General features: G+C 41.0%; 1 protein-coding gene, 1 long non-coding RNA gene and 1 other non-coding gene across 3 annotated transcripts; 2 read left to right on the plus strand and 1 right to left on the minus strand.

The window, feature by feature from the left end:
• The first annotated feature begins 29,885 nt into the window (after positions 1-29,885).
• Positions 29,886-47,954, plus strand: LOC124883593 (TRPM8 channel-associated factor homolog). The gene is made up of 12 exons (XM_047390756.1): positions 29,886-30,018; positions 30,135-30,876; positions 31,067-31,283; positions 31,473-31,758; positions 34,117-34,412; positions 36,515-36,689; positions 36,830-36,924; positions 37,151-37,361; positions 38,721-38,957; positions 39,923-40,146; positions 46,542-46,655; positions 47,027-47,954. The coding sequence occupies exons 2-12, from the start codon at positions 30,224-30,226 to the stop codon at positions 47,267-47,269; spliced, it is 2,751 nt and encodes a 916-aa protein (XP_047246712.1). The 5' UTR covers positions 29,886-30,018; positions 30,135-30,223; the 3' UTR covers positions 47,270-47,954.
• A 1,861-nt stretch (positions 47,955-49,815) lies between these two features.
• On the minus strand, positions 49,816-52,001 carry LOC124884440. Its single transcript, XR_007042437.1, has 3 exons — positions 51,841-52,001; positions 51,498-51,587; positions 49,816-50,704 (listed from the first exon to the last, which is right to left on the minus strand). It is a non-coding gene; the product is annotated as an uncharacterized LOC124884440 (long non-coding RNA).
• A 16,096-nt stretch (positions 52,002-68,097) lies between these two features.
• On the plus strand, positions 68,098-68,170 carry trnaa-agc. Its single transcript has one exon. It is a non-coding gene; the product is annotated as a tRNA-Ala (tRNA).
• The last annotated feature ends 3,919 nt before the right edge of the window (positions 68,171-72,089 follow it).

Raw genomic sequence — 72,089 nt, forward strand, 5'->3', positions numbered from 1 at the left:
TACTCTTGGGTGGGCCAGGGTTTCCTGTCATGATCAGATTTAGGGCATACCTGAAAAACTGAAACTGACAAGCCCACCAAGAACAATACTTTAAGAAATGCATTTCTGTATTCCACCACGCCTCTGTGTTTAATGTAACATCATTCATCGAGTTAACATTGGGCATACAGGAATATTAGGGTTGGTAAAAATGTATAGACAAGTAAGAAACAAGCTCTGTAGACATATGGTTTAAGACTGACTGTAATACGACTGATAGACCAAAAGGAATGTCTTATGCTTTTGCCTCTGCTTGCTCAGACACATACTCCACTTGCTGTTAGATGATGCACAGCTCTACATTTCAATGTCACCAGGTGATTATGAACATATTCAAGCAATAAGTAGATGCATAGAACAAATCAATGTGTGGATGTGCCATAATTTTCTTCAGCTGAATAAAAACAAAATTGAAGTAATTATTTTTGCCCCTGAGTTTACAGTTTTCCAATTTACGTTGATCAGTTTCACATCTATTAAGCTGATATTTTTTCCTATAAAAACAAACACATTTTGAAATTATTACTTTAGGAACACATTAAATCAACATCATTTTTATCACTAAAGTTTGTTCAATATCAAGTTTTTTTTAGCTAATTAATGACCATGTAAATCACTGATTTTAAAATATTCCACTCACAAAAGTCCATGCAACCTGTCATCCTTTTTTTATTCACAGCTAATATTAAACTGTTTTGTATACAATCTACTGTAATACATACACTGCTCAAAAAAATAAAGGGAACACTTAAACAACACAATATAACTCCATAAATCAAACTTCTGTGAAATCAAACTGTCCACTTAGGAAGAAACACTGATTGACAATCGATTTCTCATGCTGTTGTGCAAATGGAAAAGACAACAGGGGGAAATCTTTGGCGATTAGCAAGACACACTCAATAAAGGAGTGGTTCTGCAGGTGGGGACCACAGACCACTTCTCAGTACCTATGCTTTCTGGCTGATGTTTTGGTCACTTTTGAATGTTGGTGGTGCTTTCACACTCGTGGTAGCATGAGACGGACTCTACAACCCACACAAGTGGCTCAGGTAGTGCAGCTCATCCAAGACGGCACATCAATGCGAGCTGTGGCAAGAAGGTTTGCTGTATCTGTCAGCGTAGTGTCCAGAGCCTGGAGGCGCTACCAGGAGACAGGCCAGTACACCAGGAGACGTGGAGGAGGCTGTAGGAGGGCAACAACCCAGCAGCAGGACCGCTACCTCCGCCTTTGTACAATGGGGAACAGGAGGAGCACTGCCAGAGCCCTGCAAAATGACAGAACAAAGTATTCAATGAGAATATTTTATTCATTCAGATCTAGGATGTGTTCCCTTTATTTATTTATATATATATATATATATATATATATATATATATACATACATACATACATACATACATACATACATACATACATATATATATATATATACCGTAAGTATATATATATATATTTATAATGTTATCTTTAAAATGTAGCGTTCATTCAATTTTTGATACAAATGGAAGTAGCCTTTCTTGTACATGAAAGAAAGATGTGGAAGACTGTTGCCTCGTCGGCCACAGCAACAGCTGGTGGTTGTGGGTACCTTGGTACCAGAAACCAGCTCGTAAATAGTTAGTATTGAATCTGATTTTGTTAGATTTAGCAGGTGTATATCGCTGCTGTCTTTCAATTTTATTTAAATGAATTTTCTGCTATCCAGACCCATCAACTTAATGATGTCTCTGCAACATTTTTATCTTTTAGTTCTCAACCATTTCACTGGAAAAAAGAATGACATTGATGAGTCATATAGCACTTTCCTGCAGTCTTGTGGATCTAGCAGGAATTCATTTGAGTTTCCTCTAACACAAAGATCAGTCAAGTAAAGTGTAAATCATTCTGTTTCTTGCACAGTGCAACAACTCGCAGAGAGCTTCTGCAGTTCTTTATTGTGCTTATCTCTAACTTTTTCCATCACAAGGTAGAGTTTTAAGATCTCCAACACACAGTGTTTATGTTTTTATATTGTGTATAGAGAAGGAAATAATAAACTTAAAACATGTCATTTTTCTCTGTGAATATGTTTCCAATGGGCTGACTGACATTTAATTCACTCCAGATTTTGGTAACAACCCAAGTAACCCAAAATAAAAAATAAAAACAAATGAGTAAATAAATAAGGGTATGTACACTAGTGTGGAATGGCACAGGAAAAATATACACTGCTCAAAAAAATAAAAGGAACACTCAAATAACATCCTAGATCTGAATGAATGAAATATTCTCATTGAATACTTTGTTCTGTACAAAGTTGAATGTGCTGACAACAAAATCACACAAAAATCATCAATGGAAATCAAATTTATTAACCAATGAAGGCCTGGATTTGGAGTCAGACACAAAATTAAAGTGGAAAAACTCACTACAGGCTGATCCAACTTTGATGTAATGTCCTTAAAACAAGTCAAAATGAGGCTCAGTATTGTGTGTGGCCTCCACGTGTCTGTATGACCTCCCTACAACGCCTGGGCATGATCCTGATGAGACAGCGGATGGTCTCCTGAGGGATCTCCTCCCAGACGTGGACTAAAGCATCCGCCAACTCCTGGACAGTCTGTGGTGCAATGTGACGTTGGTGGATGGAGCGAGACATGATGTCCCAGATGTGCTCAATCGGATTCAGGTCTGGGGAACGGGCGGGCCGGTCCATAGCTTCAATGTCTTCATCTTGCAGGAACTGCTGACACACTCCAGCCACGTGAGGTCTAGCATTGTCCTACATTAGGAGGAACCCAGGACCAACCGCATCAGCATATTGGTCTCACAAGGGGTCTGAGGATCTCATCTCGGTACCTAATGGCAGTCAGGCTACCTCTGGTGAGCACATGGAGGGCCGTGCAGCCCTCCAAAGAAATGTCACCCACACCATTACTGACCCACTACCAAACCGGTCCAGCTTAAGGCAGGCAGCAGATCGCTCTCTACGGTGTCTCCAGACTCTGTCACGTCTGTCACATGTGCTCAGTGTGAACCTGCTTTCATCTGTGAAGAGCACAGGGCGCCAGTGTCGAATTTGCCGATCCTGGTGTTCTCTGGCAACGCCAAGCATCCTGCACGGTGTTGGGCTGTGAGCACAACCCCCATTTGTGGACGTCGGGGCCTCATACCATCCTCATGGAGTCGGTTTCCAACCGTTAGTGCAGACACATGTACATTTATGGCCTGTTGAAGGTCATTTTGCGGGGCTCTGGCAGTGCTCCTCCTGTTCCTCCTTGCACAAAGGCGGAGGTAGCGGTCCTGCTGCTGGGTTGTTGCCCTCCTACAGCCTCCTCCACGTCTCCTGGTGTACTGGCCTGTCTCCTGGTAGCGCCTCCAGGTTCTGGACACTACGCTGACAGACACAGCAAACGTTCTTGTCACAGCTCGCATTGATGTGCCACACTGGATGAGCTGCACTACCTGAGGCACTTGTGTGGCTTGTAGAGTCCGTCTCATGCTACCACGAGTGTGAAAGCACCACCAACATTCAAAAGTGACCAAAACATCAGCCAGAAAGCATAGGTACTGAGAAGTGGTCTGTGGTCCCCACCTGTAGAACCACTCCTTTATTGAGTGTGTCTTGTTAATCGCCAAAGATTTCCCCCTGTTGTCTATTCCATTTGCATAACATGTGAAATTGATTGTTAATCAGTGTTGCTTCCTAAGTGGACAGTTAGATTTCACAGAAATTTGATTTACTTGGAGTTATATTGTGTTGTTTAAGGGTTCCCCTTATTTTTTGAGCAGTGTATATATAAACTTTCATCTCGAACAAGGAGAAGACTGATCAGAGATGCAGCCAAGAGGCCCATGATCACTCTGGATGAACTGCAGAGATCTACAGCTGAGGTGGGAGAGTCTGTCCATAGGACAACAATCACTGCACAAATCTGGCCTTTATGGAAGAGTGGCAAGAAGAAAGCCATTTCTCAAAGGCATCCATAAAAAGACTCGTTTAAAGTTTGCCACAAGCCACCTGGGAGACACACCAAACATGTGGAAGAAGGTGCTCTGGTCAGATGAAACCAAAATCGAACTGTTTGGCCACAATGCAAAACGATATGTTTGACGTAAAAGCAACACAGCTCATCACTCTGAACACATCATCCCCACTGTCAAACATGGTGGTGGCAGCATCATGGTTTGGGCCTGCTTTTCGTCAGCAGGGACAGGGAAGATGGTCAAAATTGATGGAAGATGGATGGGGCCAAATACAGGACCATTCTGGAAGACAACCTGTTGGAGTCTGTAAGAGACCTGAGACTGGGATGGAGATTTATCTTCCAACAAGACAATGATCCAAAACATAAAGCCAAATCTACAATGGAATGGTTCACAAATAAACGTATCCAGGTGTTGGAATGGCCAAGTCAAAGTACAGACCTGAATCCAATCGAGAATCTGTGGAAAGAGCTGAAGACTGCTGTTCACGAACGCTCTCATCCAACCTCACTGAGCTCCAGCTGTTTTGCAAGGAAGAATGGGCAAGAATATCAGTCTCTCAATGTGCAAAACTGATAGAGACATACCCCAAGCGACTTGCAGCTGTAATTGCAGCAAAGGGTGGCGCTACAAAGTATTAACGCAAGGGAGCCGAATAATATTGCACGCCCCACTTTTCAGTTTTTTATTTGTTAAAAAAGTTTGACACATCCAATAAATTTCATTCAACTTCACAATTGTGTCCCACTTGTTGCTGATTCTTCACAAAAAAATAAAATGTTATATCTTTATGTTTGAAGCCTGAAATGTGGCAAGAGGTTGAAAAGTTCAAGGGGGCCGAGTACTTTCGCAAGGCACTGTATAATGTGTGTGTGTGTTAATTGTTGTTCTCATCTGTGGCCCCCTCGAGATCTCTCTCTCTCTTGGCAAAGTCCAAACACAAACTAATTAAAATTCCTCCTTCTAAGGCTGAGCATGGACCGAATAAATTGCTGCACAAAAACTTTACATATTATGACTCCTACAGCAGCAAGCAAGTAAGGCCAATGCATCATAAACAAATTAGCAATCCAACCTTCAACTATTGAAACCCCTTCCTCTATAATGTGTCCGGCTTCCTGGGCAACGGTAGTAACTACATTGCTGACTGCTTGTCCTAATGTCTCATACCAACTACAAGCATGCTGATATGCTCCTTTCCCACAATTCTTCTAGGTTTCTTTAGGTGGCTTACATGTGAGGTTGGAGTAAAAAAGATTATATCCTGCCCAGTCTAAACCCTTATCTATGTTGCCAGAGCACAAGTACTGTCTAAAAGCAAACAATTCAGCTAGAGCAATTAGTGAATCGGGAATGAAAGGCACAATAACATCCATGATGCTTTTCCTATGCCTTAGATTGTGTCCAAGTACGGCTTCAGCACAGGTCGAGCCTCCACCAAGAGATCTTCTCCACACTCCTCCAATTTTCTTCCACATTACTTAATGTGCATAAGTGTTGTACTCGTTATCATAATGGGATTGGCATAATTCAGTCCAACCTGTGAGCTCTAGACAGGGTCTGCGGGCAAGGCCTATGGTGCACTGAGTATGGGCATTGTTACACTTCATACGCCAGGGTCTTGGATGAACAAATCTTTCTGGCCAATATAAGGGTTGCGGCCAAATGTCTCGCTCTTTGGATTAAATCGTTGCTAAACATTGGTATTTGACCCAGTGGTTATCGGCCTGAGACAAACAGGGAATGACTCATTCTTTAACTTCATACTCCTGCAATCCCAACTAGGTTCGGGACCAATCTCTGCTGTTTCATTCTGCCCAGGCCTGCAGGAGCATTTTTGCTGTTTTGATTTTATTTAAGAAGGAGCAGTCATATCAACATGTTGACATGACTGAAATGTCAGCTTGCCACAGGTCACATCGAGGGGAAGCTCCATTGCTTGACCACACAGAGTTAAGACTGTCAAAAACTTGTTGTGCCACACACTGGTCAATTTTGTGAAAATGTCCTGCTGTTACATTCAACAGTTCATCTGGTTTAAGGCGTTTTTGGACATACATATCTGCATAATAAGGTCCCTGCGTCAGGTTTAGTGGACACATTCTCATCACAATTTAACTGATATTTTCCCTAAAATTCCCAATGGGGAAACCAGGCTGGGCAACTCACAACTCTTGAAGGAGCCCTGTGGATGACTTCAGGCTCTCAATAACCTTGGCCTTTAAACTGTAACAAGGGTCAACAGGCCCAGTCACTGTCCCACTCCGGGACCCCTTGGTCAGGGTGTATCCAATTGCAGCAAATAGTACGGTGGATGAGTCAGTGCAGGATTCTCACCCATATTATTGCTCCCTCGTCAGTGAGTTTATGGTTGGAGATAGACCAGTTGTAGTTGACAAGTTGTTGGGTTGTGGAGTCGTTAGTCCATGCTGGGTTTCTCTTTAGAACCTTCTTCAGTGTGGTGAAATTGGTGTTTTGGCTTTAATGAAAGAACGCAGACTGGTTCTTTACGGGAGGGTATTCTGTCCAAGGCAAAAAGACGTTCAGAGAGGTGTGTTCCAGCAACTTTGGTTGGCATATTTTGAAGAACCATGAGCGGCCATAACATGGGTTAAGTTCCAAGTTCCACTCTAGCTTGGTAAAGTATAATTAACAAAAGAATAATGCCGATAAGCAAAACAAAAAGCCTAAGAAAAGTCTTTAAACAAGATGCTTTATCCGTAATTGTTATCCGCTTCCATAGCTTGGATCGAGTAGAGGGACTTGTGTAGTCAGGGTTGTCGGGAGGCTCTTCATCTTGGGCATTAAAATTGGCTAAATAGCTGAGAGGAATCATATCTGAATGAGTCCTTGGCATGGTTATCCTTGGGAATAGCCTGCTAATTCCAGTTAATCTGCTTCTTCAACTCTGTTCACTGAGCAGAGTCTGATAAATGGGCGATGGGTAGGGCAAGCCTGGCTCCAACCCTTTTCACACCCACTTCCACTGGTAGAGTATCCAGCAGTTGGGTATTATCTGTGGTGCCGCTAGGTCATGTCCATATATGGCTCGTCTCTCCCTATAGCGTTGGTAAGCTGTCCCTACTTCTGACAGGGTGCTAACTGCTGTGTACAAAGGGTGGACATCAAGCCTGAGTTTTACGTGTCGACCTGGGCGGGCAGGAATGGTACGGTATTGGTGTGGATGGTTAGGATAAACTATGCTTACTTCCAAAGAAATAGGTTATTGGGTGTTGTTCAAAACATAACAGCCAGGTAGACATTCACTTTTCTTCACTTCTTTTGACATTGCAGGTGAAGTGGCCCAAATTATAGCTCCGGTTACTGAAACTTCATGATACATGCCTTGCAATAGTTCTTGATAATGCGGTCCCCATCTGATTTTCAAATCCATTCCTCCCACCTCAAGATGGACTGAGTTAAATATCCATGGCAGGCTTATGGGCCCTTCTGGCGAGATAGTGACCCGAGTAGTCAGTAGATCACGCCCTTTGTTGCCCTGCCAGGACATTGAGTGGTAGGAGATGAAAACGTTACTTGTGTTCCAAGGCAAGGCTTGGCATCTTCCAACATGGTCCGGTTGCTGCAGATCTGTCATTCTGTGGTTTTCAATATTGGAAACAAAATAACTTTCTGAAGCTGGATAGAAAGGGGTGAAATCAGCTCTGGGCTTGTCTAATAAAACTAATCCTGATGGCAATTTTAGGTATGGAACTACTCACTTTAGGCCATTCCATGTGTTAGGCCCGACTTTTATTCTGAAATTCGTGTATGAATTTGATGGAGAAGATTTGTTTGTGCAAGAACTCGATGGTGAACATTCTTTTTCTTTTCTTCGTCTTCTTCTTCTCTTTTGACACCTGACAACTTTTATCCCTTTTTCCTGTTGGTCCGTCTTATGGTTTGCGAGGTATTGGACCCCAGAATGCAGACGAGCAGGCGTTGTGATGGTAAGTGAAAAAAGGTTTAATTCCGAAAACTCACACTCAGCAGGAGGCAGGAACAAAACAAACGGGCAGGCAAGACAGGCATGGCATGGTCAAAGAGACAAGACTTGGTTTGCGAACAAGACATGAGCATCAGAAAAGTTTCCACGATGACCAACTGAACAGGTGTGTATATATGGAGTGAAAACCAGGTGGAGCAAGGAGAGAGATTAACTTGAAGCAGGTGAACAGAATAAACTTAATTGACAGACAGAACAAAACGTGGCTGCGGCAAAAACAGAGACTCTAATATACAAACAAAACCAAACTTGACAAAACATGAACAAGATGACAAAACTAAAGCATGACCAGGAAAATAACAGAAGCATGATTCAAAATCTAAGAAGAATAATAACAAAAGAACGAGTCAAAACCTTAACTGTGAAAAACGTAAGAAAAAACCAGAAACCAAAAACCAAACAACCCCAAATCATAACAGAACCCCTCCCTTAAGGGCGGATACCAGATGCCCACAAGAGTCCAAAAAACAACCCACACAGGGTGGGCGGAGGGGGCCTTGGCAGGAGGGCCAAAAACAAGAACAGAGTTCAGGCGGACGACCAGGAGGTCATCCCCAACAGGCACAGAGTTCCGGCAGACGACCAGGGGGTCGTCCCCAGCAGGCACAGAGTTCAGGCGGGCGACCAAGCAGAGTAGAGGACCCCCCAGAAACTCTGTGGAACTCCAGAGGCGTGGAGCCTGGCGAACCCTCAGAGGCTGAAGCAGAGCCTGGCGAACCCTCAGAGGCTGAAGCAGAGCCTGGCGAACTCTCATCTCTGGGTTCAAAGGCCAGAACGAGGACAAACTGTTCCTTGAACCCCTCATGAGCTGGGTTCGACAGCGCTTCCTCCTCAAACCCCTTAGGAACAGGGTTCAGTGGCGCTTCCTCCTCAAACCCCTCGTTGCAGGGTTCAGAAGCCATAACGAGGATAAGTTGCTCCTTGAACCCTTCAGCAACAGAAGCTGAGGCGTCGCAGACACCCTCAGTGATGTGAGCAGGAGCTGAGGCGTCGCCGAGACCCTCAGAGGCGTGAGCAGTGGCGTTGCCGGGGCCCCCGATGACTTGAGCGGGGGCGTCCCTCTTACGATGTCCTCTGCGCCGTGTGGAGGGGGGTGAGGCTGACATAGCGACAGGCGTCATCCCAGGCTGTGGTGTGTTAGGCTGAGGCTGTGGTGTGTCAGGCTGAAGACCTGGCTGTGGACCTGACGTGGGCTGCTCTGCAGCAGCAGCAGCTCCCTGGAGTCCTGGCGTGGGCTGCTCTGCAGCAGCAACAGCTCCCTGGAGTCCTGGCGTGGGCTGCTCTGCAGCAGCATCAGCAACAGCTCCCTGGAGTCCTTGCGTGGACAAAGGTGGGCGGCAGTAAACCAGCCTTACTGCAGTCTCATAGTCCCTCTCCACCTGCCTGATTCTCTCCATCAGCTCCAGAGAGCAATACATGAGCTCTTTATATGGCGAGCAAAAAACCTTTACCACTGCTCCAGCTCGTCAGGTATTGCCTCAGAACACCGAGCAGGAGCGAGCGAAGACGGCATGGGCGGAGCTGCAGCGAGCCTGGGAGACAGTGCTGTGGCAGACGAAGATGCGAGCCTACTTGCTGTAGGGAGCCTGGGAGACAGTGCTGTGGCAAGCGAAGATGCGGGCTTACCAGCTGCAGTCCTCACGTCGGCTGGCAGGGAAACCACCTCCTCGACAGCCGAACCACAAGAAGGCGCTCTGCGCCAACGTCTCTTGCAGCGGGAGGAGGCCAAAGACTTCACTGCCGGACCAGAGTGCGCAGCCATGGGAGCAGGCGGAGAACAGCGCTGAACCACCTCACGCTCCATCTGCTCCAGCGGCAGTGGAGAGGGTAGAACCTCCAGGTCGGTCGGCAGATTCCTCATCGCCTCCTCCTTCTGCCGTTCAACCCAGCGATCCAAGGCGTCTGCCTTCAACGTGTCTGCGGGGTCCGTGGTTGGCGGAGACATTTTGTTATGGTTTGCAAGATATTGGACCCCAGAATGCAGACGAGCAGGCATTGTGATGGTAAGTGAAAAAAGGTTTAATTACGAAAACTCACACTTAGCAGGAGGCAAGAACAAAACAAACAGGCAGGCAAGACAGGCACGGCATGATCAAAAAGACAAGACTTGGTTTGCGAACAAAACATGAGCATGAGAAAAGTTTCCGCGATGACCAACTGAACAGGTGGAGCAAGGAGACAGATTAACTTGAAGCAGGTGAACAGAATAAACTTAATTAACAGACAGAACAAAACGTGGCTGCGGCAACTTGACAAAACATGAACACGACAACAAAACTAAAGCATGACCAGGAAAATAACAGAAGCACGATTCAAAATCTAAGAAGAATAATAACAAAAGAACGAGTCAAAACCTTAACTGTGAAAAACATCGAACATGCATTAAACAAGGGGGAAAAGAAAATTGGTCCATATTCTGTGGATGGGTATGCAGAGATTAACGGTGTCAAAGTTGCATTTGAATTTTACGGCAATTTTTTCCACGGCTGTAAAAAGTGTTACATGCCTCATGACAAGTGTCCGTTGAGAGGGGTCGCATTTGAACAGTTTTATGCAGCCACTGTTGAGAGAAGCAAGGTACTCCAAACTGTGTACGGCCTTCGTCTCGAGGTCATCTGGGAGCATGAGTGGATCGAAATGAAAAAATCAGACCCGGGGGTGATCAGCTTTCTTGAGAAAGTTAATGCACCCGAACCGCTATCACCCCGAGATGCTCTGTATGGTGGACGCACCTGCCCTATGAGGTTGAGGTACACACCGGGGTCAGGTGAAACTGTAGATAAATGCTAACTGCGTCTTTCCCCTCGGGCACCCCACCATCATTTACAAAAATTTTGATGACCCCAGCAGCTACTTTGGCCTCATCAGAGCTGTGGTCTACCCCCTACGAGGTCTCTTTTTCCCTGTTTTGCCTTACAGAACATCCCAAGGTAAACTGGTGTTTACTCTCTGCCGCACATGTGCTGAAATAAATAACCAGTCAGGTCCCTGCAGGCATAATGATGAGGACAGAGCTCTGACAGGTGTGTGGGTGAGTGTAGAGTTTTGTAAAGCGTTGCAGTGTGGTTATCGCCTCACCACAATCACTGAAGTTTGGCATTTTGAGAAGACCACTGACACAATATTTAAAGGTTACATTCATTGCTTTTTAAAGGGTAAGCAGGAGGCTTCAGGCTACCCTTCTGAAGCGGTGGATGAGGAGAGCAGGTCAAAGTATGTAGCAGACTACAAACTCCACCAGGGTATCCAATTAGACGCAGGCAAAATCGAAGTGAACCCTGCCAAAAGACAGGTAGCGAAACTGTGCTTAAACAGCTTTTGGGGAAAGTTTGCGCAGCGAAGTGATCTGTCTCAGACCACAGTCATCACTAACCCTGATGGGTTTTTCAGCTTCATGTTCTCGAGTAAATACAGGGTTAACTACTTCCATTTCTTCAACCCTGAAATGTGTGTAGTGCAGTGGAACTACAGCAAACCTTTTCATCTCTCCCCCAAGCAAGGTAAGCAATGTGTTTAGTGCTGCATTCACCACCACTTATGCGCGTTTAAAACTTCTCAGCAGCATGGAGCAATTGCAGGACAGATTGATTTATATTGACAAAAAGTGGTGAAACTCCTTTGGAGCTTGGAAATTATCTGGGTGATCTTACTGACAAGCTCGTGGGAGACAGCATTTCGGAGTTTGCATCAACAGGACCCAAGAGTTATGCATATCAAACCAAAAACCAGAAAACGTTAGTGATACGTGCTAAAGGTATCACTCAGACGCACGCATGAATGCAGCGAGAGGGTCAATTTGGACAGCATCAAAGGGCTGGCCGAGGGCTACTTACAGGGGTCAGGTGAGGGTGTCATTGAAATTCCTCAGCACACGATTAGGAGGGATAAAAAGAGATTCCTCTTCAGAAATGCTGCATTTGTTAAAAGGTTTCGGTTGGTGTATGACAAGAGATGCCTTTTTTCTGACGGGACAACTCTGGCCAAATTTATTAGTTCTCCAAAACGCTGAAAACCCAGGGTTCAGACCAGGAAGCAGGGTCGTAGTTTAAGACTCCTCTCTGCAGCTTCTGTACTGCTACCCAGCCATTACCCTATTAAGACAGTGTCTCGTCCACGGCCAAAATTGAATAGGTTAAAAAATAATCTAAAAGGAGGAAATCAGGAAAATCTCATAAAAATAAACACAACTCAGACCGAAAAGAAAAATAAAACAATTAAATGTGGCTTACTGAACATAAGATCTCTTTCTTCAAAGACATTGCTAGTTAGTGACCTGATTTGTGACGATCAGATTGATTTATTTTGCCTCACAGAAACCTGGCTGCAGCAAGAGGATTATGTTACTATAAATGAGTCAACTCGTACTAATTATTTAAATTTTCACATTCCTCGAATTACTGGGCGAGGAGGAGGAGTAGCAACCATCTTTCAGTCGGATTTATTGATTAGTCCCAGACCAATCAATAGCTACAACTCTTTTGAATATTTAATCCTTAGTTTTCATCATCCAAATTGCAAAGCACTAAAACCTCTTCTGTTTGTTGTTTTGTACCGTCCACCAGGCCCTTACTCTCAATTTTTAGATCAGTTTTCAGACCTTTTATCTGATTTCAATTCAATTCAATTCAAAGATACTTTATTGATCCCCGAGGGGAAATTAGAATTCCAGTACAACCCATTCAAACATACATCATGAGACAAGACAAGGGGGGGGGGGACGGGTCACCGAGGCTTTGCTGCCCACTCACAGGCGCTGCCCTTGCTAGATGAGAAAAGAGGCAACATTAGGTAAGTAGAGGGAAAAAATCATATTTCGCACTTTATCCTTAGCAGGATACAGTTTGAGATTGCAAAAAACCTCAGAACAAAGAAGCAACAAGTTTACATAACAACATCATGCCGGGAACGGTGAAGGTGGTGTGAGGGGGTGCATATGTTTATCTTGAGCATGTGTGTGTGTGCAACTGAGTGTGTGCAAGTAAGTCTATGAAGCACTGTCACAGAGGCCATTGTCCTTGATGGTACGATGGAATGTTCATCAACCGGCCACAAAGTTCTGAGCAGGTCCACAGATGTCCTCAGGGAAGGGAGGGGGCAGAGCGTCATGTTTACATAACTTCCAGGAGAAGTTGAAGATCATCAAGGCCGTGCAGGGGAGCCAGAAAAACAATAATTATTTGGGTTAGGCTAACTCTTAATTTTCCGTCAGCCTTGAAAGTTTTGCTGGTGCTTCTCAAATGCGAATCCAAACAGCCAAATTTCTGGTCTTTCGCCAGATCCGAGCAAATAACTTTCTCCAAGATTTATCCCATTTCACCCCTGAGTCCAGGAACCGCAACCTGCCTGCAATCCTAAGGATCACATCCAGTCTGCGATTCAGCTCACGTAACATCTCAGTCTGAGTGCTGATCACCCTGAAGATCCCATCACACATGCCAGGCAGCCTCACAATTGCCAGAACCGCTGCTGACATTCTCCAAATTTCTCGATATGACAGGTAACCGCTGACTCCAAAAAGCAGAAATCCTGATATCAAGCATCCAATTATATACATATTTTCCACATCCTCGACTGACATTATCGACAAACACACAATCCTCCACTTCTGCTAGGAGTCCATTGTGTATCCAGAGAAAAACCTCCAGTCCGGACAAGTTGGGCTCTCCTTTACCCTGTCTTTTCCTCGAGAAAAATTGATCAATTGCATTGAGAGACCAGCTGACCAAATCCATAACTAAGAATTTGGAAGATATGCAAGAAGAGGCTCCAAAAAGAAGACAAGACACAGAGCTGAAGCAGGGCAGATATGGGAGGGGTGCGGGAGACAGAGAAAAAGCGTCCTCCTCCACCGAGAGCAGAAAAAAAAAAAAAGTGTTAAATACAGATAAAGTTATTATAGTGGGGGATTTTAACATTCATGTTGACGCTGAAAGTGATAGCCTAAATATAGTGTTTAATGCTATCTTAGACTCAATTGGCTTTGCTCAAAACATTAACAAACCTACTCACCTTTGTCTTCATTCTCTGGACCTTGTGCTGACATATGGCATTGAGTGTAAAGACATAACAATATTCTCTTATAACCCTGTCCTGTCTGACCATTTCTTAATAACCTTTGAGTTTAATTTAACCGAGCACTCCACACCTGAAAGAAAATTTCATTATAGTAGATCATTATTAGGCGATGCTGTTACAACCTTTAAAGAATCTGTTCCACTTTTGATTTCCTCATTATCACTGAAAAGCACAATGGAGGGCAATAATTCTGTTTCTGCCCCTTCACAAATTGATTCTTTTGTTCATAGTGTTTCTTCATCATTGCATGATACATTAGACAATGCAGCCCTCTTGAAAAAGAAGGTAATTATTCATAGGAGGCTAGCTCCTTGGTGTAATTCAGAGCTGCGTACTTTAAAGCACAATGTTAGAAAATTGGAGAGAAAATGGCACTCTACTCACCTAGAGGATTCCTACTTAATCTGGAAAAATAGCCTACTGTTGTATAAAAAGACACTTCGCCAAGCTAGAACAGCTTATTTCCCATCATTAATAGAAAAGAACAAGAATAATCCTAGGTTTCTCTTTAGTACAGTTGCTAAACTTACACAAAGACATAGCTCTGTTGAGCCATCCATTCCCTTAGCTCTTAGCAGCCATGACTTTATGGGATTCTTCTTAAATAAAATTGATTCTATTAAAAAGAAAATCTTTGACATACTCCTGAAGATGATTACTTCATCCTCAGCAAGTGAGACAACATTGGAAATAACTGCAGAACCTGATTTGTGTTTGGACTGTTTTGATCCTGTGAAGCTTCCTGAGTTATCAGAAATATTAGCTTCATCTAAACCTTCAACTTGTATGTTAGACCCAATCCCAACCAAATTATTTAAGGAAGTGTTCCCTCTGATTACCAGCCCCTTTTTAGATATGATTAATCTATCTTTAGTAAATGGATATGTACCACAGGCTTTTAAGTTAGCTGTAATTAAACCTTTACTTAAGAAACCTTCGCTTGATCGAGATGACTTGAAAAATTACAGACATATATTCAATCTTCCATTCTTATCTAAAATTCTTGAGAAAATTGTTGCTAATCAAATGTGTGAGCATTTACACAGCAATGACCTGTTCAAAGAGTTTCAGTCAGGTTTCAGAGCTCATCATAGCACTGAAACAGCTCTGCTTAAAGTCACTAATGATATTCTTATGGCCTTAGATAATGGACTTGTGTCTGTTCTGGTTCTGTTAGATCTCAGTGCTGCATTTGATACAGTGGACCATAATATTCTCTTAAAAAGGCTGGAATATGCTGTAGGGATCAGGGGAACAGCGCTAGGCTGGTTTAAATCGTATCTGTCTGACAGATTCCAGTTTGTTCATGTAAATGATAAATCATCTTTAAACTCCAGGGTTAATTGTGGAGTACCACGGGGTTCAGTACTTGGGCCGATTCTCTTTACTATATATATGCTTCCAATAGGTCAAATTATCAGGAAGCATGGGATACATTTTCACTGTTACGCTGATGATACTCAGCTTTACTTATCCATAAATCCTGATGAGCCCAACCAGTTAGTTAGATAGACTACAAGCATGTCTTGAAGATTTAAAAACTTGGATGACTTTAAATTTTTTGCTTCTAAATTCAGACAAGACAGAAGTTGTCGTCTTTGGACCGGAGTCTTTAAAAAAGAAACTGCTTAGTCAATCACTTAACCTGGATGGCATTAAATTGACCTCTGATAATAAAGTAAAAAACCTTGGTGTTATTTTTGACCAGGACATGTCATTTAAATCCTACATTAAACAGGTTTCTAGGATTTCCTTCTTTCACCTCCGGAACATTGCCAAAATTAGAAATATCCTGTCCAGGAGTGACGCTGAAAAACTAGTCCATGCATTTGTTACTTCAAGACTGTCAGTCAGTTATTTTCTACCGCTTATTCCATAGTGGGTCACGGGGGAGCTTGTGCCTATCTCCAGCAGTCTATGGGCGAGAGGCAGGGTACAACCTGGACAGGTCGCCAGTCCATCGCAGGGCAACACATGAACAACCATGCACACACTCATTCTTACACCTAAGGGCAATTTAGAGTGACCAACTAACCTAACAGGCATGTCTTTGGACTGTGGGAGGAAGCTGGAGTACCCGGTGAGAACCCACACATGCACGGGGAGAACATGCAAACTCCATACTTCAAGACTGGACTATTGTAATTCGTTACTATCAGGATGTCCACAAAATGCAGTTAAAAGCCTTCAGCTGATTCAAAATGCTGCAGCAAGAGTTCTGATGAAAATTAAAAAGAGAGATCATATTTCTCCTATTTTAGCTTCCCTTCATTGGCTCCCTGTTAATTCCAGAATAGAATTTAAAATTCTCCTCCTCACATATAAAGCCCTTAATGATCTAGCTCCATCATACATCAGAGATCTGATGGTTCCATATGTTTCTAACAGGGCAATTCGTTCTCAGACTGCAGGTTTACTGGTGGTTCTTAGAGTCTCTAGAAGTAGAATGGGAGGCAGATCCTTTAGTTATCAGGCTCCTCTCTTATGGAACCAGCTCCCAGTTTTAGTCCGTGAGGCAGACACCCTGTCTACTTTTAAGGCCAGGCTTAAAACTTTCCTTTTTGATAAAGCTTATAGTTAGAGTGGCTTAGTTTATCAGGGAGGGAGCCTTCCTCCCTCCCTGTTGGTTGGAGTAAGGGGGAGTCAGGTTTAGCCTAAACCGGCTCAGTTATGGTTGAGGTGCAAACACACCCTCCATTTCTGCTACCTGTGTGACCCCTTCTCTTTTCCGATGGTTGTGATCAGTCTGACAGAGAGAGGTAACCCAATCCTTCTGGTTTTTAGTATAACAATGACCATCAGTGGGACCCTTTGTGGGGTTCCTTGAGACGACATTGTTGTAAATAAGCGCCATTTAACTAAATAATATGAACTGAAACTATCAGTGTAGTTATGCTGCTATAGGCTTAGGCTGCTGGAGGACATAACGACCACTTTCACCCTCTTCGCTACATTCTCACACTACTCTCCAATTTTGCATTATTTGCTGTTATTTCGGCTTTTAACCTTGTTCTCTCTATTCTCTTCCTAGAAGCTACACCTGGCCTGGCTCTGTGTCTACCTGTGACACCTTTCTGGAGAGGGGAATTGTCCGAGCTTCTGCTGGCAACAACTTAATGGTCACCCTCTACCAATGAGCCACATTGCCCTGTCTTTTAGCGTTTAACCCTTTCTCTCTCCTAGACATGACTGAGCTTAACTGTAACTAACTCTATGTACTCTCTTTCAGACTCTAACCTTGAAAACTGGCTCAGAGTTTATCTGTTCTTTCTTTCTAGGTGAAACGACTAAAGGAGATACATCCATTAACATTTACTTTTCCTTCCCATAGAAAGTACTCCTGGATCAGTGCTTCTTTGTTCTCTTTGTGTCTCTGCTCTGTTCTCTCAAACCCCCAGTCGGTTGTGGCAGATGGCTGCTCACACTGAGCCTGGTTCTGCTGGAGGTTTCTTCCTGTTAAAAGGGAGTTTTTCCTCTCCGCTGTCGCTACATGCATTCTCAGTATGAGGGATTGTTGCAAAGTCAAGTGACTGTCCACTGTCTCTACATGCTCATCCGGGAGGAGGGAATGCTGCAAGTCACTGACTGGATGCAATCTGCTGGGTTTCCTTAGATAGAAAAACTTTTTATCCAATTTGAATAAAAAGCTAACTCCGACTGCACTGTTCAATGGTTAGGATTAATTGGAATGTATGTACCTGACTGTTGTGAAGTGCCTTGAGACAACATGTGGTGTGAATTGGCGCTATATAAATAAACGGAATTGAATTGAATTAGAAGAAAGATAAAATAAAAAAATAAAAATGTTGCATTCTGCCGATTTACAGGAGGTTGATTTTGATCCTAGATTTAGAGCGCCTTTCTCATGTATGATAATAGGACCCAGCGGTTGCGGAAAAACCTTTTTTGTAAAAAGTGTTTTGCAGAATTGTAACCATGTCATGGATGCTGTTCCAGAAAATATTGTGTGGATTTACGCATCTTTTCAGCCGATGTATGCTGAATTGCAGAAGATGAATAGAAATATTAAATTTGTGGAAGGATTGCCTCATTCTTTTGAAGATGAAAACTTGTTTCCTCCTGATCAGAATCATCTGATCATTCTAGACAATGTTATTGCTCAAGCCTCAGATGATGAAAACATGATGAAGGTCTTTACCCAGTTTCGTCACCATCGTAATATGAGCGTCATGATGTTGACTCAGAATGTTTTTCATCAGGGAAAGTTCAGTCGCACTATTAGTTTGAACTGTAATTATATGGTGTTGTTTAAAAACCCGAGAGATAAACTGCAGTTGAATATACTAGCGCGCCAAATGTTTCCATCGCAAAAGGGTGTCTTCCTGGAGAATTTTGAAGACGCAACGAGAGAAGCTCATGGTTATTTAATCATCGATTTCACGCCTACCTGCCCAGAACATTTCAGACTGAGAACAGGCATACTTCCTCACCAGTGGCCTGCTGTGTACGTACCCAGAACAAAGTAAGTCATCATGCCTGCACGTATAAAAAGGAATGTCCCATTATTCAGAGCTTTGTACCAAGCCAGTCCACAGAAACGTAAAGATATTCTCGCACACTGCTCTCCCGACTTTCTTCAGGCTCTGTGTGAGATTGCTCTGAATATTTTAAAAGGTAACATTAAACTATCACCCTCTCAACACTGGAAATTGAAGAAGCAAAGAAAAATAATCAGATTGTTGGTTGATAAAAGAACTGGTATCAAACGGAAACAGCTGGCTCTCAAAAGTCAAGGAGGTGGTTTTATTCTCCCCATCTTAACGGCTCTTGCTCCCTTGATCGGTGATCTAGTGGGTGGAATCATCAGGAGATAATGTCTCTCAGAACATCGCAGAAGATGTTTCTCATTTCCCCTCATCAATTCAAGCGTCTGACCCAGTCAGACACGTCCATCAGACAGACGGCGGAGGAGAATTTTGATGCTCAAATGAGAACGATATTAAACGAGCCCGGTTTGACTTCTTATAAAAAAATCAAGAAATACGATGCACTTTTGCAGAGGTATCTCACTCTACTCAAGCAGGGTGTGAAAGAAGAACAGCGGGTGAGTTTGACACTTCAGCGTGGCACATCGAGCGAGACTCCAGACCATGAGCAGCATGAAGAAAAACAGGTCCCGGGGCATGACCAGGTTGCTTCGGATCAGATTGTTATGGATGTACTGAAAAGCCTACCGAAGCATAACCGTAAAAATGCTGAGTACATTTTGAAGAAATTATCCGAAAGAAGTGAGAGTTGGACTTCGCGAGGGGAATTTGTATATAAAGGAAATGTTGTAAAGGGGTCCCACATGATTGACTTGTTGAAAAATCTCATCCTTCTGTTTAAAAAATCTGGAGGACCCCTTCCCCGAGGATGGTCAGACTTTCTACATACCTTGTCAGAGGTAAAGATCCCCATATCTTCAGTCATTAACCCTTATGCTCGTGATGAATATAGACAGTTCAAAACAGAGGGTACATCTACTGAAAATGGGGGTACACCCCCCAGCGTTAAGCAGAGAAGAACAAGAAGAAGAAGGCAGATAACTCATTCTCCCCATTGGTCGAGATCCGAGCTGGAAGATCCAAATAATGCTGATGGGAAGTCAAAAAAGTCTCTTCGTAAAACGAGTTTATGGTGATGGATTACATTTTCACCATAAACCGTTATAAGAAAATGAAACATGTAGCCTATTTATTTTATTCAATAAAATATTTATTGATTATATTTTCAAGTCTAGCTTCATTTTCTACTTCACACACTAACATATGATGTCATTACACAAATATTAAATCATAAGAAAAAACAAACAATGAAAAAAAAAATAATGACAATTTAAATTCCATAACAATCCAGAAACATCTCCAAAGAGCATGTTCCATAAGTATAAAATGTACAACTTTGATTAATGACACATTTCTGATATTTTTTCACAAAGTTAGATACCATTAAATCATTCTTAATCACATCTCCGGTGTATTTTGACAACACTTGCTGCAGTGATAATCTGCACGCTCTATGACATAGATAAAAAATGCAATGGTGACCGCACACAGTGGACAGAGTGTTTTAAAGGCAAGGACAAGAGTAGCGAGCCTGAATGAGGAACCAACAAAGCACAATGGAACAAAAACAACTAATATACAGAGGGAGACAAAGACAGGTAATCAAGGGAACTAAGAACAGGTGTGACAAGGAGGCAGGTGAAACAAATACAAAGACAGAGCATGGGCAAAGTAACTAATAAACAGCAACACAGACCTAAGCCAAACTATAGACCAAGATGAAATAATCAAAGAAGCATATAATAACCAAGAACTAAAAGGTAACAGAGAAACTGGAGGAAACCTTGATTACAAAGTAAATGTACCTAAACCAACCCTAAAGGAACAAACTGAGAATGGAGCAGAGGGAACGAGGACTGGAATAAAAGTAAACAATAATTAAAGCTAACCTATAAAAGGAGTGACTAGAAAATAAAGATAAATAAAGCTAAGAGGGACAAAGAATGTAAGGAGCTAAAGTTGAGTAAGAAATAACTAGAAGAGGAAAACTGATGACGAGGAGTAACAGAACAGAAACTAATAAAATAAGAGTGCAAAAGAACCAAAACCAAAACATGAATATAAGACGAGAGCAAAGCTAAGGAACCAGAGAACTATAATAATAATAATAATAAATAAACCATTCTAAGTAAATAGGGAACCCACACTAAGGGAACAAGGGCGAGAGGAGAACACACTGGGAGGAAGAAGGAAACCAGAACAGTCAGGAAAACAAAAACAATAACCAAACTTGAATACAAACCAAAAACGAGAAACCTCTAGCTAAAGTAAACAAAACACAAAAACCCAAAACAAAGTCCAAAATGTCACATCCTGAAACTTGCTTTGCTTCTCTCCCCTCAGAGCTTGAGGCTTTTGTGAATGGCCACCCTTTAAAACGAGCACCGCTACGTTTAATGTCTGTCTGCTCGCTGCTTAATACCCCAGTTAAAAGCACATGGAGAGTAACTAGTTGTGTTTCATGTTATTTTGCTGAATTACAAAAACACAGCACAGCTCGAAAACACCGCGTATCGATGCGTTCGATTTAATGGACGGGAAGATTTTACACAGGTGGTGCACAGACATAAAAAACACCACTTGCATTAGGACAGGATGAACAATAAATCACTTATCATCTACAGACTTTTAAATAAAAGCCGCGAAAACAACCGAACTGTCCAATTTTTTATTTAAATGAAATCAAAACTTGACCACAATAGAGAACCATAACTTCTTTGTTCAAAAGAAAAGACGGAAACTGAAGATGAAAAGTTATGTATCAGAAAATGGTTTATCATTGTTTCATACATGGAAGTTCTTTAACAATTGAAATATACATATATATATATATTCTACATTGTCAAGTGATTCTAATTTCTGCCTTCCTACAGTAAAGTAAAATATTGATACGCCACAGATGAGCTAACCCCTCTCTCCTATGTCTAAAGGTATTACTCAATCCAGCTCTCCATCCAACGGGTCCGGACTTCCCCAAACCCGAAAGGTCTAACTAAGCAGGTTTGCTGAAAGTTCTGTTTAAGCTGGTGTCGGGAAATGACTCGCCTAGCCTCTGACAGCCTTCATACAAAAGTCTCGCCCTTCTTCAACTGGAGGTCTGGACGATTGAGTAGCCTATCTCAGTCATCCACACTTTCAACAGTTACTTTGTTCACGGCTGCTCATTCCCTAATTTTACAACTGGCTCTTGGTATATGGGCTAGGTTAATTTTAGTGGCTCAGCACGAACCCCAAGGGCGCTGTTTTAACAAACTTGGCTAAGGCAACCTATAAAAACCTCCTAAAATTTCTTAGAACCAGGCAACAAGACTTTTTTACCACCAATGAAAAACCAAAAATACAGTGACTCAAATAATTGAATGTCCACGATTTAACTAGAATTTTATATGCTTTCTTTAATTAGTAACGCTTTTGCAGGGGTCAGTAACAGCTTAAATTCAGCAACACAAAATAATTTCAATAATAGAAATGAATCAATCAACTCAACCTGTCTTTCCCTGATGCTGAAACTAATGAGTTTGGAGAGGCTTTGAAGATGGAGACTCATCCATGCATCTGATGGAGAACATTCTTCTGGTAACGAGTGGTTTCTTGAAGGGAATACAATTTAATCTTCAGTTTTCTTCCATTAAGTGGCAGGCACCGATGCTCCAGGCTTCAATGGTTAAACAGGATCTTTGTTGTTATATGTCTCCGAAGACAGTAGTTTCCAGAGGCTGAAGGGTTGAAGGAAACCCAGAGACATAAATGAGGTTGATTCAGGACTTCTAGAACCCTGAAACTTAGAGCGATCAGCTGTTCACCGATCAAGTTCACTTCTGTTGTCTGGATAAAAAGGCTTTAGATGAAATCAGATTCTTAATCTTGAGGCACAGTCCTTCTAGGGCAAACGAGTTGATCCTCTTTTTAATGCAGTCGATCAGCTGGGCTGTGTCTCTGGTCCAATGATTCATCTATAGTGTCTCTCCGATCTTGTTCGCTGGTCTTCTGCGAGAAAAACAACCAACTAGTTCCTCTATTCTTGCCCATTTTATAGAGCATTTCCACCAAACTCTGTGCTCATTGGCCAGTGGTTGTTGCCATGGCTGTCCCATTGGTCACCCGTGACATAAGGTGATCTTCTTTTTCTGGAATTTCCCGAGTCGTGTCCATATCAGACATGCCATCATCACCTCAGTCCTGAGGTGTCTGCTGGCCTCTTCTTTGACTTGTGCCCCCGCCTCAGTCATTAGCCTTGTGCTGTAAGCTACAGCTCTCACTTCCCCAATTCCTGAACATCTGCTCTTTTCCTGTCTCACTCAACATTACATTTCCTCTTAAACAGAGGCTTTAATTCTTACATCGGTGCTGCTCAAACTTTTAGTTACAGCGTTTACTTCATTTACAGTTTAAAACCATTACTTAAACTTCATCCTTTTTATTCATACACCCCACAACATTATCTCTTTCATATATAGCAGATTGAGAATGTCAGCCCTTAATGTTTTTTACTATAACTCTCAGTTTTTAACCACATTTCAATCATACATCATTTCTTTGGAATTATATTTTTGCAAAAGATAAGACAGATAATATATAGCAGGAAATATGTGGCTCCACACAGGCCTCCAGTCTGTCAGTTCTAGAATATGAGAATATGCCTGTTTCACTCTCTACTGCTTCAACTGTGTATTTTAATAATTATTGCATGGATTACACAAAAGGATATTTATTGTAGTTTTTATGGATTTAACTCTAGCAGTTAATGAATGTTGCATGGATTACATGGAAAGATCTCACCTTATTTTGACAATATATATATATATATATATATATATATATATATATATATATATATATATATATATATACCGGGGTTGGACAATGACACTGAAACACCTGTCATTTCAGTGTGGGAGGTTTGATGGCTAAATTGGGCCAGCCTGGTAGCCAGTCTTCATTGATTGCACATTGCACCAGTAAGAGCAGAGTGTGAAGGTTCAATTAGCAGGGTAAGAGCACAGTTTTGCTCAAAATATTGAAATGCACACAACATTACGGGTGACATACCAGAGTTCAAAAGAGGACAAATTGTTGGTGCACGTCTTGCTGGCGCATCTGTGACCAAGACAGCAAGTCTTTGTGATGTATCAAGAGCCACGGTATCCATGGTAATGTCAGCATACCACCAAGAAGGACGAACCACATCCAACAGGATTAACTGTGGACGCAAGAGAAAACTGTCTGAAAGGGATGTTCGGGTGCTAATCCGGATTGTATCCAAAAAACATAAAACCATGGGTGCAGAAATCACGGCAGAAGTAAATGTGCACCTCAACTCTCCTGTTTCCACCAGAACTGTCCGTCGGCAGCTCCTCAAGGTCAATATACACGGCCGGGCTGCTATAGCCAAACCTTTGGTCAGTCATGCCAATGCCAAACGTCGGTTTCAATGGTGCAAGGCGCGCAAATCTTGGGCTGTGGACAATGTGAAACATGTATTGTTCTCTGATGAGTCCACATTTACTGTTTTCCCCACATCCAGGAGAGTTACGGTGTGGAGAAGTTCCAAAGAAGCGTACCACCCAGACTATTGCATGCCCAGAGTGAAGCATGGGGATGGATCAGTGATGGTTTGGACTGCCATATCATGGCATTCCCTTGGCCCAATACTTGTGCTAGATGGGCACGTCACTGCCAAGGACTACCGAACCATTCTTGAGGACCATGTGCATCCAATGGTTCAAACATTGTATCCTGAAGGCGGTGCCGTGTATCAGGATGACAATGCACCAATACACACAGCAGGACTGGTGAAAGATTGGTTTGATGAACCTGAAAGTGAAGTTGAACATCTCCCATGGCCTGCACAGTCACCAGATCTAAATATTATTGAGCCACTTTGGGGTGTTTTGGAGGAGCGAGTCAGGAAACGTTTTCCTCCACCAGTATCACGTAGTGACCTGGCCTCTATCCTGCAAGAAGAATGGCTTAAAATCCCTCTGACCACTGTGCAGGACTTGTATATGTCATTCTCAAGACGAATTGACGCTGTATTGGCCGCAAAAGGATGCCCTAGACCATACTAATAAATTATTGTGGTCTAAAACCAGGTGTTTCAGTTTCATTGTCCAACCCCTGTATATATATATATATATATATATATATATATATATGCATATATATGTATATATATATGCATGTATATGCATGTACATATGCCTCCAGTGCCTCAACAGCCCCCACTCTAGCTCCGCCCCTTAGTACCGGCAACAATTTAAAAATAATTTCACTCCCGCATAAACTTGACTGGATTCTTCACAGCCTGGGGATGGCCCATCAAAAGCCACTGAAGAGAAACTGCCTCGCTGGACCGATCACCCCATGGCCCAGTATTTCTAAAATTCCTACTGGACCAGGCTTAGAGTTTAGTGACCTGGTTTTATGGAGAATGATAGGTTCAGTTTGTATATTTTTACTAATATAGTGGTAAAAAATGGAAAATTGATTACATCAATCCTGTGTATCATAATGAAGAAATACATTTCTTTGGGTGTCATTTTAAAGATGACATTAGAAATAGGATGTGAAGTTTTATTGGAGAAAATGAAAACATAAGAGAAGCTTACTGTTAATGGATTCAGGGTGTATAGTTAATGATTTAATTGGTAAACAGATTGGTTATTGGCTAATAGAGATTGTACTATTCACATCCCAGTCTGAAACTATAAATGAAGATGCCTAAAAACGTTTATCTATTTTAAGACTAAACTTAACATTTACTAGTCTTGGCATCCGGTGGCTCTAAAACATTGTTTGCCTCAAGCAGTGCAATAATTTTTTTTGCAAAGTGAATATTCTTGAAAATAATCGTCAGAAACCCGGAAAAATATCTAGAATTTATTTCTATGACAAAAAAAAAAAACCACGAGAGAGACAAAAACAAGGACAATTTTCAAGGGAAGATGGCAAAAATATCACATTTATATATATATATATATATTCTAGAGTGTTGAGATTTTAGGTTCTTCAAGTCATAACTGTCTCCTCTGTCAGTTAAATAAAAATATTCATCTGTTCACTGATGTTTTCTGGGTCTGATTCTTCTCTAACAACGTTTCTTCTGTTATCATGACTGTTCTGCTAACCACAGTAATGTTCTATTTTCTGTTTTCTTCTACACTGTCTTGCTGTCAAGCAGGAAGCAAACATTAAAATAAACTAAGATTCATATTGCAGTGATGATTGTGATTTAATTCATTGTGCAGACCACTGGACTCTAGAGCAGTGGCGGTGTGCTTTACAGCACCGCATCCAGCACTTTGTTTTACACTTGGGGATGTATGGCTTGGATGCAGCTGCTCGGCCATAAAATCTCCTTCCATCTGGCTTTGTTCTTGAGCTAATCTGAAGGTCACGTGAAGTTTGTAGGTCTGAAGCAACTAACTACGCAGAACGGTTGGCAACTTCTGCACATTATGCACATCACCACAGACAGTTGATAGTGGAATATTTAGGAGTAAGGACATTTAATGGCTGGATATGTTGCACAGTTGGCATCCTATCACAGTATCATGCTTGAATTTACTGAGCTTCTGAGAGCGACCCATTCTTTCACAAAGGTTTGTTGAAACAGTCTGCATGTCTAGGTGCTGGCTTTTATAAACCTGTAGCCATGGAAGGGATTGGAACACCTGATTTCAATTATTTGAATGGGAGAAAGCAAATACTTTAGGCAATATAGCATGGGTCCCCAACCCAGGACTCCGGTCCAAATCCGGACCCAGAGAGCGTTTTGTCCAGAGCGTAAAGTATTTTCGTTCTGAGGATTCCTATTCTGTGATCTACCTTCGTTTGGATTCGCAACAAGCTGGGAGCTTCCTGTCCTCTTCGTCTCCTGAGCCAAGCCACAAGCGTACCCTGTCCACCCTCCAACGTAAGCCACCGCACATCGAACTTGTTTACGGTAACCTGAGCTCCACAGAACAGCACCTAGTGAACTCTCTACAGATAAACCTGCTTAAGACCTGGAGCCTGAATCTCATTCCATCTGGCGACCTGACCATCATAACTCAGTAAGCCGATCTCAGTATCAAAATAACTATTTGCTCTTAGTTTTGTTTTTCCCTCCGTTACCCGTACTCATCCATTCTCTTCACTTCTCTCCTTACAGTGAGATATTTCATCAGTTCTGTTCCTGACTATATCTTCAATAAACAACCTTTATTTTATTTCCTCCTCCTGAGTGTTCTCTGTATGTGGGTCCGAGCTATTTCGAACATAATGACAGTGTGACTCCAAATCCAGGCCTCCATTGGTTAATAAATTTGATTTCCATTAATGATTTTTGTGTGATTTTGTTGTCAGCACATTCAACTTTGTACAGAACAAAGTATTCAATGAGAATATTTCATTCATTCAGATCTAGGAGGTGTTATTTGAGTGTTCCCTTTATTTTTTTGAGCAGTGTATAAGACAGTGGTGCCTGTACAACATTAATCTCTTCTTCCTAGAAGAGTGTTTCGGAGAACTGCGGGTCTGGATTGGTTTGTCTTCTTGAGAAAAAAAGTTACCCTTTGGTAAAAATGCCTTTCTTGCTTTAGGATGACTGTTAATCTGCAAAATACCATGACTGATGTTGCAGATCCATTCAAGCTAATATATTTAACCTAACACTTTGCTTCCTTGCAGAATGAAACACTACCTGACACAAAATCTCGGTAAATCTTTCAATTCTTCTCATCATGTTCAACTAGTGAATCCGATCTCACCCCGAGAACAGCTGCATGGCTCTGAACTTGAACTATTCTAAACCTGAAGGAGGTTTAGAAGTCAAGAAAACAACAGTACTGTCTCACCCTAGTAGTCACAAGATGCACCTATTTTGTTTGCCCTATACAAGCGCTTGGATGCCTCCGTTAAATGCTGTAAAAACATACCTGAGGCAGTGAACCAAACTCAGTTCTTGAAACAAACTGCATATGAACACAACTAATGACTTATTGAAGGCATGTTTTGTTAATTATTGTTTATTAGTGTTGCCCCATCAAATCTTTACAATCTTTTTTGTTCTTATAGTCACTAATGAGCCAATGTGTAAAATCCCCACTTGGGCCATTAAATGCCCTGGCTGCCAGAGACACAACTTGCATTCCTTCACCGCCTCCTACTCACATCTCTTCCAGCGAACATGACCTGAATGGGCAATTTCTTCCTGAAACATTGTTGATGTTGTAATCGTATTTTTGTTTCAATTCTTAAATGATATGATTAGTTTGTGACATGAGACTTGGGGAACATAAATTGTTGGCTCTCAAACTTTCCATTCAAACTACAAAATACTTTTGGTTACAAAGAGAATCACTCGTGTTTCTGGACAGATCTGATAGCAGCCATCATTATGAATAGAAAAACAGGAGAGCAGAAGCACAAAAACTGCAAAAATAAGCAAACTGAGAACAGAGGGGAAAGAGGAGGATATGTTTAGGAAGACTTTTGAGGGACATAGAACTGTTTTTGCCAGCTAAGGAAGCATAAAGAGGAAGAAGAGCCATTTCCAGCTTTAGATTTGATTAGAAAGTTTTGTTATTGTTACCAGCAAATACGTTTCTCAAGACACATGCCTAACCAGCAGAAGCTGATCATCCAGTTATCCAGTTTCCATATCCACCTATCCTCCTTTCCTTGCAGGTTTGGGGTTCAGGAGTGGGGTGGGTGACACACTAGACAGTTCAGCAGTTCATCATTACCCATAATGATGTCAACCATGTCCTTCTCTATTCTGGGGAAAGCAACATTTAAGAGGGTCTTATCCACAAGGAGGGACTTATGGGGAGATGTAACTCAGATGCAGAATAACGTTATAATAAATAATAACCTGCTTGCAAAGTAACACTGAGATGGACAAGGTACCTTTGGTGGAAAGCCAGCCAAGAAATGTTTGACACAGCAATTTGATCTCAGTGGACATCTCACTCATAAAAGAAGAAATGATCTGTACAGATTTGTAGAGAAAAGGTAATAAAACAACTTTAGACTATGTTTTTCCACTTCTGATTGGATAATGACTAAAGGCCTGCCTTGTTCTGTCTGCTTGGAAAAGTTTTCTTTGTAAAAGCCACTCTTCAACTAAGACCATAGTTTCTAACACTGCTTGTATCTGTTCATACATGTTTCTATTTCTTCCTTGGAAAGCTCTTCAGAGGTGAAAAGGATTTTCGCAAACAAGGTGAGATGTAAATGCAGGATAAGGTTTAATGAAATAAAAAAACTGCTTGCCACATAACACAGAGGAGTAAACAAGGTGCACTGTACGATCCAGTGTACCTTTGGTGACAAGCCATGAAGTGCCTAAAACGGTAATTCATTCCTCTTACATTCTCATGAATCAAAGAAATGTATTGATCAAATTTGTAGAGAAAAAAAGACTATGAAACTAGACACTATATTCCTTCACTTCTCATGGGACACCAAGGAGGTGATGATGGAGCTAAGGAGGATTAGTCCTGGCAAAGCAGTGGGCCCAGATGACCCAGGTGTTGCCAAGATTCCTGAAAATCTGTTTAGCCGAGCTTGTACAGTGCCTCCAAAGGTTCTTCAGTTTGCTTATTAAGAGCATGTTGGAGTAGAAGATCCTGCTTTCTACATGCTGCATCATGCTTACACCTTCCTGGATGAGTCGGGTAGCTATGTTAAGATCTTGTCTAAATTCCTTTTGCCTTTTCCTTCATACAATCCAGCCAAACATCCTGAGGGACAAACTAGTGAGGACGAGTATAGACTCCTCCCTAGTTACATTGGCAAGAGTTTGTCTGACTGAGAAACCTCAGTTTGTCACACTATAACTGCATCTAAGGGACTTTTTAGAACAGCATGGCCTTACACCCTGTTTATCAGACTTGTATAAATGTATATCATATGTAGAGGATCAACCTTGTTTTTGATGTTAAATGAAATTACTTGTGTGACTGCTTATTTGCTGTAGGTGGTCTAAAATTTGGGGATGTGTCTGCTTATGTTAATTCAGCTTCTAGTTTCAAAACATGCCAATGTGTTCTTTGTTTGGTTAAAGATTAACCTAAAGATTAACTTATCTAGAGTAACAGGTTAAGCAGGAAACATAGGGTTAGTTGGTTTTCTCAGGAAATTCTTTCAAATGAATTACAAATGCTATAAAGTCCAGTGGAGATAAGGAAAAAGACTATAAAAGGACAGGCACTGTGTTCATTGGATAGTGACTAAAGTCCCTCCCCTCCCCACTATTTTTTCTACTTTCCATTTTCCCTTAAATAAAAAAAGCAGTGGCCCCACAATACTCACCTGTTCTTAGAACTAAAGGACTGGACATAATTTTCTTGGCACAGATTCAAAGTTACATTCAGGTAAAAATTGCTGCTTTCTTGTTTCTTGCTTTTTGATTAATATGAATGTGCAAAATGTTATGACTGATGTTGGACTTCTATATGACCTAACATATAACCTTTTCTCTTACATGCAGAAAGAAACACTTCCTGACACTAAATCCCAATAAACTCAAGGAACCTTTCTTTCACGCACTTTCTTCTTCATCTAACTGATTGAGCAACCATGTCAATCCCCATGTGCAGTGTGTCCCTGTCTTACCCTCAGGATGCCTACAGGGCTCTGTTGAAAGGCATTCGGGAGCTGGACCTTCAGCACTCCAGTGTTCCTTGTAACTTGGTGCTGACAGGAGATGCCTTTCCTTTAGTGGTAAACAGCAATGGTCACATCCTCATGGCTGCTTCTATGTATGGCCAAGGAAGAATTGTGGTCCTTAGCCACGAGACCTACCTGACCCTCTGTCCTGCTCTGGTAGAGAATGCTCTGACCTGGCTGGGAGGAGGGCAGTCCGTAAACCTGTCTTTGGGGGTGCAGAAAAACATCAAGGCAGTTGCTGATAACCTTAACAGATCGATGTATCAAGTGAGCATTGTTGAAGCTTTCAGGAAAAATCTAGGAGTCCATGTGTATGTAACAGATGCCTACCAAGTGGATACAATCGCAGAAGACCTAGTGCCCTTCATGAAAGCAGGGGGAGGAGTGCTGATTGGTGGACAAGCTTGGTGGTGGGCTTCACAGAACCCCAAACAAAACCTAATCCTTCAGTTTCCTGGGAATAAAGTAACAGGAGTGGCAGGGATCTACTTTTCTGCTGAGCACGGAAAAGCAGAAAAACTGTCCCTTAACTCTGAGATCCCATCCTCTTGGAAAACTGTAGAGTAAGTGTCATCTTTGGTTTCTTTGTAAATTTCAGATTTTTCTTTTTAATATGTGATCATGCTTTAGTAGTTATTTTTTGGCATACTGATGGTGAGCTTGAACATCAGTGTTATTATCTGAAATGAGTTTTTCCTCCTTCTCTCATCATCACAATTTCTGTTTGTCCGTCTGTGTTTTCTTGCCACACAGTTGTGGGATGGATTTCAAAGAAGATCTGGAGTTTTTGCTGAAAGGGATTTCAGATTTTGACATCCAGGGAGATGGAGTTCCCTCTGCAGCTCTGGTCCATGGCCCGCTTGCTTTTTCCATCTGTACCACAGATAAGGAAAAGGCGTTCCTGGCAGGAACCTACTATGGGCGGGGACGGGTCATTTTGGTGACACATGAGGTGTTTCTGCAATACGAGGTGATGTATAAAGAAAATTAACATTTGCTTTAGAAATTCTAGTATGATTTATACATATGAGTTATATATTCACTATATAATGTATTCACTATATAATGTATAGTTCAAAATTCAACTTCTTGGTTGTCTGCTGAGAGCTCAGGAAACATTTTGTCTCTCTTTTTCTAATTAAATACTCTTTTCTAACAGAAACTGGCATCATTTTGGAAGAATGCATTTGATTGGTTGGATCAAGGCAGAAAAGGAGTGGTTGGATTTGAGCCAGGTGTCAAACCCTTACCTGGCTCAGGGTTAACATGTAAAACTACAGAGTTCAGGGAGGACCTGAGTGTGTTTGTGTGCAGAGCATACAGTGACATCAACGCTGAGACAATCCAAACCTTTGTGGTCGAAGGAGGAGGCCTGCTTATTGGTGGGCATGCCTGGTACTGGGCGTCAACGCACATTGGGCAAAACCCAATGCAAGACTTCTCAGGTATGATGCCATATTTCGTCATTTTGATTTCAGTTACAAGGCTAATAGACCAACAGAAATAAATGTAGTGATGAACTGAGTAAATATCAAATCAAGCAAACTTATTCTTTTTAATTTACCGATAGCATAGAACCAAATAATTAGTTTCTCTGGCCTCTTTAACATATTACTGTGAAAAATTACTGACCCTGGGTAACAAATAAAGTTTGATTGGGCTTAAGGTCTTCTACAGTTTCCTGAAAATTATCCTTTTCTGTTAGAGCAAACTTCATGATTCCATCAATGATTGCAAGTCGTCCAGGTCTTGAGAAAGCAAAGCAGCCTCACACTACCACTACCATGTTTGACAGTTGGTGTGGGTTATCCATCCATCCATCCATCCATCCATCCATCCATCCATCCATCCACCGTCTTCGCTTGTTTGAGATCCATTGGCGGGAACCACAGGTCCAGGAAAGAACCCCTAACATGTTCTCCCCTGCAACATCCTCCAAATCATTCTTGTGTTTAGACTCTGGATCTAGTGGTCCCTTTAAAAACCAGGTACCCTAAACTCACACCTCAACCTTGGTTAAATAAGACCACTCGAGCAGCCAGATGTCAAAGCAGAAAAGCTGAGTGCAAATGGAAAAAATAAAGACTCCGGCTTTCCTTTATTATGTTGAAAATGTGTTAAAAATTTGATCAAACCACCCTTAAATCAGACAAAAACAAACATTTATTTCAAATCATTGCCTCAAGTTGTAACAATCCCAGTGTTCTTTCTATTACCATTAACTCTTTTTAAAACATGCCGCAGTCTTCCAGCATGGAGGCCTCTTTGGATACTTGTAATGATTTTATCCTGTATTGAGTTGACCAGGTCATCAATACCTCACTCTACAGTTGATTCCCCTGCCCATTTCTCTTACATGTATTGAGGATGTTGTTTTTCACATGAAACCCTCTGGGTGCCCTGCGTTATGTTTTATATAGTTTTACCCTCTATTGGGGCCTCTACTCTTGCTACTTTAAATAGCAGTTGTGCCACAAATCTAGTCCTTGATGTTTTGAAGAAAACCTACTTCCAGTTAAGGCAGAGACCTAATCTGAAGTCTTTTTTTTTTCGTGTATATCTGTGTGTTGGTAAACACCTGAATTCAAACACCTGTTTGCAAACATCCAAACATCTGTTTCCAAACACCTGCATGTGCGAGTTTAGGAGCGGGCGGTCTGATCACTAAGCTAAGATAATGAAAACTCAGAACTCAGAGACATCTCTCATCTAACAGCCCTCACAGGAGGGAACTTTTATTCTTCAAAAAGCGCACAGAATCATCTTCATCAAAAATTCCAGAAGTCTCCCTCAGTTCTCAACGGGCGACCTTTTATACAGATACAAAGCATTGGTGTGTATTTGGATCCTCTTGACCAATTGAAATACATCATAGTCATTTACGTAATACATCTTGGCACTTACAACATTGCGTGTGTGCAGGTGCGCACACACACAAGATTGCTTTCTCTACTTTTCTGGGAATACAACTTCAGACCAACATCTGGAATAAATGAGATTGGCCTAAGTGAGTTTATAATAACATTCTCATAACTTATCTGGATGCTGTATTCCAATGTCACAGTGACCTGGCTGCAGTCATGAGATTTCCTGGCTGAACTGCACTAACAAGCCCATTAGTCTTTTCCTCTCGCCAAGAAGTTTCCCTAATGTAATCAGCTTGTATGTTTACTCAGAGTGAACAAATCTTCACATCTTGTGATGGTAAAAACAATAATAACACTTTAAGCTTTAAGCCTCAACACGAGCATCCTTTTGTATTTAAGGTTTCTCTAGAAGAATATTCAGTAGTGGATGTGAGTCACAGACCTGTCCTCCAGGACCCGAGAAAGACACATAGACACTCAAAAGCCACCCCAGATGCTAGGATCCTCAGGAGGACCACCACCGGGATCACCGCATCCCCCAACCCCACACAGTTTGCTGCAATTGCAGGGTAACAGCCCTGAGTGAGGCCACCCACTGTATGCAAGAGAGTATGCAATAGAGTAGACACCATCGAGCCCTGTACCCACACTGGATAGCCTGATCCCACACCAGGACAGGATCAACTAACCTGCCAAGCAGTCCCTCGTAGGCGGCGCACACCAGGGGTCGACGGCCCCAACCATGCCACAGCAAACACACAACCTCCAATCAGCTCAGCTCCACTGTCACCGGCTGGTCAATCCAAATGTCAGCGACCCCAATCCGAAAATAGACGCAACCTTCTCACCTTGCGGGAGGTTTATGCATAATTCAATATAACGTCTAATTCTGTCAGTCAAATAAAGATGAATTGTGTGCAATTTTCTTTGTTCCAGGAAACAAGATCTTGAACAAAATGGGCTTGAGCTTGTTGAAAGAAACTATAAAGGCAAGTGTCTACAAAGCTCCTGATCCATGCCAGGTCAACAACCTCCACTACCGTCATCTTCTGCATCGCTTTGCTGGTCATGTTCTAGAGGGTCGAGAACTCACCAAGCAAGATAAAGAGCATCTTAAGAAGCTGGGACGAGATTGTGCCTCATTCTTAAGCATGAAGGCTTATGACAGCTTGTCCTACATGGAGATTCTGTCCGTTCTGACTGACATCTTGAAGAAAGAAGGCGTCCCACAGGTGGGACAAATAAGATTAATTTTGCTTTAGGTTTTATTTATATCATGAAGCGTGTTGAGGTGGGACCCAATTGCAGAGCGTAGTGGATTTGATGAGAAGGATTTAATAAGAGGAATAACAGGAACTCAGGCAGGTGAATAACAGAAAACTGGCACAAGATGGATTCAGGTTGCAATCAGGAAAACAAACAGGAGGAACCAGAGTCAAACATTGAAAACATGAGAGCCCAAATTCTGAGGGAAGTTAGGTATGAACAAATGAATTGAAAGAGGAAAATATCAGGAGGGAAATGAAACAGCTGGTGACCAGGAATGCAGGATTACTGAGGGAGAGACTAATTAACCTGAATGAGCAGAGTGCAGGAAGAAAACAGGGACATGTCTATGGAACAGAAGAAGTAAACAATGAAACTAAACTAGGGGACATAACCAAGGGAAAGCAAGATCTATAAGAAAATATAAACTAAACACAACACAAGAATCAAGGAAGTAACACAACTAAATAGAAGGAATCTAAATAAACTTGAATGAACAGAAAAGCACCTGGCTGAGCAGAAAGTAGACAAACACAAAAACCTAACAGACCCATTCTGACAATTTAGTTTACTCTCTATAATGTAAATCTACTCAAAGTATTTCAAAATACTGGTTGGAATAAAAGACAAGTCTGAAATGTGTAGCGTGCATTTCTCTTCATTCCCCTGGGTCAATTATGTTAAAAACAACCTTCCTGTGCATTTACAGCTGCAATTCGTTTGTCCTGTCTCTGCTAGATTTCTATATGTTCTTCGGTGAATAAAGACCACGAGAGACTGAAGGTTTTGCCCATTTTTGTTTTCAAAATTCTTCAAGTCACAAGTTTATTCACATTGCATGGATATGATAAGTGATAATATGAAAGGTTATCCTTAACAACCTTCTTCCACATGTTTGCTGCTTCCCCTACAAGGCTTCTACCACAATTCAAAGTCAATGTCTTACAGATTTCTTTCAACAATGACTTCTTTCTTGCCAATCTTCCATAAAGGGTTGATTTGTGGAGTACAAAACTAATCCATCCATTTTCAGATGATTGTTTGAACCGAGTTCTGTGATATATTCACAGCTTGAGATGTTGATTAATAATCCAACCCAGTTTTAAACTTTTTCAGACTGTTTCCCTGACCTGTTTGCTGTGTTCCTTGGTTTTTATGATGTTTTTTGTTCTCTAATGTTCTCTAACAAACCTCTGATGGCTTCATGGAAAAGCTGAATTTATACTTTAGATATAAATAGATTCAATTACTCTCATGTAGCTTCTATTTACTAATTAGGTTCTAAAGGCAATTTGTTGCACTGTATTTTTTGGGGGTAAAATATCAAAGGTGGGCTGAAAGCAAATGTACATCACATCATTCAGATTTCTTTAACTTTTTTTAAACAATGTGTTTTTTAAGCTTCTGTCACTTTCCTTGCTTGCAAAAAGGCATCAGTTCTATTATATAATCAATCACAACCTTTATGCTTTTATTTAACCACTAGCCTATTACTTAAAGAGCAAAGGTTATGTTTTGAGGATCATAAATTATAGAATATCAACTCAGTCATTTTCTACCACTTCTTCGATAGTGGGTCACCGGGAAGCTGGTGCCTATCTCCAGCAGTCTATGGGCGAGAGGCGGGGTACATCCTGGACAGGTCGCCAGTCCATCGCAGGGCAATACACAAACAACCATGCACACACTCATTCATACACCTAAGGGCAATTTAGAGAGACCAATTAACTTAACATACATGTCTTTGGACTCTGGGAGGAAGTAGGAGAACCTGGTGAGAACCCATGCATGCACGGGGAGAACATTCAAACTCCATGCAGAAAAGACCCCTGGCTGGGAATTGAACCCAGGACCTTCTTGCTGCAAGGCAACAGTGCTACCAATTGTGCCAGTCTAGAATAACAACCCATTATTGTGAATTATTTGCATCTCTAATATTGTACTGTGACATTTGTTTAAAATCTTTTCATCACTTATCAGTGTAGTCCTAAATATAGCCTTTCATGCTGATGCCTTGTGTTTAACAGTTCATGTTTCTAATAAGTGTTTATTTGAACTGTATTTTAAGGCGAGTAAGCAGAACGCTGTGAAGAGTCCCAAAGAGCACATGCTTCTCAGTCTGGCAACAGACGTGTACGATGCTTCCCTAAACCAAGAGGGGCTTCTGCCCTACATCATCAAGGATAACCCACCACTACCTGTGGTCAAGAACCAACGGATCAAGATTACTGCCCAAACAGGAGGTCCGATCTCACTGTTATTATCTAACAAAGGGAAAACATAAAAGATAATTTTTATCTAATAGTAATAACATGGAAAATCTAATGACTTGACTTGTTCTCTAAGTATGAGCTTGGCAGTGACTCTTATGTTTGTGTGACAGAAAACGAGGAGTGGATCAGTACAGGCCTGTACCTCTCTCCTGGCATGAAGAAAGAAATGATTTTACCACCAAAGCTTGTTAACAAGAGATGGACGGTAGAGTACATGAACTCAAACAATCACCGTCTTAATTTGATCCCCTAAAAATATTTCTGTACCACACAACATCCAAATGAAATGCATAATTCCAATATTACCAGACATTTGTGCTTTAATACAAGGCTGCGTCTCACCTTTCATTAAGAAAGTCATGCCATAACTTACAGCAGCACCTTATGCAGGTTTTCAAATCAGTAATAAACTTGATCTGTGTCTTCCAAAGATCCAGATAGGCTGCCAAAGTGATGAGTTGTATCTAGAGGAGTTATGGAGAGCTCCACATGTTATCAAGAGATTCCCTATTACATCAGAGAGGATGCAGGTGTGGAACATGTGGGGGGGACTCATCTACCTGCTGGCTCCACGAGACGTAAAGGTGGAAGAGGAAGAGGTCGTGGTTCAGGAAGCGGTCACTGCTCCTTTTTACAAATCTGGTGAGTGTTTGACCATCTGCTCATGCTCTATGAGGGGTTATTTTAATAATACAATGTGTTCTAAGCTTTCTGATATACTGTGTACAGCCCATCCACTGGCTGCTTGGTAACTCTCTAAAACATTCAAATCACTGGTTAAATCTCTCCACTTTTTTAGATATTCTATTCCTGAGGCAACTGATTGTTTTTGATTCAAGGCATGATTTTAAAGCTCTGTTTACAACAATAAAGTGTAATGACAAATGTCCAACTATGGAAGGGAGGGCCACATGCACATTAGTCCTCAATCCTGTGATATATCATGTGAATTTTGTTGGCAACTTCTGCTTCTTTCACACGTTAACAGTCTCTTGCAAAGCTAATACAGGTAAAAAACATGTAGGAACATCAACTTTTTTTCGTTAAGGGTCACCTTATGTGATTGAAATAAAAGATGCATTTATTTTAGGGCTTTTCACATCTTTACCAATAGCGCCAGTGGGTGTGGAGGGCTATCTACACCACAATATTGAAAACAAGCTCTGTTTATGAAGGCATGATAAAACTGAGGTCTTCTCATTTGAGAAGATTAGACATTTGTAACATATGAGAGAACACATACTTTTTATATTCCCCTTGCAGAAGCATGGAGATACCACAGGCCACACAGAAAGCTCCCAGGAAACTTGGCATATCTGCTATTACATAAGCAATAACTGATTTAATGTGACAGAGAAAGAAAGTGTCTTCTAATGCATATTATTCACCGTAAACACTGTGCAGAAATAACAGAGCAAAGAATCAGGGATTCAGATGTGTGCTTTCAGGAGACATAGGCTCAGGCTTGCCAAACAGGTGAATGTTTTCATTGTTGTGTCCCAGAAACACTTCTGCAGAACATATTAAAAGGTGGTGTGTCACAGGATTCACCATGAATCAAGGACTGATTAAAAGCCTGCATAGGTGATTTACGGGTAAACTTTCAGAGCTGCTGTGTCCTCAGGAATCCATCATCTAGGCTGACAGGAAAGTCAGACTGGAGGGAAATACTTCAGGCACATGTGATCAGGAAGATGAGTTTTGGGAAAATTTGGCTTTAAAGCAGAAACCACTTATCCATCCTCTTTGATTTGCAAATGTCCTCTTATGTGAAATATGCTATGAATACAAAAGTACTAAAAAATTCTTAATATTATATAATTAATATTATTATTATATTCTTAATATTATATCAACAGAGAAGCTAACTTTCAGAGTGACTGCTTGCTAAGTAGGTTTCTTTCTTGGTAGATATTAAATGTTTGATATTGTGTACAGTCCTTTTATGAGTAATATTCCTAAGATGTTTTCATCGCAGCATCTATGCTTGGTTTACTTCAGGTGTAACAAAAGCAGCTGATTGGTCCTCTCTGCGCCAAGCTCCTGCACCGTGGGCAGAGATGGAGTTTGACAACATCATCCTCACTGTACCGTCACACATCATTCGTGAACTGCCGAGCCCTCTGGAGGTGGAAAAAGTCTGGAATGGCATCATGAAGGGTGTTGCAGATCTGGCCGTCATTCCACAAAAATTCATCCGCAAAGAACGTATCGTAGCTGATGTTCAGATTTCTGCAGGTAAAGATACTTTTCTATCAAATTCTCCGAATTTATGATTTTTATGATCAGCATAAAAATGTGGTATTTCATACATACCAACAATCAAAAAACTCACTTCAGTGTTCAACCACAAAGTGTTTTGAAACTAACACATGACTTAGCTAACAAGACAAGCATTAAAAGGCCAAACCTGTAGGACTTAAAGAGTAAGAATATGGCTTGAGTCTGAATGAAACCAGTTCTACGGATGCATGTTTTTAGGTCAAAGTTGAGAAAACCATTTAACAGCTGAGAAGTCCCTGTTTTGATACTTCCGTATCTCTTTGGGAACTGCATTTCTGTAAAGAGACAGGAACATAGAAAGCTGTTGACATTTCTGATTCTCTCTGCTCTGTGAATGTAGTGCTGGACATTAATGCATTTAAACAAAAAAATAAAGTTAAACAAGATTAATATGTCGTATTTGAATAATTAGGATGGAGATTACAAAATAATTCTGCAGGAATTCTTTATTATTCAGGCTCAGTACCTTAAAATAACAAATCTGAACAATAAATAATATGTATTTTTATAGAGTTTAGTACACACTTATAAAGTAGAGGCCAATTGCAAGTTTTATATTCAAGGTCTGATTTATAGTAAAAGTCAAAAGAAACAAGATAAAACACTCTCCTTTACTATGCAGGCCTTCATTTATTTCCTGTGCAGATCATGGTACACCATAGCATAAAACATGTGTAACATGATCCCACTAAGATCAGATTTGGGACTATGTGAAGAGATTTCTTTTTTTACACAGCTCCAGCTAGTCATCTGTTATAACTCAAAAGCATTACATTTCTAAAGGGAAATTAGTTTGGGTGGAGAAAGAACGTAATAAACAGCAACACTGTTGCTGTAAGGAAAGCAGCTGACTGAAGAGAAGAAGTTGTTAATTATTTTTGACATTAAAACCAGAACTTATGGGTGTTTTCTCCTCCCAGGTTGGATGCATTCAGGCTATCCCGTCATGATGCACTCTTCTATAGGAGCTGAGCTGTTCAACCCAAAAGATGCCCGGACCAAAGGTCTGTGGGGGGAAACTCATGAACTGGGACACAACCAACAGAGAAGCTACTGGGAGTTTCCACCACACACTACAGAGGCCACATGTAACTTGTGGTCAGTGTACGTGCATGAGGAGGTGCTGGGACTCAACAGAGAAAAGGTTACTTTGTTTTTCTTTTAATCAAACACTAGTTCACAGAGGCTTTGTTTTTCTAAAGTCCCATTTAGACATAAATGCAGTCTATTAATGTTATTACTAGGCAGCTGTTTTAATAGACAAGGACGATACAGTCCCAAATAATTCAATAAAGTTCATGAATGAATGCCATTTATTTGCTTGAAAATAACACTACATTATATCAGCATTGCACTCCTTTCCTCACCAGTAATGTTCAGGATACCACAGTCTTTCCATTTCCATCCCAATCAATGATTCTACAGAACTGCCCTAATCCACTCATACCATGAGTTGCTGCAGTTCCAGGTAATCAGGTGCAGACAACTCCTCCAGTAAAGCTTTTCTTCTTCTTAAGGAAAGAAGAAATTTGCCTTTGTAAGAATTATGGTTATTGATGAATTAATATTTTTCAAAAATTAAAATTAAAAATCATAATTCAGGAAAGTATTTTCTTTACCAAAATCATTACTTACAAGTAGGTGTTGTGATTATAGGCTCAAAGCTCTTTAATAATTACAATTAGCTATTCATCATTAATAATTGATTAATTATTAACCAAAACCACAAAATGTCACTGTTTATTCAACCGCTTCACCGAAGGTGGGGGAACTTCGACCTTGTTTTGACAGATAAATCACTCTTGCACGAAATAAACAAACGCTTCTCTTAATATATGAAGGTTTATTGAAGCAAAATAATTCTGATATACCATTATTCTGGTCCAAAAATCTTCACCTAACTAACAAGAATTATTCTACATAAAGGGGATAAAAATTATTACCTAACAATAATAATAAAAGAAAAATGTATGCGCATTTAGTGTCTGAAAATCAAACGAGCAGTTTTATGGAAAAAATGTGCAATTTGAATTAAATGGAAAGAGAGGTCCTCCTGTTGTGCTGATGTTTCGATTGCGGCGATCAGCTGGTAAATGGTGGGGGCACGCCTCTATATCAATTCAATTCAGTTTATTTATATTGCGCCAATTCACAACACGCCATCTCAAGGCACTTCACAAAGTCAGATACATACATTCCAATTAATCCTAACCATTGAACAGTGCAGTCAGATTCAGTTATTTATTCAAATTGGATAAAAAGTTTTTCTATCTAAGGAAACCCAGCAGATTGCATCCAGTCAGAGCCTTGCAGCATTCACTCCTCCTGGATGAGCATGTAGAGACAGTGGACAGTCACTGGTGTTGACTTTGCAGCAATCCCTCATACTGAGAATGCATGTAGCGACAGTGGAGAGGAAAAACGTCCTTTTAACAGGAATAAACCTCCCTCAGAACCAGAACAAGGCTCAGTGTGAGCGGCCATCTGCCACAACCAACTGGGGGTTTGAGAGAACAGAGCAGAGACACAAAAAGAACACAGAAGCACTGATCCAGGAGTACTTTCTATGGGAAGGAAAAGTAAATGTTAATGGATGTAGCTCCTTTGTCGTTTCATCTAGAAAGAAAGAAAAGATAAACTCTGAGCCAGTTTTCAAGGTTATAGTATAAAAGAGAGCACATATAATTAGTTAGTTACCATCAGAAGCTTGGACGATGCCCCTCTCCAGAAAGGTGTCACAGGTAGACACAGAGTCAGGCCAGGTGTAGCTTCTAGGAAGAGAAAAGAGAGAGAACATAAAGTTAAAGGCTGAATTAACAGCAAACAATGCAAAATTTGAGAGTAGTATGAGAATGTAGCAAAGAGAGTGAAAGTGGTCATTATGTCCTCCAGAAATATGATCTCTCTTTTTAATTTTCATCAGAACTCTTGCTGCAGCATTTTGAATCAGCTGAAGGCTTTTAACTGCATTTTGTGGACATCCTGATAGTAAAGAATTACAATAGTCCAGCCTTGAAGTAACAAATGCATGGACTAGTTTTTCAGCGTCACTCCTGGATAGGATATTTCTAATTCTGGCAATGTTCCGGAGGTGAAAGAAGGAAAACCTAGAAACCTGTTTAATATAGGATTTAAATGACATGTCCTGGTCAAAAGTAACACCAAGGATTTTTACTTTATTACTGGAGGTCAATTTAATGCCATCCAGGTTAAATGATTGACTAAGCAGTTTTTTTTTTAAAGACTCCGGTCCAAAGACAACAACTTCTGTCTTGTCAGAATTTAAAAGCAGAAAATTTAAAGTCATCCAAGTTTTTATGTCTTCAAGACATGCTTGTAGTCGATTTAATTTGTTGGGCTCATCAGGATTTATGGATAAGTAAAGCTGAGTATCATCAGCGTAACAGTGAAAATTTATCCTATGCTGCCTGATCATTTTACCTATTGGAAGCATATATATGGTAAAGAGAATTGGCCCAAGTACTGAACCCTGTGGTACTCCACAATTAACCCTGGAGTTTAAAGATGATTTATCATTTACATGAACAAACTGGAATCTGTCAGACAGATAAGATTTAAACCAGCCTAGCGCTGTTTCTCTGATCCCTACAGCATATTCCAGCATTTCTAAGGGTGTATTCACACCAGGAAAGTCCTTTGGTCCGCTTGTTTGGTCCGGACCAAAAGCAAACTTTATTTTTTTCATTTGGTGCCATTTGTTTTCACATTGTACTTTTTGCAAGTGAACTATTACTTGTAAACAAAGCCACGCGGGCGACGATCATTGTTCCCATTGGACAGAAATGACGGGGGCGGGACAGAGCACAGACCTGGAAATGTAGGAAAACAGCTGTAGACGTGCTGCGTGCAGCACCTCTGTTCTGCATATTTATGCCGTTATTACAGCTTCAATATTATTGTGAGGGTGAAGAGCAGCTCATTCAATACAGACTTTGAGACGTTCCATTTATAATTCTGGAACCCCGTCAGAGAATACGTGCTGAACGCCGACGTTCCCTACGGGCCTTGTCCCACAACAAGCCAGTAGCGTTGCTAAGCAACACACTGTTTATCAGGTATGATTACCTTACAACACACACCTTTGCTACCGGCTACGGTGGCTTTTTATGTCCAAAGAGACGTACGCTTTTTGTAGTTGGTTCGGATCGGGGCCGGTTTGTATTCAGACCATAAGCGAACCGCACCAGAGTCCGTTTGGAAGCGGACCGAGACCACCTCAAAAAGTGGGTCTTGGTCCGGTTGTTTGGTCCGGACCAGGGTTCGCTTGAGTGTATTCACACCTGCACAAAAGGTCCGGACCAAGGGGGCAAACGAACTCTGGTCCGTTTAAAGCGGACCAAAAGTGGCAAGTGTGAATACACCCTAAAAATAATATTATGGTCCACTGTATCAAATGCAGCACTGAGATCTAACAGAACCAGAACAGACACAAGTTCATTATCTGAGGCCATAAGAATATCATTAGTGACTTTCAGCAGAGCTGTTTTAGTGCTATGATGAGCTCTGAAACCTGACTGAAACTCATCGAACAGGTCATTGCTGTGTAAATGCTCACACATTTGATTAGCAACAATTTTCTAAAGAATTTTAGATAAGAATGGAAAATTGGATATAGGTCTGTAATTTTTGAAGTCATCTCGATCAAGCGAAGGTTCCTTAAGTAAAGGTTTAATTACAGCTAACTTAAAAAGCCTGTGGCACATATCCATTTACTAAAGATAGATTAATCATATCTAAAATGGGGCTGGTAATCAGAGGGAACACTTCCTTAAATAATTTGGTTGGGATTGGGTCTAACATACAAGTTGAAGGTTTAGATGAAGCTAATATTTCTGATAACTCAAGAAGCTCCACAGGATCAAAACTGTCCAAAAACAGATCAAGTCCTACAGTTACTTTGAATGTTGTCTCACTTGCTGAGGATGAAGTAATCATCTACCGGATTATGTCAAATATTTTATTTTTAATAGAATCAATTTTATTTAAGAAGAATCCCATAAAGTCATGACTGCTGAGAGCTAAGGGAATGGATGGCTCAACAGAGCTATGACTCTGTGTAAGTTTAGCAACTGTACTAAAGAGAAACCTGGGATTATTCTTGTTCTCTTCTATTAATGATGAGAAATAAGCTGTTCCGGGTTGGCGAAGTCTTTTTATACAACAGTAGGCTATTTTTCCAGATTAAGTAAGAATAATAATCAAAACCAATGTTTTTGTAAGACATGCATAAGGGATTAGAGTGTGATTATTAAAAACTCACTGTGCAGTGCATCTAACTGAGGATGCAGCTTACACCATCACTGATAGTAGAACAAGTATCAGGAGAGGAGTTTTCTTATGGACGTCTATCATTAAAGAAAGATTGTGATCTGGACCTTAATGTCATACCTGGGATTGGATCAGGACATTCCTTAATGTTACAGCACCTGAACACGTCAGCGTTGTCTTAATCAGCACCGCAAAATCTTCGTGTGGCTTTCATGCTTCCTGATTTGCTTGAGAGCTTAATTGTTCATCAACTAACCAAAAAATCTGTAAAAATTATTAATATTTTCTTCATCTTCAGATACTGCATCTAGTATGTCTGCTCCTGTACATTTAAAATGCAGCTGGGTCTTATTTCAATATTTCATTTTGTCCTTAAACTCTGCCACACAACCTATCAAACAGTTTGGATGATGTTATAAATTAGTGGATAGAAGCAGTTACTGCCAGAACAACTGAGATCTTGTCTGAATAAAGTTATAGGGAAATCTCCAGAATATTAATGAAACTACACAGTGCCTTGCGAAAGTACTCGGCCCCCTTGAACTTTTCAACCTCTTGCCACATTTCAGGCTTCAAACATAAAGATATAACATTCTAATTTTTTATGAAGAATCAACAAGAGGGACACAATCGTGAAGTGGAATGAAATTTATTGGACGTGTCAAACGTTTTTAACAAATAAAAAACTGAAAAGTGGGGCGTGCAATATTATTCGGCCCGTTTACTTTCAGTGCAGCAAACTCACTCCAGAAGTTCAGTGAGGATCTCTGAATAATCCAATGTTGTCCCAAATGACTGATGATGATAAATAGAATCTACCTGTGTGTAATCAAGTCTCCGTATAAATGCTCCTGCTCTGTGATAGTCTCAGGGTTCTGTTCAAAGCGCAGAGAGCATCATGAAGACCAAGGAACACACCAGGCAGGTCTGAGATACTGTTGTGGAGAAGTTTAAAGCCGGATTTGGATACAAAAAGATTTCCCAAGCTTTAAACATTCCAAGGAGCACTGTGCAAGCAATCATATTGAAATGGAAGGAGTATCAGACCACGGCAAATCTACCAAGACCCGGCCATCCCTCTAAACTTTCATCTTGAACAAGGAGAAGACTGATCAGAGATGCAGCCAAGAGGCCCATGATCACTCTGGATGAACTGCAGAGATCTACAGCTGAGGTGGGAGAGTCTGTCCATAGGACAACAATCAGTCGTACACTGCACAAATCTGGCCTTTATGGAAGAGAGGCGAGAAGAAAGCCATTTCTCAAAGATATCCATAAAAAGACTCGTTTAAAGTTTGCCACAAACCACCTGGGAGACACACCAAACATGTGGAAGAAGGTGCTCTGGTCAGATGAAACCAAAATCGAACTGTTTGGCCACAATGCAAAACAATATGTTTGACGTAAAAGCAACACAACTCATCACCCTGAACACACCATCTCCACTGTCAAACATGGTGGTGGCAGCATCATGGTTTGGGCCTGCTTTTCATCAGCAGGGACAGGGAAGATGGTCTAAATTGATGGGAAGATGGATGGGGCCAAATACAGGACCATTCTGGAAGAAAACCTGTTGGAGTCTGTAAGAGACCTGAGACTGGGACGGAGATTTATCTTCCAACAAGACAATGATCCAAAACATAAAGCCAAATCTACAATGGAATGGTTCACAAATAAACGTATCCAGGTGTTGGAATGGCCAAGTCAAAGTACAGACCTGAATCCAATCGAGAATCTGTGGAAAGAGCTGAAGACTGCTGTTCACGAATGTTCTCCATCCAACCTCACTGAGCTCCAGCTGTTTTGCAAGGAAGAATGGGCAAGAATTTCAGTCTCTCAATGTGCAAAACTGATAGAGACATACCCCAAGCGACTTGCAGCTGTAATTGCAGCAAAGGAAGGAAGCCAAATAATATCGCACGCCTCACTTTTCAGTTTTTTATTTGTTAAAAAAGTTTGACACATCCAATAAATTTCATTCCACTTCACGATTGTGTCCCACTTGTTGATTCTTCACAAAAATCAGAATTTTATATCTTTATGTTTGAAGCCTGAAATGTGGCATAAGGTTGAAAAGTTCAAGGGGGCCAAATACCTTCGCAAGGCACTGTATATGTTGCAACTCCCAAGTCTGAAATGGCCTTTAGAGTTGCAACAAACTGGAATCTTGTAATGGTCACATGTTTATCTAAACCACAGTGTGAACGTTCGCTACCTTTATCTAAAATGAAGTAAATGTCTTTAATCCAGGCCCATCCCTCCATGACCTCAGCGAGTCGGAAGGACTGTGTAGAGACGTACGTTCGAGAAGGAAGGGATCTCAAGAACTGGAACGTTTGGACTGCCCTGGAGACGTACCTGCAGGTTAGAAAAACCTCAAATGACTTTCTGATGAAAACACAGCAGACTTACTGAATGTTAGTAATCCAGAAGGTACATTAGCAGTTGTAGTAATCAATGATGTAATTAATGATGTAATCAATGAGCAAGGTGGGTGTGCATTGTTGAATCAAGACAATAAATGTAGTCTAATCCTTGCCTCATCATGAGGACACGTTACCGAGCTGATGTGAACAGGATCACTGGCATGAATAATCATAAAAGATCATCTGCTTACTAATCTTCTTTCTCTAAGTAATTCATTTACAACAAAATAGCAGCTGAAAAGCAGCACAGCTACTGTGTTTAGATTTCAGGACACCTCTGCACAATCTCAACTATTTTCTTCTTTGCAGATCCAGGAAAGGTTTGGCTGGGCTGCCTTTAAGCGGGTGTTTGCTAACTACCAAAACATGAGCAACTATCCCAGGGACAACGATGGAAAGATGAACCTGTATGCTGAGACTTTCTCCAAAGCTGTGAACATGAACCTGACTGGATTCTTCAAAGCCTGGGGATGGCCCATCCAACAGGCCACTGAAGAGAAACTCTCCAACCTGCCTCGCTGGACCGATCACCCCATGGCCCAGTATTCCTAAAATTCCTATTGGACCAGGCTTAGAGTTTAGTGACCTGGTTTTATGGAGAATGATAGGTTCAGTTTGCATATTTTTTACCAATATAGTGGTAAAAAATGTTAAATGATTACTGAAATAAAAATCATGTGTATCATAATGAAAAAATACATTTCTTTGGGTGTCATTTTAAAGATGACATTAACAATAGGTTGTGATGTTTTATTGGAGAAAATTAAAATATTAGAGAAACTTAATGTTAATGGAGAAGCTAATTTAAACATCCTGAGTGATTCAGGGAGTATAGTTAATGATTTAATTGGTAAACAGATCGTAGTCTAAAATTATAAATGAAGATGCCTAAAAACATTTATCTATTTTAAGATTAAACTTAACATTTACTAGTCTTGGCATCCGGTGACTCTAAAACAATGTTTGTCTCAAGCAGTGAAATAAAATTTATTTTTTTTGCAAAGTGAACATTCTTGAAAATAATCTTCAGAAACCCAGTAAAATATCTAGAATTTCTTTCTATGACAAAAAAAAACAAAAAACAAACACGAGAGAGACAAAACAAGGACAATGTGTAAAATGGCAAAAATATCACATTTTATATCTTCTGCTTTTCTAGAGTGTTGAGATTTTAGGTTCTTCAAGTCATAACTGTCTCCTCTGTCAGATAAATAAAAATATTCATCTGTTCACTGATGTTTTCTGGGTCTGACTCTTCTCTAACAACGTTTCTTCTGTTATCATGACTGTTCTAACCACAGTAATGTTCTATTTACTGTTTTCTTCTAGACTGTCTTGCTGTCAAGCAGGAAGGAAACATTAAAATAAACCCACAAACCTCTATTTATGTATTCCCAGGCTTGCTTACTCTATCAGGAGTTCATCAGGATTACATAAAGATTAACTGAATTATAAAAGTCTTTAAAAAATTGCAAATAAGCAGTCCATTGTACACTGAAAGAAATTTGGAGTGACATTTACTTGAAAAAATCTAGGAAAGTTTTTTCACTCAGAAAATCCAAGTAAAATTCACAAAGGGAATTCTTAAGTAAATTTTTGTTGAATATATTTGTTTTTCTAACCCTATAATTTAAGTGACACTTACTAGCAATCATCAATTAAATTTCATTGAATTTTACTCTCTCTTTATTAGTATTCTTTACTAATAAAACTGTCCTGAATTAAATTCTAAATCTTACCTAAAAAATAATAGATACCGTATTTTCCGCACTATAAGACGCACTTAAAAACCTTTAATTTTTTCAAAAAATGACAGTGCGCCTTGTAATCCGGAGCGCCTTATATATGGATCAATTGGTTAATTGGTTGATCCATACTGGTTGTACACGGCGCTCTGTCAAAATGTTTCAGTACGACTGGTAAACTACAAAGCCGCACCGCTTGCAGCATTACGGCTACCGTAGTCAGGGGCGTCGCCGAAGTAATAGCGGTAAACACCTGTACTGTGCTTACTCCTAGTCCAACACCACTTGTGTGTGTATAACGTTTGAATGTACTGTTGCAGGAATTGCCTGAACTATATGTGATTAGAAGCTCAGTGTGTGGGGTGTATGTTTCGTGTGTGTGTATGGAAGATGTTGACATTACTCCTCCGGACAGAGGTGGCGCTGTGTGCTGCCGTAGCTGAGAATCAAGAGTGAAGGAGTGACGTCGGTATTATTGTGTGTGTGGGGTGGGTAGAGACGGCGACCGGAGCAGCGGTGTATGAGTCTGTAAGCCCTGTGTTTTTACGTGCTGCAAAGTCATTAAAAAGAACCCCGAATCTCGTCAACAACTCAGTGTTTTGATGCTGTTTCTTCATGCTCAATTCAGCAACGTATGAGTGAGGGAGTTAACCCCGAGGAAACTAGTAACTTCGGCCCTGGAGAAACGTCTCCCCTGTGTCATCAGACTATGGTCAGGGGACAGAAACAGGAAAGGTTAACAGTACTAACGTTTGATTTAGTGCATCAAACTGTTTCTTTTACGTGTTTACTGAATCAGGGAAACGTTCCCTTTCACGTTTTAACTAACGTTTGATTTCAACTTCAACTTCATAGACTCCAATGCATTCCTAACGTGCGGTTGGCTCTATTCAATAGAATTCTATGTAGAGGAGACCTTACCATGAGAGTGAATGGAGTTATCAGAACGCTGGTTTGTAGCGTATTAATAAAGTTTGACTGACTTATCTGACTGTTTTGTTGACATTCTCTTTAGCACAGCTCCATCTAGTGGATGCATAACGCAACCCCAGTCAAACGTTTGACTGCAGTAGCTTCTATTCTATGCGCCTTATAATCCGGTGCGCCCTATATATGAAAAAAGTTCTAAAATAGGCCATTCATTGAAGGTGTGCCTTATAATCCGGTGCACCTTATAGTGCGGAAAATACGGTATTCAGTTTTTTAAAAACCTTTATTACTTACTTTAATGTAAGAGGGATTTTAAAGTAATTTTTATACAATATTTTGTCTGTTAATATTCTTTGTATTTACCTACATTAGTTTTTTTAATAATAAACAGCAATATGACAATACATATAAATCAAAAAGCAGTTCTGTTTAAACACATTTGTATGTTTTATTTTAAACACGTGCATATCTGCAAAAATACATTTTCCAACAATCCTTCATGAACAAAATAGTAAATTATTTGTCCCTGAGAGAATTACTTTAAGTAAGAGCACTTTAACACAAACATGCTAAACAGGACCCTTTAATACTAAAACCAGTTTTTGAACCATTCTTTTACATTTTGTTTAACAAGAAACAAAATGACAACTTCAGTGCATTCAAATCTAAAGTTCTATGCCTTTTTTGTCCTAAACTCACATAAGAATTTAAAAGAAAAAAAATATGACAAATAACAATTGACACACTTTCTTTTGGCCCAACAGCCTGTGGTAATACTAATGTTAGATAGATGCTAGATAGTTTAAAACAGTGCAAAATGCAGAAAATATAAACATCCATACACCCTAAGTGCCCTTTTTCTTTTTTCTAGGAATGCACTTTAGATGACACCAACACAAACCTAGTGGCAGTCTCTTCAGCAAAACAATAAACCAAAACTATAAAACTGAACCTGCATTCCAAATAAACAATGACTCTCTCATAAACATGTTCAGTTACACTGGCGTTTTTTCCGTAGGGACTGGACTTTGGGTGACAGTTTCAGGACATCTAGCTCAAGGAAGAGCTTCTGAAATACTTCAAACGTGTACTTCAGTTTTGATGGCTAACTTAAGTTCAGTGCGTAGATGATCCCCACAAGCAGGAGGCTGGCCTTCGCAACACTTGGACAACTGTGAAGTACCTCAGTTCCCTCGACGACAATGGAAACATCAGCATGTGACAGGCCTTCATGTCCCTCACTTACATAGAAGACACAGATCTTCATGACTTGCTCGACCTGGTCACCATTGGCTTCTTCCCTGCTGACATTCTGTAAGAGCATATGAATCCATGGTTAGTTGCATATTTTCCAAGAATGTATGTGTGTGTATATCTCACTCTAGATAGATAGATATCGATATATCTATCGATAGATCGATAGATATAGATATATAGATAGAGATATATAGATAGATATATAGATAGAGATATAGAGATATACACACACACACACACACACACACAGAGAGAGAGCCAGAGGGAAAGAGAGAGAAATGAGAAACTCATTATTTTGACAAAGGTATGAAAAAAATAATTAGTTTGTGGTATGAACACCAAACACTGTCAAGTATCATCACTGTAAGGGTAAATATTAAACTTTACAGTTTATCAATACCACTATTTATTTTGCGGGAAACATAAAGTATGTGTGCTGTTACATATCTATTTGACATGGTAGGGAACACAGTTTACCTTTATATGCATGCATTTAAATTCTCCAACATAAATCAATATAAATGTTCTTAATTATGATATTAGTGGAAACAATTGCAATTTTTGTTCCATTTACAAGTCATTGTTTTGACCTGAATTTGAACACATCCTGATGTGACCTTATGTTGTTATTAAGCCAACTAACATTTATCTACTATTTTTTAACTAACTTTAAAAAACTGGATGTTGGAGATTATGTTTTTTTTTTTTTATCTAAAGAAAATCAAAAGTGCTGCATTTTCTTAATGTTAAAGTACAATGCTGATGTGCCTGTTGGCTTGCAAATGTTATGTTACAGGATCGATAAAGGTCTATAGCAGCTTTAAAAGTCTTAAACTGTTGGAATTTACCATGTAGTCCTTAATAAGTTCCTCTGCAGACTCGCCAAGAAATTCCATCATGCAGCGAATTATGGTCTCCCGTCTAGATTCAACATGTTGCTGTTGAAGACAAGAGTTGATGAAAGTAGGTGATATAAAATCACACATGCATACATACCAAAAAGTAAATACTGTCTAAATATTAAATTATAAAAAAAGAGCCAGAAGATATCCATGTGAGCTTTGAAAGATCAAATAACATTTTGATTCTGTTGATACTAATGATTGCCTTAAGGTGGCATTCTGTTTTTTTTGGGGGATTTTTAAATTTAGTTGTTAATTCAGTTTATAGTAACAGCCTGCAACACCTTACCTGACTGAGTGAATTGAGCACTAATCTTATTTTAGTGCCAGGAACCCTGCCTTTTTTGCTAAATATCTCTAGCAGTTTTGGGGTGTAGAGATCCAGCTTAGTCAGAAAGGTTCTCTCCAGATGAACTGTTGTAATTCGTCTGAACTCCTCTTTAATCAGAAACAAAAGGGATAACAATGGCAAATAATGTGTTACAACTACGACTAAGCATATAAACTAAACTTTATAAAAAGGTGCACTTCATAGTTCTCAAATTACTGGTACTAGAAGGTATATGTACGCCTGTGAATACGGAGCTATAACATTTTTAACTTTTTTCATTGTTTTGTGTGGGAATTTCATTGTTTATCATTTGGTAATGTCAGTTTGGAAACAGACAGTTTTGTTTTAATATTATGGAACCATACAAAAACAGAGACAAGGTACAAGTCAGGCTGACAGAAGACCATAAATAATACGTTTATGGAAAGTGTGCCCATCTATTGAAAACTTCCATGTGTGTGTAAGCATACTTGGCCAATAAAGTGTTTCTGATTCTAATGAAGTGTTTTGACATGCAAGTAAATGAGATTTGATACAATATTAGATATACAGGTCCTTCTCAAAATATTAGCATATTGTGATAAAGTTCATTATTTTCCATAATGTCATGATGAAAATTTAACATTCATATATTTTAGATTCATTGCACACTAACTGAAATATTTCAGGTCTTTTATTGTCTTAATACAGATGATTTTGGCATACAGCTCATGAAAACCCAAAATTCCTATCTCACAAAATTAGCATATCATTAAAAGGGTCTCTAAACGAGCTATGAACCTAATCATCTGAATCAACGAGTTAACTCTAAACACCTGCAATAGATTCCTGAGGCCTTTAAAACTCCCAGCCTGGTTCATCACTCAAAACCCCAATCATGGGTAAGACTGCCGACCTGACTGCTGTCCAGAAGGCCACTATTGACACCCTCAAGCAAGAGGGTAAGACACAGAAAGACATTTCTGAATGAATAGGTTGTTCCCAGAGTGCTGTATCAAGGCACCTCAGTGGGAAATCTATGGGAAGGAAAAAGTGTGGCAGAAACGCTGCACAACGAGAAGAGGTGACCGGACCCTGAGGAAGATTGTGGAGAAGGGCCGATTCCAGACCTCGGGGGGACCTGCAGAAGCAGTGGACTGAGTCTGGAGTAGAAACATCCAGAGCCACCATGCACAGGCGTGTGCAGGAAATGGGCTACAGGTGCCGCATTCCCCAGGTCAAGCCACTTTTGAACCAGAAACAGCGGCAGAAGCGCCTGACCTGGGCTACAGAGAAGCAGCACTGGACTGTTGCTCAGTGGTCCAAAGTACTTTTTTCGGATGAAAGCAAATTCTGCATGTCATTCAGAAATCAAGGTGCCAGAGTCTGGAGGAAGACTGGGGAGAAGGAAATGCCAAAATGCCAGAAGTCCAGTGTCAAGTACCCACAGTCAGTGATGGTCTGGGGTGCCGTGTCAGCTGCTGGTGTTGGTCCACTGTGTTTTATCAAGGGCAGGGTCAATGCAGCTAGCTATCAGGAGATTTTGGAGCACTTCATGCTTCCATCTGCTGAAAAGCTTTATGGAGATGAAGATTTCATTTTTCAGCACGACCTGGCACCTGCTCACAGTGCCAAAACCACTGGTAAATGGTTTACTGACCATGGTATCACTGTGCTCAATTGGCCTGCCAACTCTCCTGACCTGAACCCCATAGAGAATCTGTGGGATATTGTGAAGAGAACGTTGAGAGACTCAAGACCCAACACTCTGGATGAGCTAAAGGCCGCTATCGAAGCATCCTGGGCCTCCATAAGACCTCAGCAGTGCCACAGGCTGATTGCCTCCATGCCACGCCGCATTGAAGCAGTCATTTCTGCAAAAGGATTCCCGACCAAGTATTGAGTGCATAACTGTACATGATTATTTGAAGGTTGACGTTTTTTGTATTAAAAACACTTTTCTTTTATTGGTCGGATGAAATATGCTAATTTTGTGAGATAGGAATTTTGGGTTTTCATGAGCTGTATGCCAAAATCATCCGTATTAAGACAATAAAAGACCTGAAATATTTCAGTTAGTGTGCAATGAATCTAAAATATATGAATGTTAAATTTTCATCATGACATTATGGAAAATAATGAACTTTATCACAATATGCTAATATTTTGAGAAGGACCTGTAGTTCTTCAGAACTGTGTAACAGAGGTTGATATGGATGGAAAAACCACGATCTTAAGAAAAAAATTAAAAGTTGCACTGTGACTTGGTCTTTGGAAAAAAACAGTTTTGCTGCAATAAACTATGCAACATGTAGAAAAACAAAAGGACCTTGTCAAGAAATTTAGGGAATCCTTTTAATGTTTCACATTTGGTGTTACTGAATATTAGTGGGCCTCAGCCATGACGACCTGTCGCCGAATTTCACAAACTAATAAAACACCCAATTTACCAACTTGAAACAAGTTCTATTCAGCTCAACTATTCAGCAGTCTGTTTGCTTCATTAAGGCCAGACAGCGCCAGATCCACTAAGACAGGATAGCGTAATATTACCCGGATGTAGCAACAATGTAGCAGAGATGCTGCTGCAGATTCGTGAAGCCTATTATTTTATTTAAAGTAATACAGGGAAAAGTTTGTCGCGACCTGCAGCTGCAGTGCACCCAGCAAGGCGCGCCCGCAGGGGAAGAGGAGAAATGTTTCTGTTGACACATAAAAAGAGCACTATTAAATAATGAAGCAAGTCATCGGCCCATGACTACACTACACTGTGTTTCGCATCACTGTTACTGGTGTATTAAAACGTATTTCAGATATAAAAACAATCAACGCTTAGCCTGGCGGGGAAGCTTGCTACGTTTTGCTAGCAATGAAAGCAGCTAGCAGGTGCAGATTAACAGGTTAAGAAACATAACACTGACTCAAGTTGCATGTTAACAGTAAAGCAAAAAGTTAGCAAAGCACATAAACATACTTACATGGTTTCTTATGAAGAAAATGTTCATAAAAATGATCCCCTCTTCACCTGGCCGACCAATCCGAGACGCTTTGTTAATGCAGCGCGTTTTTTCCCCACATGACGTCACTTATCAGATTTGAATGAGGTTCTCAGGTTTGCTTTGTAACATTTACTTAATTGTAAAATATCACCTTTTTTTTTTTAGCTAATTAATGACCATGTAAATGATTGATTTTAAAATATTCCACTCACAAAAGTCCATGCAACCTGTCATCCTTTTTTTATTCACAGCTAATATTAAACTGTTTTGTATACAATCTAAAAAATATTAGTAATCTTAGTTTTCCTCAAGTGTGTTTCTAATATTAAGTCCAGTAATTTGCAGTGTTGAAGGTATTTATGTTCCCTATGTGGGTAAGGATCCTTTTTTCCTTCTTAGCATCTGATTAATCCTATTAAAATTTAGTATTACATTTAGTATTAGTATTAAAATGTTTGCATGATTACATAATTATTAAGCACTGTATTACAAGTTACAGCTGATCACATTTTAAGTGTTTGAAGTGTCTTAGTCGCAAAGGGCTGACAGCCTCGCTTCTTCAGAATCCTTCTGTGAAGAAACTAAACTATATTTTAGATTTAGTAAATGTTGCTATTTTTGCATGCATTTAATTTAGCATAATGGATCTAAATAATTTTTTTTTACTGAGGATCACGATTTTAAAAGAGACAAAATTAAATTAAAGTTGCAAGCAGCATTGGGTGGCCCTCGCAGCCAAGCGCCGCTCGGCTTGTGTAGCGACCGCAGGAGCCTGGCACCGCCTCCACCACGCCACCGAGGAGCCTGTCGCTCGATTACGCACGTTCCCACTAGGTAGCGCTGTGAGCCACCTTTCATACGTTCTTTGGTCATGTTGAGTTCTGCTGTGGCAAGAAATGTTCCAAATTTTGCCGAAATACAACCTTCCCTATGAAAGCTGCACTCACTTGTTTGTTAGTGGGCGGGGTTAAAGTGATGTAATCAATTGACTGTGTCAAAGTGTCCAGCATTGATCCATGATGATGTACACTAAATTTCAAGTGCATCCGATGGGGCATGAGGGAGCTAGAGCCTTTGAAGTGTCCTATGGGGCGCCGTTGAGCCAAATTCCAATGTAATCTAATAGAAGTGTTTAGGGGCTGACAAAGATCAACCATATTCAGTTTGGAATAAATTGGACCATGCATGTGTAATTTAGAGCCAAACGTATAGCCATGGAGTGACATCGGACTTCGCCACGCCGCCACGGCCACACCCTCCAGCCAAACCTGTCAGTATTGGAGACCAAGTTAGACCATCGTGTTATCCGTCATTAGAGACAGTTTCATGTAGATTAGGTGTGGGAGATCAAATATGCCCCACACTAAGTGAAACATTACACTTCGTGTTATCAGGGGGCGGGGCTTAAATGATGTCAGCAGTTGACCATTAAATATTGTTCCAGTCATCATATGGATAAATCCCAGAAGGTTTCATGTCTCTGTGATTTTCCTTGTAGAAACTATAACAATAATATTTTTCATGGCGAGAACTCAGATTTTGAGGTTTGGCCACGCCCACACGCTTTCATGTAGCAAAAAGCTTTTGATAACTTTTAATCCCCAATGCCTTATCCACATACTGACCAAATATGAAGCCAATAGCTCAAAATCCCTAGGAGGAGTTGTTAAAGTTCAACATGTATGAAAAGTGAAAAAGGGCTCAAAATTACCCTTTGACCCAAAATGGCCGACTTCCTGTGCGTTTTAGGGCATACCCCCAAGAGACTTTTTTTCATGATTTGGGGGGATCTACCTATGTAGATCTCTAGGACTTACCAGTTGGCCTTTCTCACTTTAGGGCACGCTGTAGAGCCATTTTTATTGCGACTTTCGTGAAATCCTTAAAATACATAAATTTCACACACGACTGATGGCTCCGCCAAATTTGGTGAGTTTTTGAATATGTTAAAGCCGCGAAAAACGCAATTCATTTGTGGCCAGAATAATAATAAACGGAGCAATTACAATAGGCCCTTGCAGGCTTCCTGCTCGGGCCTAATAATCAAAAAACATCGAAAGACATGCTGGGACAACTACTGCCCTGTGTTTGCTAAAAGAATGTTTCAGCATTTTCACTGTAAAACATAGAAAAAGACATTGTTAGAAATTGAAGAAGAGCTCATGACCCAAAGTTCAGGCCCATAGGTGAGGGTAGGAACAATATGGAGTCAAATTCATGCCAAAAGGGGATAGGAGCAATAAATAAGAACACAAACAGTTTATTTTAATTCACGAGCACGTATATTATGTACATGCAACAAAAACACCACGTGCACACAATTCAATGACTACAAGGGCTACAATGTGCTGAAGGCACAAAATTCAATACATGTACGCATAAGTTGCTTCTTACTGTGCTCTCAATATGTGACCTGATCTGGCGAAATGAGTCAGAAGTCACACATACTAATTTTGAGCTGCAGACCGCAATAATTATAAAACGCTGAAAACATTTATATTTCGTTTTTGGTTTTATTTGCAAAAACAACTATTAAACTAACATCTCCTGAACTCTCACTGCGGAAACATCAAAACACAAACTAGTATTTTTAGGTATTTATTAGAGTGTGCTATCTCACATGGCAAAAAATACTCAGAATGTTGCTCCAAAATGCTTGCGCCAGGATTTTACAAACTTTCACTGGGGAAATCCCATACCTAATCTGGCCTCTGATTTGCTCTAGAAATTCAGATAGCCAATAACAGCACACAAATCTTGTAAACAAACCGGTATGTCATATAAGTGGTCAGTGTGGCCATGTTGTGAGTCAGTATCTCAGTGGTGGCAGTGCCCATCTTGAAATGTGGTGAATGCTAATTTTGTGTTTTAGTGCTAGACAACGTACTTTTAGGAATGTAAGCAATGGCTTTGTGACTTGGTTTTGAAGTCGTTGCGCTCAGCTGATGATCAGCAATAATGGACGGATTTCATCACTGATTATATTCGTGGTGATGATTCTGTTGGGATTATGATTATTGATTTATTAATATGTATCAATAATTATAATAAAAAATCATAATTTGAGAAAATGTATTTCTTAACCAAAAATCCTCATTTATGAATCGAAACCAGAGAAGTCGTCTGGTGTTGTAATTGTGGCTCAACACCTTTGATAATTACAACCGTTAAATACTCAGTAATAATTGATAACTATTACCAGAGATGTCACTGTTTAATAAACCGTTTCTGCCAAAATGTGTGGAACTTTAACCTTATTTTGACTGACAAATCACTCTGTCACAAAATAAACACAAAACACCTTCTCTTTATCTACGTGAAAATGTATTAACCCAATCAGCCTGATACAATCAACTCTTCGATCCAGTAATCTTCACCTACTCAAACATGCAAAGTTCTACACAAAAGGGTAAAATATCTAAGTCAACAAAATAAAGCAAAACAGCAGTGGGTGTGTATGGAGTCAACCAGCAGTTATGGCAAAAGTGATAATATGACAAGGGAATATGGTGTTGAACGAAGCTTTGGGAGCGCAGCCCGCCAGAAAGTGTAGCTCAGTGAGATACAGGCAGTCATAAACCTTCCCCCCAGCAAGGTTGTAAACCCAGAGGACAAAGGATAATAAAACTTTTGGTAGCAAGCCAGTAAGCAGTAAAGTTGAAGACAAAGAAAATGGTTGATTTTCACCATATAGCAGTCCAGTTTCACAGCGCACCTGCGCGCAGGTGTTCACACAGTAAAAGCACAATCTTGCGAGACTCGGCGGCCTCAGAAAACAACAGTAATTATGTTTCAAAAGAACAATGGCATGCACATACAATTCAGAACACATTAGACTCTAAGTGGCGATTCTACATCGCACTAAATCTCCTCTACCCTGCCCAAACTACTCCTAATAAAGAAATAAAAATAAAAGGTGGATTTTACTTGTTGAAGTCTTCCTTCTGGGGCAGCGAGTGAGAGGAAAAAAAGGGTTGAAGAGCACCTGCGCGTCCGCAGTTAAACTCCAAGAAAGTGGTCAATCTCCGTCCTTTGGCCTCCTTGGTGAAAAGGAAAAATATGATGTGACCGTCAGCAGTCAACTAGTACCAAACAAGAAGGGAAAGTTGCGTCTCCTTGAAACTCCGTGGTTTTTGGTTACGTGTTAAACTCACGTCTTCGATCGGCAAAGTGAAATTTCTGGCCTTCTCATTCCAGAAACCTCTTTCATGAATTTTCCGTTGGCCAACTATAGAGAATAAATGAAGAATCCACGAGGGACCTCTTCTTCTCCAGAGATGTGCTTCAGTTACTGGTCCGGTTTCCAGCGTGAAAAGCAAAACTTTTAAAGGGGCCACCTTCATTTATGCTTTCCGTGACGTCAGACTTGGGACGCCCCGTCATGTCAGCTGCGGTGGCCACTGGGATTAGTAGTAGCGGGCTATCCTGGGATACAAAATGACCGATGACGCCAAACGGCCTGGTAGCGTCCAGCAACGTGCAAATGGTCCAATATTCAGCACAACATGTGGTCCCCCCTAGGTTCAAAGGGTGAGATGAATCGCAGTCTTTGAAGGTACTGGGACCATTCTGTCCTTAGCTGAACAATCAGTGATCCGTGGTGAAGTAAAACAAAACAAACTTTCTCTGTGTTCCTCAAAAGCCTATGATTGGGCAGAGTAGAGGTTAGCTTGGGCAGGGCTAAACTCTGACTAACTCATACCTTTCTGTGTTCAATGAGAAAATACAGGACAATACATTCATATCATCATTACATTCTTTTGGTCATCAGCTTTGGTAACCCTGAGACAAAATGAAACAACAAGAAAAGATACCGTACATATATATGTATATATATTTAAAAAAAAAACTAAATCATGGTTCATAGCTTATTTGTCCAACTTCCATTAGGCACTGGAACCTGGCTGTGTCATTGGCGAAGGTGGTGCTATGAACCGTGGGGGAATGAATGTGAGGGAATCAATCCAGACCTGTAAAAGCTTAACCTGCCTGTTTGCGGTGTGTAATCTTAAAAAAACAAATGTTTAAAACAGGTTTAGGCTTAAACCATTAGATCTTCCAAATAATGATGGGGTTTAATATAACTCCTGTCTCTAAACTATCTAGATGCGAAAAGAGAGAGAAAAGAATAATTGAATTGCAGTACCTAGGCTATAAGCCCGGTGTGTTTGTGGAGGTTGCAAGGTGTCTGCTGTGGTGGATTTAGGATTTTCTCTACTAAATTCAGCAGAACTAGGCCAGTAGGTATCTGTGCCTTGGTGGGAACTCTACAAATGAACCAACCTCTTTCAATAAGATTTTGCATGAAATCTCTGGCAAGGTGTGTGTCCATTACATCATTCTTAATCACTTTTGTGAGGTCTGCTGTGCATGCAGTGTTAATGGAAAATTATCGTGCCAACTTACAGTTTAACACTGTGTCCTAGAAGGTACTTATACTTTTAACTGTTTCTGTTGAAGAAAGTTGTTACTGGTTAGTGCATGTTAGTGTGAGTTTATGAAACATGCACCTATTTAACTAGTCCTACAAACTGGTCTCTCCTTTCTTGGACATGGAGACAAGCTCTGTTCTTGGGGAGGAGAGTTCGACGTAGAACCTCATCTGGTTCAGCAAAAGAGCAGCAGCTGGGATGATGGTGTCAATCTTTTCTGACAGGCATCCAACCCACTTAATGAAGCTGCATGTCACAGTAAGGAGGAATTTGTTACCTCCTGTTAATTTTGGAGCTGGTTCGACCCAGTTGGTCTGAAGGTGGAACCAAGGTAATGTAACCCCCCTTCGCTGAAGCGGAGGTTGACTGATTGGCTGGGATGGCTGAAACTGGCAGCAGGTGTCGTGAGACATTGGAGGCCAGTATGCCATCTGTTGGAGGGTGTGGAGTGTGGCTTTGTAGCTCCTATGGCACCCTACTGGAGAGTAATGGGCGTAGGATAATGTGACCCCCCTTTGCAACTGTGAAGCCATCTAAGAAGGGACAGAGCAGACTGTACTTCTTGAGGAAGCTTAGGTCCTTTGGTGTTTGCAGCAAGATGCTGCATATCTTCTATAAGTCTGTTGTGGAGAGTGTGATCTCTTCTGCCATCATCTGCTGGGGAAGCAGCATCAGAGCTAGGTACTTAAAAAAGCTCAACAAGCTGATAAAAAAGGCTGGCTCTGTTCTGGGGACTCCTCTGGAACCTCTGGAGATCATTGTACAAAGAAGGATTCTTCATAAAATGAAGAACATTATGGAGAACCTTGAGCATCCTCTTCATGAGACTGTCCTACAACAACAGTGTCTTCAGTCAGAGGCTTCTTCAGATCTGCTGTAAGACGGAGCGCTACAGGAGATCCTTCCTGCCCACAGCCATCAGCATCTACAACGGCTCTTTGAGGAAACCTTCATAATATGAGCTATAACAACATTTAATTTCCCTTTGGGATTAATAAAGTACTTTTGAATTTGAATTTAATTGAATTGTCTGTTGGAACAATGCTCAAAGCATGGGAGAGCTGTTTGATGCCAATCTGCACACTGGAGGTGCACCCTCTGTCTGTCTTAAGGAGAGGACGGAGGCCATCTGCTAAAAGGTGGCTGTGTTGTGCCTCAGTTAAGAGGGGATCTTTTTGGCACAAGCGGTCATACAGCTCTCTACTGGTTGATGAATCTTCCAGCCAGAATGCTAGAAGCACTTCTGGTATGAACATGGTTTCAAGGTGTACGCCTTCCACCCCCTTGTGGTTGTACGTTTTCACACCTGGGTTCTTTAAAGAGCAAAGAAATGATGCATGACTGCATCTGGGAGGAGTTTTCTGGTTTGCTGGGTGCAGCTGTGTCCCAGAGGGGCCCATGACTGGCTCTGACGAGGGCCTGAGAGGCTCTTTGGGCTCCTCTAAGCTGGTGACCTGGCTGGTCACAACGGATCGTTCGCTGCTTGCACCCAGTGGGTTTGGCACCTCCACCTGGGTCCAGAGTTGGTCCTGGTGGCAGACAATGAGTGGGGCCAGCCTGTCCAGCAGGTCCTGGCCACCAAGAAAAAGCTCTTTTTTTAATATGCACATATAGATGGGGTGCACCAGAGTCATGTCTTCGAGTGTGATGTCCAGTTCCACCTAACTAGTGATGCACGATCGGTCTCCGGTGCGGCTGGTGATGCTTACATCACAAGCTTCGGCCTGAAATGGTTTATTGAAGGAGAGCATGGCTCTACTCACCTCGAACATGATTGAGCACATCAGGTTGATCTCTGATCCTATTTTAAAATGGAAACTCAGTTGGAAACGTCCTCCAATTATGATCACACAGTATAGACGACGTGCATGTCCATTTTGGTTTAGTTTACCTGAGAACCTTGGAAAGATGGCTTGTGGTGTTTATCCTGGAGAGGTCCCAAGGGGTACTTGGAGTTTCCCAGGTTTGTCTCCCCATCCGATCAGGTAGACCCTGATGGCTGTGGAGACTGGGTCCACGCCTAGTCATGCTGACGGGAAGTTTGGGTCTGGTTTAACTGGCCTCCTGTTTCAAGGGTTGTGGGGGCGGGGTGGCCTGACGCACTGCTTCTGTCACCATCTTGCGTAAGGCATCCTCCATCTCTTTCCCCATAATCCCTTATGCGTGTCGGTTCCATCCTTTACCATCAGGTTTACCTTTAGGCCTCACGTGATGGTCAGGTCGTCTGTTCGACCGGAAGTGGTCCTGCAACTTTGACTGTGATTGGTATTCAGTACCACCCCCCCAGTCCAGCTGACCAAATCTACGTTCTTAACGTGGGTTCCTGTTGAAGGCATTTCCTGACTTTCTAATGCATGGCTGGTTCTTTCAGCCTGGACATATAAAACCCTAGCCTCGCATCCCCATTCTACACGTATTATACGTGACGAACAGCTCTCGTTTTTGGATATTCTGAGTTTTGGTGGATTATTCTGTCATGGAGCAACCATCTAGGAAGTGTTCCCAAGTGTGGGAATATTTCGATTTGGTGCCACCTAATAAGGTAATGTACATTCAAAGTGTTTATTAGAAAGTCTATAGTCTATACTATGCAGTTGTGTTATAGTTATGGTATCATGCAAGAGGTGCAGTAACGGGTTGTTATCTTGGTTTTACAGGTGCAGTGTTTGCTTTGCCCGCAGCTGCTGACGTATAATAATAATAATAATAATAACAATAATAATAATTAATACGTTATCAATGCTTAGGCATTATAGAGCCAAACACGAGAACACTCAGCCTCGTGCCACCAATCAACGTCAGCATAACATAGACATACATGCAGAATTAGAAAGAATGACAGTTAAATGTGTGTAAGTTAAATTGAAGTTACTTTTCTTTATTTATTTGTTTTAGGATCCATGAAGCAAGAGCTTGATGAAGCTCTTGTGGACTTTATAGTGAAGGACTCCCAGCCTTTCTCTGTATCCAAACCTAAACCACCCAGCCAAACAGTTCCTTGTCACACCTGCCTCCTCTGTTCCCTGTCAAAGAGTATTTTCCAAAGCTGGAGAAATTGTCTCAAAAAAAGAAACTGTTTGAGCCCTTCTACTGTGCATAAATTACTTTTCTTGAATAAAAACACCTGAAGTAACTCAAGCACCCTCTTTATTACACCAAGCACACTGTCCAAAAACACTCAGTACACCAAGCACACTCCCAAAGTAAATATGAATGACAAATCAAAAATGTTCACTTCATTTATTTATTTATTTATTTTGTTATTTATTTAAAATGGGACAGTGGAATTTCATAAAACAAATGACAATTCAAGTTAAAGAAGGCAGAATTAGCCAAATGGCTATTTTTCATCTGTAATCCCCTACAGTTCATATTGTTTTTAAATTATCATTGTTTTCATGAGTTAATTACTCAGAATCTTTAATAAGTTACTAAAAACACATATGTACAACACGCATATATACATACATAAGTGCTATAATTTACACAAGAGGTGCATCACATTCGCAGGGCTTCATTTGGTGCAACAATCACTACTGCCAGTAGATGTCACCCAAGGGAATTGAATGAAGCTTCGGGTAGTGAACCACTTTATGACACAATAGTTCAAAATGATTCTATGCTTCAAAAAGCCTCATTTTGACATCACTAAGAATAACATAACCTTACCAGAGCTTGCTAGCCCTCCTAGCTAAAGGAAGAAAAAGGAAGTGGCTATGGGGTCCTCAGAGTTTTTGATGGCCCCCAATAATGGCTGATTTGTTTTTTACATTTTCTTAATGTCTGACGGTGTTGACAAAAACTCAAGACACAATTTCAGTTGAGTTGGAAAATACATAAAGATGATATTTTATTGCATTTATTGATAATTTTGAAACTATTTATTTGAATACATATAGGTTTTAGTTATGGCATTTTATTGGAGTCGACCACCCATATGACTAGGTGGTCGACTCCCCCTAGTGGTAGGGTGACCAGATATCAAAAAACCAAATGCAGGACAACAAGGATGTTTATGAGGGACATCCTAGAATTGCGCCGCTCAAGGTGGCAGCAGGTTGGAGTAGCTCTGTTACTTTTGATTCTGATTTATTCTTTTATGGGAACTATTCCTCTTGTGGTGGATACAGTTGAATTTTTTTGGACGACTGTCCACTCCAATGTCGGATGCTGTGCAGCTTGGAGGATTTTTCTTAATATTTTCTATTTTTGGACATTTGTTATGATGCATTGCCATGACAACGGGGTTGTTTCTTCCAACTGGGAGCAGCTGATTAATATCTCAAAAGCTCAAATAATACTTCAGATACAACCCCCTTGTTGGGAAACAAGTTGGATGAACTCCAAGCCCTACAAAGGACCCAGCCAGAGTACCGGGCATGCAGTATCATGTGTTTTACTGAGACATGGCTGCAGGATCATATCCCCGACTCCAGCGTCTCTCTGCCGGGCTTTTTAACCATACGAGCAGACAGAGATTTAAAGAGGAGCGGCAAATGTAAAGGAGGTGGACTGGCAGTACTTGTGAACAACAGATGGTGTAATCCAGGACACGTAACTGTGAAGTGTCATGTCTGCAGTCCAAATATTGAACTCTTGGCAGTAGGTTTTCGTCCATATTATTTACCCAGAGAGTTCACCAGTGTTATTTTGGCAACAGTTTACGTTCCACCTTCCGCTGTTGCTGACACTGCATGTGATGCCATCAGCTCAGTTGTTGCTAAGCTACAGACACAAAACCCCAATGCTTTTGTGGCAATTTCTGGTGATTTTAACCATGCTTCACTCTGTGCTACACTTCCAACGTTTCAACAATTTGTCAGCTGCTCTACCAGAGAAAACAAGGAGGTGTACAAGAAGAAGCTGAAGAGCAAGCTCCAGCAAAACAATATCAGAGATGTGTGGACAGGGATGAAGAAGATCACAGGCTTCAAGCAGAAGGATGATCAGACCGATGGAGGTCTGGACAGAGCCAATGAACTGAACACATTCTTCAATAGGTTCAGTTCAGAAACAAGCTTCACATCCTCCTCTCCTGCTCACAGCCAAACAGACATTCCATCTTCCTTTGACCCACAGGACCCACAGCTGTCCAGTAACACCTCACATTTTTTATCTTCCACCTCAGCCCTCGACCCTTCTGCTTCTACATGTTTGCCGTCAACCATATCAAAAGATGCCGATGCTTCCTTTGCTTCCCCCTTCCACCTGTGTGTCTCAAGAAGTCTGGTGAAGAGACAACTGGAGAGACTGAATAGGAATAAGGCTGCAGGTCCAGATCATGTCAGCCCTAGAGTCCTGAAGGCCTGTGCAGAGCAGCTCTGTGGGATTCTGCAGCACCTCTTCAACCTTAGCCTGGCCCAGAAGAAGGTTCCGGTGTTGTGGAAGACCTCCTGTCTTGTTCCGGTACCAAAGAAAACTCACCCATCAGTCCTAAATGACTATAGACCTGTTGCCCTGACATCTCACATCATGAAGGTCCTAGAGAGACTCCTGTTGGCCCACCTGAGTAAGCAAACAGTAAACCATCAGGACCACCTTCAGTTTGCTTATCGCTGTGGAGTTGGAGTTGAAGATGCCATCATACACCTGCTTCAACAAACCCACTGTCATCTGGACAAAGCCAGTAGCACTGTGAGGATCATGTTTTTTTATTTCTCCAGTGCATTTAATACAATCCAACCTGATTTGCTTTGTCAGAAACTCCAGAAGACTCAGGTGGAGGCCTCAACAATCTCCTGGATCAAAGACTACCTGACAAACAGACCACAGTTTGTGAGACTGAAGGGTTGTGAGTCTAACCAGGTAGTCAGCAGCACAGGAGCACCACAGGGGACTGTACTCTCACCATTCCTTTTCACTCTGTACACCTCAGACTTCCAGTACAAGACAGACTCCTGTCATCTGCAGAAATACTCGGATGATTCTGCAGTCGTGGGGTGGATCAGAGATGGACAAGAAGCTGAGTAAAGGAAGGTGGTGGACCGCTTTGTGGCATGGTGTGGAAACAATCATCTCATTTTGAACGTGACTAAAACAAAGGAGATGATTGTAGATTTTAAGAGAAACAGGAATAAGTCAAGTCAAAAACTATTCCTATCATGGGAGAAGAAGTGGAGGTGGTGGAGGAGTGTAAATACCTCGGTGTTCACCTGGACAACAGACTAGAGTGGAGATGTAACTGTGAAGCCATCTACAAGAAGGGACAGAGCAGACTGTACTTCTTGAGGAAGCTTAGGTCCTTTGGTGTTTGCAACAAGATGCTGCATATCTTATAAGTCTGTTGTGGAGAGTGTGATCTCTTCTACCATCATCTGCTGGGGAAGCAGCATCAGAGCTAGGGACTTAAAAAAGCTCAACAAGCTGATAAAGAAGGCTGGCTCTGTTCTGGGGACTCCTCTGGAACCTCTGGAGATCATTGTGGAAAGACGGATTCTTCATAAAATGAAGAACATTTTGGAGAACCCTGAGCATCCTCTTCATCAGACTGTCCTACAACAAAAGAGTGTCTTCAGTCAGAGGCTTCTTCAGATCTGCTGTAAGACGGAGCGCTACAGGAAATCCTTCCTGCCCACAGCCATCAGCATCTACAACGGCTCTTTGAGGAAACCTTCATAATATGAGCTATAACAACATTTAATTTCCCTTTGGGATTAATAAAGTATTTTTGAATTGAATTGAATTGACATCACGGGACACATTACCAACACTATGATGACGTCATACATTTTTATTTAACAACGATCTCACATTACATTCATCAATTCCTGACTGTTAGTGCACAACATTGAATTAGCACAAGTTTAAAAAAAAACTTTAGATGCTTTTAAAGTTTAACACTGGTAATCTCGGCTGCCGTTACCTTGTATGTCTGGCAGTCATCTCTTAGTTTGAGTAAAAATGAGTCCCTAGATCAGCAGGCGGCTTTTTCAGCTGTGCATTCCTTCAGTGATTCACTTTTACGGTATGCTTCACTTTTTCGTGACATACTTCCCATTATATTCTGCGTGACGCGCAGGTTGGTCATGACGTGGAACGCTGCTGCGTATTTTGATTGACAGCTGCTGCGGTTCTGTGATGATGACTGGAGCTTTCGTTACATTTCAGAAAAGCTCCAGTCAAATAGTTTTTGACTTATCAGAATTTGACCCAGTCAAATGCGGGACATTGTTTCTGTTTGAGGGACACTGGGACAGGAGTGAAAAATATGGCACAGTCCCACACAAATCGGGACATCTGGTCACCCTACCTACTGATCTGGTGCACTTCCGTTTTGTGGAGCGAGTTTGCAGATTTTCTTAACTTGTTGTTGTTTTTGCTATTTTTCAGTTGTTTTCGTATTTGGAGCATTTTCCTTTTTGTTTCAGTATATTCCCTGTGATTGCTGCATTTTTCTTTTGTATTTGCGTCATTCATGTGTATGCAGGGCATTTCCGCTGTTTGCGTGATGTTTCGCCGTTTGCTACGCGTTTGCACCTGTCGGTCACCGTGTGTACAAATAAAATAAAATGTTTTGAACATGTAATCTCGTGGTTTATATGTTGTCGGTTCTTAGAACTAAATACATTAATATTCGTAAGGAAAAGAAATGTCATGCATCAACATTGCAAGAAAAGGATTAAATGTTGTTAGAACTGCTGCACCAAGGACACTTTCTGTAGGGGATAAAAAAAACGTACTCTCGTAAGTACACTTTTGTTTTACTTTTATGAAGCTAACAATTTATGCACGTTGTACTAACATGACTACGAGGCCATGGACCATAGATGGCCTTCAAAAACTGATGACGACAGACGATGTACTGTGGGGGATTAGCTCAGATGGTAGAGCGCTCGCTTAGCATGCGAGAGGTAGCGGGATCGATGCCCGCATCCTCCAGTTTTTTTTTTTTTTCGTTCAACTTGTTTTGTGTGTTACTTGTTTTCTTCCTTTGGGAGGAAAGTTATTTTCCACGTGGTTTAGTATTTTGGTTCTGAAGCGAAACGTCTGCCAAATTGGTATGGGCCAGTAAGCCATTCAAATCAATGGGAAGCGAAGCACGAAGCTGAAGCTGCCTTCTCATTTTAGCTTCCGACTTTGGAATGAGTTAAAAGACAATTCCAACTAATTTTTTATAACCTTGAGCATTTTTTATATGCTCCAGCTCAAAAACTACAGTACTTAGACACTTCAAACCTGGACAAGATTGCTCTACGCAAATAGCAGTATCTGATGAACCAATTTGGGATTTGTGAAAGCTTTATTTAATTTGTGAAAGTTTAATAAAAGGCCACATTAGTGTTTTTTTTGGCTTCTGGACCTCATTAGAACTGATCCAGCTAAAAAACTACAGTACCTATACTCTTCAAACATTGACTAGATTGTTTAACACTAATAGCACATAATGAGCATAATTTAAACGAAGCTCAAAACAAGCTAAAAGGGGTGTGTGCTTGTGGGTGGCTTCGAGGTCACAACAAAATAGGCCCTACTTGTAAACTATTATTATTTTTAATTCAGTTAAATCTTAAACAGAATGAAACAAAATGTCTCTGCTTCTGCTCCCAGTGGCATCAGAATCTCCACTCTATCACTGCAAAAAAGGCATACAGCTATAATTGTTTTTTCAGACTTTTTTGTTGTTGATTATTTACATGATTGTTTTTGATGCTCCTCTTTCTGCGGTGACTCTTATTCTTATAAGTCTCTTCCATTTGGCCACGCTCAGTGTGATCCACTGCCTCAGCCCTGGTTAGCTTTCTAGCCTTTTCTAAAGCAGTTATTGATGCATGAATTACTTTACAGATGAAATGTTAAAAAGCTACTTCCATATAGGCTTACATTTACTCTGCATTTTATTAAAAGTTGTTGAAAAAAACAAAACAAAAGAAAGAACATTTCATTTTACCTTCCAGTTCAAAGATTTTTGGAACAAATTTCACAAATTCCAAACTGGGTTTTAAACATTCTGTTATTGGTGTAAAACAATATAGTCCAGGCTTGACGTGTCTAAGTACTGTAGTTTTTGAGTTGAAGCAGATCGAAGATGCTTAAAAAATTAGGTGGAATTGCCCTTTTAGCCTTTTGCTGAAATCGGAAGCTAACTTCAGCTTCGTATGGTCCTTTATGCAGCATCCCAATGTTAGAATAAAATAAATCCAAAGTAAGCCAAACCAGCCAATCGGTGAACACCTTATATTCCGGTGGGCCAATCATGTCCAGAGCTGGCGGGCTTACTTTTGACCAATCACGTTCCACCTTCTGAAAACTTCATAAACCAACTTGGAGAGCTGTGATCGTTTCAACTGTCTGTACTTATTTTTTTTTTGCGAACGGTAAGTTTAAACCGATTTTCTTTTTTAACAGCTAAATGACAGATTCTAGGTTTATCGTGTTATTAGCATAACATTTTTATTAAAAACAACCCTGCGTATCACGTAGCGTCATGTTCATATTACCTCATTGGACTTGTTAATATTGAGTACACAACAAAGACAGCACATAATAACTTTTTCTGTTATGTACATCTCAGTTTAACCCGTTGGTTAAGAGCTTGTAGCGCAAGTGGAGTTGCTCGTCAATGTATGATATTGTTATGTTTGCTATTGTATATTAATATGGCAAAGTTTGCATCATAATCACGTTGTGCTTTTTCTATAATAATCTGTGCTTTATGGAGGTTGTGCTCAGCTGAATACAGTATGTTTAAGTGCTATTTCGATCACAGTTATGATCATAATTCTATGAATCATCAAACATGCACGCCTAGTATTTGATATTGTTGCCCCCCACAAATAATAAACAGAAATTTCACTTACGGTATTGTAGCAACAATATTATACAAACTAGTGTTATTATTTGTTATTCATAAATTTGTCACATTTTGTTTTTATCCAAAATGATTATTTTATGTCCTTCCTAAAACCATGCGGTTTTGTTTGGGTGTAGTAATGGTAGCATCACAGAGCTATAAATAAGATGGTAGAATATTTGATAATGAATTCTACTGTTATTTAGTATTGCTTCAGAGTAGCAGTGACTGCATAGTGAATAAATATGCTCATTTGTAAGTTGTTTGAAGCTGATTGAAAAAATGACATCCAGTGTAATAATTGTTTTATTATTTCAAACAATATTTATTCAAGTAACTTTGTATTTATGCCTGTTTCCTTTCAGATTATGTATGCACACCTCTTATTCCGCAGAACTCCTCAGGGTCGGCTCCTCATGGGACCAACTGAGGATGTAAATATGTGTGAGATTGTGGTGGCAGGGAGGGCCCGGCGTGAGGAGGAGGTTCTGTCCGAGGCCACTGCCTTTGTGAGACAGAATGGAGGGGATCCCGGTGACCAGTTCCTGGTTCTGGCTCACTGCAAGATCCAGTTTGGATAGCACCAGGGCCAGAGGCTCTGGCGGCTGCTGAAGAACTTGCCTACGCAGTCTATTTGGTCTGCAGCATTATGGGGGAAGAAGAGAGAGAGTTGTTGGATGTTGTGGGGCTGTCATGGTTGACACGCCTCTTCAACATTGCGTGGCGGACGGGGACAGTGCCTCTGGACTGGCAGACTGGGGTGGTGGTCCCCCTTCATAAGAAGGGTGACCGGAGGGTGTGTTCCAACTACAGGGGGATCACACTCCTCAGCCTCCCTGGTAAGGCCTACGCCAGGGTATTGGAGAGGAGAGTCCGACCGATAGTTGAACCTCGGCTTCAGGAGGAGCAGTGTGGTTTTCGTCCCGGCCGTGGGACACTGGACCAGCTCTATACCCTCTACAGGGTACTCGAGGGTTCATGGGAGTTTGCCCAACCGGTCCACATGTGTTTTGTGGACCTGGAGAAGGCATTCGACTGTGTCTCTCGTGATGCCCTGTGGGGGGTGCTCCAGGAGTATGGAATCGGTGGCTCTTTATTAGGGGCCATCCGGTCTCTGTACAAGCGGAGCAGGAGTTTGGTTCGCATTGCCGGCACTAAGTCGGACCTGTTCCCGGTGCATGTTGGACTCCGGCAGGGCTGCCCTTTGTCACCGGTTCTGTTCATAACTTTTATGGACAGGATTTCTAGGCGCAGCCAAGGGTCGGAGGGGGTCTGGTTTGGGGACCAGAGGATTTCGTCTCTTCTTTTTGCAGATGACGTGGTCCTGCTGGCCCCCTCTAGCCAAGACCTACAGCATGCGCTGTGGTGGTTCGCAGCCGAGTGTGAAGCGGCTGGGATGAAGATCAGCTCCTCCAAGTCAGAGGCCATGGTTCTCGACCGGAAAAAGGTGGCTTGTCCTCTTCAGGTTGGAGTGGAGTTCCTGCCTCAAGTGGAGGAGTTTAAGTATCTCGGGGTCTTGTTCACGAGTGAGGGAAAAATGGAGCGGGAGATCGACAGACGGATCGGTGCGGCTGCCACAGTAATGGGGTCGCTGTTCCGGTCCGTTGTGGTGAAGAGAGAGCTGAGCCGAAAAGCGAAGCTCTCGATTTACCGGTCGGTCTACGTTCCTACCCTCACCTATGGCCATGAACTTTGGGTCATGACCGAAAGAACGAGATCCCGGATACAAGCGGCTGAAATGAGCTTTCTCCGTAGGGTGGCCGGGCACTCCCTTAGAGATAGGGTGAGGAGCTCGGCCATCCAGGAGGGGCTCGGAGTAGAGCCGCTGCTTCTCCACATCGAGAGGAGCCAGTTGAGGTGGCTTGGGCATCTATACCAGATGCCTCCTGGACGCCTTCCTCGGGAATAAAACCATGAATTTTCTCAAAAAATAACAGTGCGCCTTGTAATCCGGAGCGCCTTATATATGGATCAATTGGTTAATTAGTTGATCCATACTGGTTGTAC

Source organism: Girardinichthys multiradiatus, chromosome 18 (genome assembly GCF_021462225.1).
Source record: "Girardinichthys multiradiatus isolate DD_20200921_A chromosome 18, DD_fGirMul_XY1, whole genome shotgun sequence".
Lineage (NCBI taxonomy): Eukaryota > Metazoa > Chordata > Actinopteri > Cyprinodontiformes > Goodeidae > Girardinichthys > Girardinichthys multiradiatus.

What these genes read in the sequence shown, in the direction of transcription:
- LOC124883593 (XM_047390756.1), top strand. Translation starts at nt 30,224, where the DNA reads ATGTCAATCCCCATGTGCAGTGTGTCCCTGTCTTACCCTCAGGATGCC. An exon ending in TTGTTAACAAGAGATGGACG is followed by an intron (nt 36,925 to 37,150) that starts GTAGAGTACATG and finishes TGTCTTCCAAAG; the next exon opens with ATCCAGATAGGCTGCCAAAG. An exon ending in TGATGTTCAGATTTCTGCAG is followed by an intron (nt 38,958 to 39,922) that starts GTAAAGATACTT and finishes TTCTCCTCCCAG; the next exon opens with GTTGGATGCATTCAGGCTAT.